The 66,272-nt window shown below is 48.4% G+C and overlaps 2 protein-coding genes across 2 annotated transcripts; both read right to left on the bottom strand.

Annotated features, from left to right (window-relative positions):
- LOC8155619 (zinc finger RNA-binding protein) lies at positions 12,393-34,161 on the bottom strand. The gene is made up of 2 exons (XM_021445634.1): positions 33,674-34,161; positions 12,393-13,297 (listed from the first exon to the last, which is right to left on the bottom strand). The coding sequence occupies exons 1-2, from the start codon at positions 34,085-34,087 to the stop codon at positions 12,731-12,733; spliced, it is 981 nt and encodes a 326-aa protein (XP_021301309.1). The 5' UTR covers positions 34,088-34,161; the 3' UTR covers positions 12,393-12,730.
- Positions 19,223-33,667, bottom strand: LOC110429558. The gene is made up of 2 exons (XM_021445625.1): positions 32,340-33,667; positions 19,223-32,239 (listed from the first exon to the last, which is right to left on the bottom strand). Exon 2 carries the CDS (start codon positions 25,626-25,628, stop codon positions 22,293-22,295), a length of 3,336 nt encoding a protein of 1,111 aa, XP_021301300.1. The 5' UTR covers positions 25,629-32,239; positions 32,340-33,667; the 3' UTR covers positions 19,223-22,292.

Here is a 66,272-nt window from a genome sequence, read left to right as displayed (position 1 = left end):
CCCAGGTATACCAAGGTTGCGTGCCACACCCTCGTCGTTCTCCTCAACCATCACCAATACAGCTCATGGTGGCTCGATTCCCAGCCTAGATAGTGTTCAGGCTTCACGGTCAGAATGACTTATCCTTCCAGTTAAGTGTGGGGCATGTGTTCAACATGACAAGAGGGTCGTCAACGATCGGTTCTTAATCGACACAGGTGGTGATAGATAGGCACCCAAGACCTCCATGCCTTGTTGCTTCTCTAACATCATCCCGCCCAGTCTCCAATTATCCATCCTCATCACTTGGTTATTTCCATGATAGCATCTATAGCCAACTTATCCAGGTATCCACCTATCTCTCACAGGTGAAGGACATCACCTGACTTCTACCGGTCTAAGCATGACTAAGCATTTAGATTCGATCCTGAATCTACATAGGGTTATAGGTATATTTGCTGAACAAGGAGTGATATGTGCCGCAAGGGTTTCACCCAACTCCTATACTTAATGCAACAATAGATATATTACATATATTCTTAATTGCATTCAAAAGTAGTGGGAGACTTATAATGCTCCAGGGCTTGCCTGGGATCAACACTGAGTCAGTTCAGTTAGTTGCTCCGTCTTGGTGACATCTAAGGTCACAACACTTGCTTAATCCCTCCACCTTGGGATAAGTCCACCAAGCACCATCTTCTAGTCTGATTCCACATAATGTCCTTCGCGTGGTCCATCTAGCGTACCTAGATGAGATGCAAGATGCAAGTGCATGAATATAAAGAATAGTAACACAAGGTGCATCACATAAGAGTATGCAAGACACAGGCATCTATGTTATTTAACTAACATCACACAACCAACTATAAGAGCAAGAATATCAATCACGACACAAGTTTAACAAGGTTACGAGTGTATTAATTAATCACCACTAAAGACATAGATCACACTTAGCACACACAAAGTAAAGTAATCAAGCATTCATGCTTTTTCAGCAAACGTGGACATACATGCCGCAGCACAGTAAATAAATCATAATTGGAGTTACACAACTCCAAAAACTATGAAACAGGACATTCTGGAAATATTATAAAATTATCTACAATTCATATTTAATCATCTTAGCATGATTAATATGTTAACCAAGTCAAACATGCATAACCATAGAATCTGGTCCAGGAATTTCCAGAGAACAAGCATTTCAAAGGATAAACTTCATACCACTGTAACTCACAAACCACTTAGCCAAATGACATGAAACTTTAACACAAGATAGATTAGTAAGCTATATACATCTTTTATATATACAAGTTTCACAGATAACATCATTTATATTATGGAATTAGTTGCATAAATAAAACTGCTCATGCTGCCCAAACAGTAGAGATACAATTACAAATAGAAAACTGATAGACAATTGAAAGAAGCACAACTGGAGTTGTAGACATCCAGTAAACATGATTATTATCTCTTTGGAAAGCTTATAAAGTTATCTACAACTTTCCTATTATCATCTGCAAATGAATCCACAGTTAACAAGATCAATTAAACCAAGAAAGACATCTCTATTCAAAACATGGGCAGAATCTGTTATGCCACATTAAACAGCTATAACTTGAGTTTCACATGTCCAAAAATTATGGTTATGTACTTTATAGAAATCTTACTAAATTATGAACAACTTTTTTATAAACATCTACAGATAAATCTACAATTAACAAGGTCATACATTACAAACAATGCAATCCTGTCTGTTTATAGACAGAAACTGGAACAGTAATTTAAACCACTATAACTAAACATATGCTTAACCAAAAATTGTTCAATTTAGCTTTCTAGAAAGCTTATGCAATTTACTACGACTAATGTATTTACATCAAGGCATGATTCACAACTTAACTTAGCCAAACAATACAAACATGCAGACCTACTAAGAATAGGAGCAAAGCAACACAGGGCATTTGTTATTTTCATAACTCTTAATATATCATTCCTCAATTCATGAAACAATTACCAGATATCAAATATCATATGAAAAGCATGTCACATTATTGGCAAATTTATTGGAGCAATACTACAGAAGTTATAAAAAAGACAAATATAACAAGCAATTAAAACCTAACTGCATAAATCTATTTTTACCACTGAAAATTCAAACTAAACCATGCCATATTATAGATCTACTGCATAGAAAACTTTACAAGGATTCTAAAAAGTCTACATATGCTGTTTTATGATTGTTCTATGAATTATTATGCACTTTCAATCTTCATCCAGATTAATCTTGAAATAAGGAGAAGGAAAACGGATCTTGCATTGGGAACCCTGGACTTCTCACAAAATAGATCCCAGCGAACAGGTCCCTGCAGTCACTATTCAACTGAGTCATGGATTTGCAAAACGACCCTTGTTCTTCTTCAAATTGCTGCAGGAGGCCCTTGACGGGATTCGAACAGAGGGGCTGCAGGGATCTCAGTGTGGACTTGTGGAGGCCGGTAAGAGCTGTGCCGGCAGCCAAGGAGCGGTGCAGGAGTAGCAGGGGTGTCACGTGAAATCCGCTCGGCTACTCAGCAAGGCTGGAGGCAGGCTGCAGCACCTGCGCCATGGGCACAGGAGCTCACGGCGGAGGTGGCTGGCAGTCGGCAGCTCCGATGATGTTCGACTTCAACGAGCATGCGCACAAGATAGAGCTCAACAGGGCGAAGACGGTGGAGTGCTCATCTTTGCCTGCGACCTAGCACAGCAGTGAGAACGGATAAGTGGCGGCGAGCTCTAGAGCTTTGCCATGGTGCGGTGAGAGCGAGTAGTGGCGAGGCGAGGGGGAGCGAAGAGAGTGCCGGAACAAGTGAGGGAGTCCAAGGGAGGGCTCGGGCACTCCACATTGGCACAGGGGCACGAGACACGCGGCACAGGAGGTGGGACTCGAGCTCACCCATGGCTGCCATGCGCTCTCCATGTGTTGAGACATTCAATCCAGCACGTGTCGAAAACCGAAGTAGGGAAGGTGGGACGTTGATTTGGCTATTTGCATGCCGAATTGGACCTTGGCCCAAAAATGAAGGTGGGACGTTGATTTGGCTATTTGCATGCCGAATTGGACCTTGGCCCAAAAATGAAGTTTGCTTATCTTGCCATGCTCTACAACTTTTATTAAGTGTGCTCGGCCATTAGATTAACAGATTAAGAGATAATTAGATACCAAGTCATAAGTGTCAATGTATTAATGATGATTAGCAAAACTAAAAATTGATGATCCAAACCATGTCAAACTTGATGCAACTTTTTACATGACCTTCTCCAAACAATTATCCACAACTTTTATTTTTGGACCAACTTGACTTGATTAACAGAAACACGAGAACGCGGCATGCCAACGGGTCCACGTCCATTTAGCGATAAAATAAACTTTTGCTGTTCTTGGAGCTATTTTTAGATATCCAAATAAACTCCAAATTTGATGATACTTGATCCATTGCTTCCATCAAGAAGAGTACTCCAACTCATATTAAGGAATCCAATTGAGTTACCATATGAATTTGGATAATAAAACGTCACGAAGAAGCTAACTTGCTGCTGTCACTTTGGGGGACTTGGCCAAAAATCTGGAGGTAGCAAATCAGCACTGAATTGATTCTTTAGAGCCTAATTTTACTAGGATAGGAACCAAACTAGCTCATGGCCTTAAATAAACTTTGTTCTACAGAAGCATAGCTACAACCTTTATTTAAGGTTAAACCTCATAACTGCAACAGAAGTCAAATTTCACTTTGGTCAAATCAGCAACTTAATAAAGCTCAAAATAGGATTTTAGGCCAATTGAAGTATTTTCTTGGCACAAGCTCAACACAAACCCTTCATAACTTTTGTTGTATAGTTCATCTAGATTCATTTGGGTAAGGTTGCAAGGTTTGGTTGATGACCCATGATGTTATTTACTTAATATAGTCATTCCAACAAGGATATAACTTATCATTTCATGTGACTTCTTGATTCCAAGCTTCGCCAAACTTTTCTAGGGACCAACATAGATAGGGATAGATGTGAGACACATGAAAAAGGTTCCATTAGTGTCATCAAAGCATATCTTTTGAAAAGGGCCTACATGTAAGCAAGAGTGCATCATCGAAGTTTAAGTTGGGGCTTACTTTCATAGATTTAATTTGACCTCTTTGTTACCACTGAACTTGTCATGCTTGAGCTCAAACATAGTACTTATTAAGTGACAAACATCTAGGGTGTTACATATACTACCCTACATCCTATGTAGATTCAAGATCGAGTAGTAGCTTAGCCATGCTTAAACCGGTAGAAGTCAGGTGATATCCTGTCACCTGCGAGCTTAGGGTGTCGTGTTGGATCACGATTGGCTATATTCGTTATCATGGAAAAGAACCTAGAATTAATAAGCTAAGACCAGTTAGAGTTTTATATGGTGATAGTAACTCCATCTGTGTTGTTTAAGGATAGATTCGCTATACCTCCTCTTGTCATATTAAAACATGCCTAACACTTAGTTGGCCGAATATAAGTCATTCCGATCGTAAAGCCAAGTAGTACGACTTAGGCCGAAGGCCAATAAGTATAAAGTGCGCACTACCGGAGGAAGTCTGGTGTGTGGGGGGCCGTTGGCATGAGACCAAGGGCAGCTGATTTAAAAGTCCTGATCATCCTAACAGAGTGATAACCTTAGGAGTGCGGCACTGATCAGGACCGTGATTTCTAAGTTGTACCAAAGGTGACCTATTTGTTCTCCGATGGGGGAAACTTGGCTAAGTACTAGGAATAACCCTCCAGCTGGATAGGGATCGATTCAAATTGCCGTCTCTTCTAGATAGTGAGAACTTGGCAGAGTAGCGGCAATGTAGATCTCACTAAACAACATAATGGTTCTATGATGATGATCATGTTTATAGCCTGATGAAACCTGATATGGTTGTTAATGATTGCTTTAATCAAGTGAATGTTCTAGTACAAATGCTAATCTAGTGGATAGGTTAATAATTTATTAACTTGATGCTTAAATAAATTGGTTACTCTCTAATACAAATTTTTATGCAAAAGTGTTGTCAAGCAAGCTCCACTTATATCAGCCTTGCATGATCCTTGGTGTCTTTGTTTTGGTTAGACGGGTAAGTCTAGCTGAGTACATCCTCGTACTCAGGGTTTATTCCCCCTTGTTGTAGATGACATGTTCTATGATGGGTGTTGCAAAGTTTGTCTTCTTCCTGCTAGGGGTGAGGACTAAACGATTGGGCATGGTTCTCAATCATCTTACCTAGCTTGCTTTTGTGGATGTGATCAGACCCTGGTTGTAGTGTGACAACTTGTGAACTTGGTTTCAAAACTATGTTGCTTCCGCTACTTGAACTTAGTTTGTAATAACTTAAGTGAACTCGGATGTATGTATGCTTCGGCAAGCTATGTGTGAACTAATGTAACAAGTGTTGTATTATGCTGAACTTATTATGATCTTGGTATGTTGCTCTGTTGGATTGAAATCCCTCGGGATTTTGGTTTACCAGGGTTATATGGGTTCAAGTTAGAAAACATTATTTCTTTGGTGATTGTTTTTACACTTGTGCTCTTATAATTTGGTTAGTTCTGTGACAGAATAGAAACCAATGTTGATGGTAGTTAACATCAACATTTTATAGTTAAATAAACTTGCATAGAGACATATTTGAGATCACAAATAAAGGTTTAGGGTTTAAACTAATAGATTCCACGAGTTTTTGTGAATTATTATTTTTTGCAGGATTTATCTAGGAAACCACCAAGGGGGACTTATTTATAAAAAGAAACGATAGAAATCCTTAGCAAACAAATATGTGAGAATACTCTAGAAGGAAAAAGAAGACAAACCACAAAAGATGGGCCCAAAAGGTCACTATAGTGAAACGGCCAGTCTCGGCCTAGGGCCGGCCGACCCTACCCAGAGCCCAATTGCCTCCGTCTTCTGGAAGCTTCCTCCACTGCATCCTAGGATGCATCTAAGCCATCCCTTAAGTCGGTTTGATCCAATGGCTCACATCTATCCCACCGGGCTATGTAATTAGACCCTGCCCCCTCCCTGGATCTATCCCAAAACCCTAAATCATATTTTCCCTTTGAGGATCAAGAGAGGGGTCCCACGAAAGCATCTACCTCCTAGAGCTAGCCATCCAGAGAAGATTAGATCTCCATAGGATCTGGTCTGATGAATAGAAATAGAGAAATAGAGAGTGAGGGAAGAGTTTGGAGGAGGTGCCGGCCTGTCGGTGCTCCCTCTATGCTTGTAGTTCAGCAGATCTGAGCTTTTCTTTGAGATTTCATTGGTAATCAACTTCTAATCTATGTTCACTTTGTCTATATTGTTTAGCGACTCTTTTTTAGTTCCTTATTCCTACAACTAGAGGGAGTAGAGTATTAATCTTAATTGTTGGCGTGGTGCTTGGGCTTAGGTTAATCATGAAAGTCCCCTATTTTCCAGATCATGGTAGTTCGTGAGTGTGATAGACCTGTTGATTCCTCTCTATTCTACATCCCGTTAATAGGATTGATAGGTTTATAGTGCTTATATAGAAGAAATTTCATAGATTCTTTATAAGACATCCGCCAAAGTTGGACAATATAAAACATAGTTTACCCAAGTTAGAAGTGGTGGAAACATAATTATTCTTTCTTCGCTCTTGTTTATCCTAACCTTGTTGCTACTCTAAATTATCATACACCTCTACCCACTTATCACCCCTTTTATTGAGTTAGATCATAGTTAGTCTCACAAGTTTCCCTAAGGATACAATATTAAAACCTCTGGGTGAAAGCTATAATGGTATTCGTGCGCTTGTGGATCTTTCTCTATGATTATTCTATGTGCGTTAAAAATAACAACAAGCTTTCTAGCACCATTGCCAGGGAAATGGTTGTTGAATTAACTTCGAGCCAAGCTTAGCATTTTATCTTGTATTCTTTATTTTAGTTTTTTCATTATGAACTCCACTCCTATCTATCTATATGGCATGAGCGCAAGCATTGGCTATCCACAATCTTCAGAACCTATCCTGCACCTAGCTATGAGCTGAGCCCATGTCTTACAAAAATGATTCGGGATAAACCCTTCTTGGGAGAAGGCAATGAAAACTCATAAATTCACCTACAGGATTTTGAGGAGACCTATGCATGCTTGCATATCGCTGACATGTCTGACAAAACAAACTATAAGATGAAGTTGTTTTCATTCTCTTTGATGGGAATAGCTAAACATTGGTACAATCGAAACGTAGGGAGTATGTAAGGAGATTGGTAAATGTTATACTCTGAATTTTGTTTACATTTCTTTCCCATCACTAAAATAGCTCGCCTTCAAAGAGAGGTCCTATCTTTAAGACAACTAGAGGAAGAAATGTCTTGGAACATCATGGGTTTGTTTTAATGAACTCATTAACACTGTCCCATATCTATGACCTTCCTCTTGCTCTCCTTCTATTCACATTGCACATGAGTTTTTGTTTATATTTATATAAAGGCAAGAGTGGAAACAACACAACCGTAACATACAAATGTGTGTAGCTAGACAACATAGGAGAGAGATCCTGTAGTCTGGTGGTACTTCACTTTTGCATGGTTTCGCTTGTTCCTCTCAGATGTTTCCTATAGCTTCATTTGTGTTAGACTACAGCAAAGGTAGACAATAGCAAAACTAGACAGGAAATTGATGGGTTCACACACACCTTGTTCTTAGCACTATACCAAGTCTAGACAAGTTCACACCACTATTCATCAGTCATGAACATGACAGGAGAGATTGTAGGGATCTGATTAGAAGGGACACCATCGAAGTTGGCTTGCTTCAACCTAAAGTATGTCTATCGTACCCCATATTGCATTACTTTCTAGTAAGCTCCTTGTGTTGGTGGGTGAGCCTCATCAATGCCCAGCCTTGACTGTACACAGTAGTGTGAATGAAAAGTAAATCCGTTATAGTTGCTTAAAGCTAAGTTAGCTTGTCTGCAAAATTCCTATAATGGACAAAATCAGAGGGCTTCTTGTAATGTTTCTAATGGATGAAAATTGGTATTTGATGCCTGACTACTACACCTATCTTTGAGGCAAACTTGGCAGCTTGCAATGAATCATTTGGCGTTCTATTTCCTTAGTGTTGGTATAAATTAAATGCACACAAGTAAATATAGATATTCGTAAGCGCACAGATATTACACCATTGTAGCACTTCACCAAGATTGACCCAGTTTTAATATTGAACCCAAAGGAACAATTGTCTTTAATCCATGCTCAGTGTGCTAAAAAAAATCATGCTCTTTTGTCTCTGTTTAAATAAATCTCTATAAGCTTTCATACTACCTTTATTTAATATAGTATATTTGAGTTTTGGAGTATGTTCACACATCTCATAAAGTTAGCATGGTGCTTAGCTTAGGAGTGTTGATTTACTTTCAAAGGCTTTTTAAATTAAGGATGGTGCTTAGGTTAAAATACTTTCCAAGATTAAAGTAGACATGGTGCCTAGTTTAATTGTTTGGACTAAGAATATGTTGTATTAGATACTAGATATTTTGTTGGACTAACCCCTATTGAAAATTTTTTATCCAATCTGGGTAAGTCATGAGATGAATTAAAATAAAAAATGAAGCAAGGCATATAACAAACTTCAATAACTTTGCTTAAGAAGACACAACTCATTCATCATAGATGTAAGAACTACATATTCAACATGGACGGAAGAACTGCAAGTATCAATGTTCATTCACTTTATCTTCTACTGCAAGTTACTATTTTCCTTGAGCCATGCTTGTATAGAACATGATAAATAAAATCTATGCTAAAATAATCTCAACACCATCTTTTCATTAGCATAGAAGGAACACAATAAAACTCTAGACAAACAACTTGTGTTTCAAAAATATATATTCCTTTAGGTACGTGTTGTCCACTAATCTGTTGCATGCATAAGAATGAGCAAAGTGGAAAGAATAACAAGATCAAAGAACCAGAACGATGGCATGACAAGAAGGATAAAAAAGAAAGAGTGCAATAAAGGAGACAAGATGCTCATGAATAGCTCGAGCATGGAAAGCTTCAAGTATGAAGAGAAGACCACCATGAGTCATCTACCTTTCAACACAGGTGTCATCACACTCTAGTGATGAAGGTAACATTTTAAGGTAACTGTCATCATTTTCCTCTTGACCTTGGTATGCACATAAATGAAGACACAAACATGTTTTGAGTTACAATTTCACTTGATCCAACTTGATTAACTCAATATGTTTAGATCTTTAAATTTGCTCCTATCATTCACTTTCTTGATCCCATAATCTTAACTAAGTGAGCTAAAAGTGCACATTTTAATTCTGGAAGATGATAGTCATAATCATATAAAGATTGATATCTTATGCATAGATAGACAATCCTTCCATGGGTTAAGCAATTTAAATCTTTCCTATCACGTACTTAAATGCTACATTCATGTTAGTTCTTCTGATCTTATCACTCATGTTATAAGTGCACAAATTATGCAACATCAGTTTTGTCTTGTTCAATGTGCTTGAGGTTAGAAAAGAATAAAAAAACTTATGGTTCTGTTGGTGTTTTTCCACCAATAGGGCTCATGCACTTGATCTCTACCTTATCTTTACAAGCGAGACACACTTGAAGCAAAATATGGAGGAGTTTGTTAATTCCCTAAAATTCTACAGGTGAAAGTTCTAAACTTTTGAACATGCACACTGAGAAAGATGCCGCCAGTTTCAACCATTAATGCTCTACTTCAACCTACTGATCAAGAAAAGTATAAGGGTATACAAAGAACAAGGATGACGCCATCATCAGAATCATCATTACAAGGGATGCAACCATCGAGGTCTCCATCTCTGAGGCTAAGAGGATGATACCTATGATCAAGAGCAAGACCATCCGATCATCTTCACTCCACTCGTGGATAAGAAGGACATCCGTTTGCAGCATGCTCTAAGAAGGATCACTCAACTTTTCAACATTCGGCCATGACAACATCCAGCATGGGGAGAAGCATCTCCCATATACCTAGCAAAGTATTCACTTCTCTTTCTAGTGTTATTATTTTATAGTTTGCTATATATTTGCTAAATAAATAAATAGAGGCATAATAAACAAAACAAAATAAAAAATTGTCCTAGCTACTTATATAAATACATATTAGTAAGGTGTGATCTTAAATAAAAGGTGTGTCTAGTTTGTTTTTAAGAGTTGAATAAAATACAGAGAACTCGGAATAATCTCTTAAATGGAAATGATGAATAGTTGCTCTGTTGTAATTCCTTTCAAGTACCTAGTCTTCAGTCTTGAATTCTCCTGAGTTTTGGATAAGATTGTTTTGACATAAGGATTTACTTCGAACTTGAAACTCGTGGGTAGCATATGATTGATCTAAGTCTAGGTAATTGATGGATATGATCTGAGAAGGTCTGAGCTGCTATTTATCTTGTTCCTAGTGACACTAAAATTCTGGAGATTTATCTTTTGAAAACATAAAAATATCACATGATGAGTTCCTATATGACAAAGCTTGAATTCCCACCAAAGCCATACATATTATTTAGGCTAGAAAAACTTCCACATTTATGTTGCTTGCTTTTGCATTAAGTTTTGTCAATCTTTGTTAGTGCCTTATGAGAGGTTTGTCATGCTCTTAAAATCAAGATAACATACACACCACCCACATATGCACTACTCCTACTATTGGGGTAGGCTCAAAAGCATGCCTTCCATTTAGATCCACCCAAAAGTGTTCTACTCCTACTCTAGGAATGAACACAAAAACATGTTTGTTAGGTTTTTCAACCACCAAATAAATGCTCTAAGTTCTTGTTACTATCTCTCAAAGTTTTGTTGCAAAAAAAGAGATATGGGGCTATGCAAAAGTTATTCATGAAAAAAAGAGTTGAGAAAAAATGGACAACTGTCTAAAATATCTAAAACAATGGGTACTATTCTCTAGCAAGAGTTTCTAAATTTCAAGGGAGAGATAAGTTTTCAAGGAGCAAAGTGGAATTAGGTTAGCCACCATATATATCCACCTCATATATCCATGCACATGCACATCTTAATTTGATTGTATGACTTTTTGGATCCATTATTTGACTTACAATATATACATTGCAAGTAGGCTCTAGCTTTGTTCCTACCTATGAACTCCACATAAGCTTTAGTAGTAGGAAGAGAAAAGGCATAACATCTTTATTGCCTTGATAAGGATCCATAGATATCACACAGACTTGAGAGTGTCATACAATGGAATCTCTGAGTTTTATTTCGAACACTTACAAAAACTCTAGAACAATGGTGAAACTCTAGAGCCTGAGATATAGTGCTTGACTTGATTGTTCTATCTTTCAATTGCTCAAGACCCAAGTGAAGGCTAGAAGCCCCATGGTTGATCATAATATGTGTAAGTTTGAAGGCCAGATCCTGAGGAGAATTTTTGATTGAACGCATGTGTACTTTTAAGGCGTGAAATCATCAAAGCAACTCCAGATCCGAGTTTGCTAAGTTTAAGTTTACTAAGGAACTAGCAAAGGTTAAGCTTGGGGGGATCTTGTTGGCGGTAGTTAACATCAACATTTAATAGTGAAATAAACTTGCATAGGGACATATTTGAGATCACCAATAAAGGTTTAGGGTTTAAACTGACAGATTCTACGAGTTTTGATGAATTATTATTTTCTGCAGGATTTATCGAGAAAACCACCAAGGGGGACTTATTTGTCAAAAGAAATGGCGGAAATCCGCGGCGAAAAATACATGAGAATACTCTAGAAGGCAAAAGAAGACAAACCACTACACATGGGCCCAAAAGGTCGCCATAGTGGGCCGGCCGGCCATGCCCGGAGCCCGATCACCTCCGTCCTCCGTCTTCTAAAAGCTTCCTCCACTGCCTCCTAAGATAGGTGTATATTTTGCGCCAAACATATCCTAAACTTAAAAATCATTTTGTACACATCCAATGGTACTCCTAAGTGGCAACGCTAAAGTGGAATGTATATGACCTTTTCGATTTTTTCCTATAAGTTTTAAAACTCCCTTGGTTCCAAATTATGCATAAGTTGTTCTGGCAATTTTAGATATATTATTTTGTTTTACATCTAGATATACGCTATATTTAAATACATAATAAAACCATATACCTTGAAAAGATAGAATAACTTATAATTTAAAATGGAAAGAATACAATAGAGTATCGAACTTGATGATATATAACCTAAGAGCAACTTCAAGAAACTTTGTATATCCTGTTTAATTGCTATGAATAAAGATTTTAATGGAAAATACACTCCAACTTCTTTATTTAGTTATTATATAAATATAGTCATTTCTATTCTGACTCCTCGCTAGCTAATGATAGAAAATAAGAATATTTCTCTAAAATACACACAACATATATAGAAAATGATTTTTATGCAAATACCTCTCCAAAATTTAGAGTGACCTTTACAAAGACTCAAATGCTCTAAGCATGTTGATAAACAACTTTGCGACATACATTACAATATTTTCAGTTTCAGACTTTCAGCCCTCCACTAATTATGAACGGCAAGCAAAAGTCCATACAATCATCTGATTCTTTTGGTACGCTACCAGTTGATAACAACGAGGGAATGTTATCAACTTGTCTCTAGCTAACAAAGTTGAAGACATGAATATTGTGAGTTCCCGAGGAACTTCCGGACAAGCAAGAAGAGACTAGACGAAAGACAATAAGCAAAATGGCTCTGCATCATGTGACAAAATGTAGCGCTTGCTGCTTCTGTATCATGGCCTGGTGCTTCTGCCCCGCAATGTGGAACTCGAACACTTTTTGGCTGTTCACGACAACATTGCACACTCCGCAGATTCTTACTTCGTCCTGCGCTGCTCCAGCCTCAAGCACTCGCCTCTTCTTCACCTCTAGATCTTCCAGGGTTTCTGCTGAGCAGCTCTTCTTCTTCTTCGGCAGTACACAGGGCACCACACAGTTGGATACAGCAGCAGGTGCCATACTTGGACCAATGACATTGCTTGGGGGCTTTATAATTGGTTTAGGGGTGATCGAGTCTTGTAATTTCTCCAAATTTTTCTTGTGCTTCTTCCCCTGCTTATGGATCATGAGCACCTCTAGTGTATCACACTGAATCTTGCACACCTCACATGGTGCTGGTTGCAGAGCCTTTGGCTTTTTCTTCATTTGTTTCCTCAAGGCATATTTTGGCACAGGGTGCCCAAAATGAGCATTCCACTGGGCATGGTGCATGCCTGGGGCTGCAGCTGGTTGTGTTATTCCATTGCAGGCTCTGGCAACTGCTGCCTACAGAAAGATTATCTGTACCAGGTTAATAACAAGGATCAAGACAGAAAAGATATGTAGCTAGTACATGACATTAAGTATAACAAATCTAAGCAGTACTATTGTACACATGATGTGGTTTCCATGCAGCTGTACAACACATAACACAGGGTGACCAAACAGTGATAAATACAAAGAAAATCAGGGCACAAATTGAGGTTGTAAAACACTTGAAGGTCATAGAGCTTCATGCGCAGAAAAAACTTACTGGTAAAAATCAATAGGATGGGGAATTAAAAATGGCAAATCTTTTCTACAATAATAACCACGTAACAACACTACAATGCATACTGTGGTCCCTTTCATGGGTTGCATGCATAGCAAATCAGGGAAAGTGTGAGAAGCCAATGAGCTAAACAGATCAGTACAATATGTTGTAAAATTTAACTTTGGCAAACAAACTGCAATGCTATACTACGACGCTAGGACAAAGCAAAATGAAATTAGAATGTTCCTTTGGCCACAAGGAGACAAATATGTATTTCAATGTTTCCAATACTTCACTTCAATTGCCACTTGCAATTTAAAGTTGAATTGATTCCCTTAATCACATTTTCTTATTGGGAACATACCCATTGCACATCACTAGCATTTTCTTCTCCATAAAGCATTTCTCTGGTTCCCTTTCTCAAAAAAACTTGGTGTCTCCTAATCAGAGTTCTTTTGTCAAAGGAAGATGCATCCATGATAATTTTGTTTTGGTTCAGCAAACAGCCAAAGTGCTTCACAATCTGAAAGAGCCTAGAATCCTTCTAAAATTGGACATCAGTAAAGCTTTTGATTTGTTGTCATGGGCATTTTTGCTGTAGGTTTTAAGAAATTTGGATTTTGGACCAGTGTGGTGCAACATGTTGTCCAAACTCCTATGATCCTCCACAACATGTTGCCCGGGACTACAAGAACGCCAAGCAGGAGCTGGAGCATCTTTGGACAATGAGCCGACACTCCTGATGGCGCAAGTCTGTGCCCTCAATGATGCCCAGAGCTCATGCCACACCAGAAGGTCATCCTCGATGAGCCGCACGCCCAAGTTCACATCGGGTGTGAAGGCGGTGACGGGGAGCAATCCTGGTATCTCATGATAGGATCCTTGACCCTACCGCAGCTGCAAAGGGCATAGGGATAGGAGATTGGAGGTCGTGGGCGAGGTTGATGGCGCTGGGACACCGTGGCTTGAGCAGGGAGGCAGCAGCGGCTGCCCTTGGCATGCTACCGGTGTGGACTAGCCACTGGTGGGGCCCCAGCGCCTATAGGTGAGGCCTGTCATAACATCTCGACACCGACACTAGCAACCATATGACCAGGAGAAGGGAGGCGTTCGCAGAGCTTCACATGGGTATTGTCGATTCCGTCAAATTTGGCAATAGCTCCATTGTGGACATATGCGGGTGCCGCACAATCCTGTTCCAATGCCAGACTGTGGAACACCGGGCACTGATTAGCCTTTGGTCAAACATCATCAGCATCAGGCAACTGGATGAGCGGGGATGCCAAGTGCTGGCCAGCCATGGAGTCCTGCGTACCCGGGACCACGAACGTCGTCTTCTTCCAAGGTGAATTGCTCCAGGAAGTGCCTTTATGTTTTTGTTCTTTACCTGGTGCATCCGGTGTTAGCAGCATGACAGCATGATGAGCGCACTAGCAAGCCTCGTGGCCAATGAAGTTGTGGATTCCTTCATTGGCCACCAGTATAGGCACCGGCCTGGGCGTCCACGTAAGTCCAACCGTGGCTAAGGCCCGGTTTGTTAGGAAAGTAAGGATCAGGGAGAGATTTTAGGAGATTTGGTTCAGTTGTTAGGAGTTATGTCTCTAGTCTATAAAGGGGCATTTAGATTGTAATCAGGACTTATCGAAGAAGGAATTAACTCTCCCTGTACCGGGGTGGGAGTTTCTATCTTCGACGGTGGCGTCGGGCGCTTCAACTATGACCACCGGAGAAGAACCCACCACCGAGGTTCCTCGCAATCCTCTACGTTCCAACTACCAGTCCAGTCTCCTTCTCTACTCCCCTACGTTCACCTCATCGCCAACGCCGTATCAATTTGGTATCGCAGACCACCATGAGTGCATCGACAACCATGTCCGACACTCCCTTCGATCTTGCGGCCCTAGAGGAGAAGCTTGATCGCATCTTCGGTCAACTCACCACCATCACCAAACGCCTCAACTCCCACGATTCCCGACTCGCATGCGTGGAGACCGGCAAGCACGATTTCGACAAGGGCAGGGAGGAAGCAGACAGCAGCGAGGATGCCCACCGCGATGACACGGGCGCTCACCGTGAGGACCGCGAGGCCTACGATGAGCGCGCCTCTGTTCAGGACCATGCCTGGGCAGAGTTCCTCGGTTGAGCGCTCCATGATCGGGACCGCTTCCTAGAATCATGCAATGGCTCTGGCCTTCGTGACTCGGGTCGCTACGACCACGAGTACCGGTGTGGCTACGACCACAAGTACGTGCGCGGCTACAACCGCACGAACAGGCGCGGCTTCGATCGCAACTGTGACCGCAACCGTGACTACGCGCATGAGCACAACCGTGACTACAAGCAACAACGCGGTGCCCACGACCCTGACCACGGCAGCTGTGCCTCCGACCGTGGTGCTCTCTTCCACGGTGCCTCTAATGGTCGTCGAGAGCCCCATCGTCCACCGAAGATCCCATTCCCTACCTTCCATGGGGAGTTGGATCCCTTGACATGGCTCAACAAATGCAACAATTACTTCCGCATACATCGAATGCTGGAGGACAAGGTGTGGATGGTGTCATTGCATCTAGATGGCACTGCAACTGAGTGGTACTACCAAATGGAGTGCAACTTTGGGATGGTCTATTGGCTGCACTTCTTCGAATTCGTCAACCTCCACTTTGGCCCACCCATTCGCACCAACTCTATCGGTGAGATCAAGGCCCTCATCTGCACAAGCACTGTGGAGGACTACTCTTGGCGTTACCTTGCCCTGTTTTCTCGCTGCGAAAACCTCTCCATGCGGAAAACGATCGACCTCTACATTGGTGGCTTGGGTCAGCCATTGGCCTCCGACGTGGAACTGTAGCACCCCACCAACCTGCAGCAAGCCATGAGCTTGGCGCCGACGTATGAGCAGCGTCAACTAGTGGAGACCTCCAACGTCAACAGCTCGGTGCCGCCCAAGTCCTCTACCCGCTGCGCCTCTGCTTCAATCGGTGCTGCGGGATCTGGTGCTAGTGCGCAGGACAGCAAGACGCAGGGGCCATGCTCTCGCTTTCGCCGTCTTACACCGGCGGAGATGCAAGTGTTAAGTGAAAGCCTGTCTACTAGTATCTACTACTATGGCCCATATGAGTGTGTATATATATATCACTCCACCGTAGACTAAGAATTCATCTACTAAGATCCCCAAGGTTAGTATCATGGTATCAAAGCCATGGATTAGAATTAGGGTTAGACTATTCTAATTCACCCACGATCCATTATTTTTCCTTGGGAATCCATCATCCACGCGGGCTGTTGCCGCGTCATCTTCTGTGTCGTCCCCGTGCGGCTCTTCCAACAGCCCGTTGCCACGTCATCCCCGTGCGGATCCTCCACGTCGGCGGACCCATCCTCACAGCCGTGCGGCTTCTCCACGTCTGCGGCCCGTGCGGCTTCTCCACGTCGGCGGCCGCATCTCCGCGCAGCGACTACGCGCCCGCGCAGCGCCTTTGTGCCCGGCTCCTCTATGCCTGCGCCGTCTATGTCCGCACCACGTCCACGACGTCCGCGTGGCTCCTTTGCGCCCGCGCGTGGATCTGCCTTGCTCGCCCCCATCGGAGGTTCTGCTGCTGTTGGTGCTCTGCTCTGCTTCCTGTGGTTTCCTCTGCTCTGCTGTCTTGCACAATGTCACAGTCGCAATTGCTCTCAAATGCCATTATTTTTCCTCTGAAACTTGATGGTCCATCTAATTATCGAGAGTGGGCTTTCTTTGTCAAAACTGTATTGCGTGGACATGGTCTTGCATCTCATTTAACAGATGATCCTCCAACTGACAAGTCGAAGGATGGTTCTGGTGCTGCTGCAGTCACGACTTGGACTAAAGATGATGGCCGCATCATGAGTGCCATTGTCACCAGCATGAAGCCTTCATTAATGATGAGTCTTGAGCACCATCGATCTGCTAAGGAGATGTGAGACTACCTGCAGGGGAGTCATGTTCAGAACAGTGGTGCACTTTTGCTTACTCTCATGCAAGGTCTTCATGAACTTCAGCAGAATGAGATGTCTATAGAGGATTACTATACTGCTTTTGATCGTGTGATGGGACCTTTTCTTTCCATGGTTCCTAAGTGTGAGGCAGGATGTTCAGGCTGCTGTGCTAAGAAGGATAAGTTCATTGAAAAGTTTCTTATATATCAGTTTTGTCATGGTTTGCGGCCTGATTTTGAGTCCATTCGTAAGCAGTTGTTGAATGCACCCACTACTCCGTCCATTTCTGATGTGTTGTCTGCTTTGATTGCTGAAGAGACACAACTCAGTTCTCAGTCTCCTTCTGTCGTGCCTCACAGTGTCCTGGCAGCCTCTCACAAGACCAACACAGTGAAGGACAACTCTTTTGGGCCTTGTGTTCATTGCAAGAAGACTACTCACCGCTCAGACAATTGCTTTGTTCGGTATCCTGAGAAGTTAGCTGCTTATCGCTCACGCCATGCAGCTTGGTCGTGGCGGCGGTTCCACCTCTACAGGCTCTGTGCCTGCAAGTTCCGCCCCTACAGGATCTGTGTCAGTTGCTGCTGCATCTCCTGTCGCTGCTCCCTCATCTTGGGTACTTGATTCTGGAGCATCTTTTCATGTGTCATCAGATCAGTCCCAAATTATTTCTTGCACACCAATTACTGATGGTGCCTCTATTCAGTCAACAGATGGTACATCCTGCCACATTACTCATCAGGGTTCTCTTTGCACCTCTAATTTTTCTGTACCTAATGTCTCATTTGTACCTCAGCTGTCTATGAATCTTCTTTCCGTTGGTCAATTAACCGATCACAATTGTTTTGTTGGATTCAATGACTCATCTTGTTTTATTCAGGATCGTCGCACCGGGGCTGTACTTGGGACTGGCCATCGCCGTAGAGGTTCTCATAGCCTCTATGTCCTCGACACCTTACGTCTTCCTCACTCTACCACCCATGTGTCCTCCGTCGCTGCTGCTGCTGCTGCATCATCATCATCATCGACTTTGTCCTTCGCCAAGTGGCATCATCGCCTTGGTCATTTATGTGGGTCTCGTTTGTCCACCTTAATAAATAAGGGTTGTTTAGGTCCTATACCCATCGAGTCTAGCTTTCAGTGTAAGGGTTGCAAGCTTGGAAAACAACTGTAACTCCCATATTCCACTAGTACCTCTCATTCTGCTAGACCTTTTGATATTATTCACTCTGATGTATGGGGTCCTGCACCTTTCTCTACCAAAGGAGGTCATAAATACTATGTTATATTTGTTGATGATCATTCTCGATATACTTGGGTTTACTTTATGAAACATCGCTCTCAGTTGTGCTCTATTTATCAAAATTTTGCTCGCATGGTGCACACACAATTTTCCACTCCCATTCGAGTTTTTCGTTCTGATTCTGGTGGAGAGTATTTATCTCATACCTTCCGCAAATTTTTGACCTCTGAAGGTACTCTTGCTCAGCTGTCTTGTCCGGGTGCGCATGCTAAAAATGGGGTTGCTGAGCGGAAAAACCGCCATATCATAGAGACTGCCCGCACACTTCTTATTGCATCTTTTGTTCCTTCTCATTTCCGAGGAGAAGCTGTTTCCACTTTTGTTTATCTCATTAACCGACGACCATCATCCAAATTGTCGGGTCAGTGTCCTGGTGAGGTTCTTTTTGGGACTCCTCCTAACTATGACCATCTACGTGTTTTTGGCTGCACATGCTACGTCCTACTTGCACCACGTGAGCGGACTAAGTTGACTGCTCAGTCAGTTGAGTGTGTTTTTCTAGGATACAGCCCTGAGCATAAGGGCTATCGTTGTTATGACACCTCTTCTCGTCGTATTCGTATATCTCATGATGTCACTTTCGTTGAGGATCGTCCTTTCTTTTATAACCCTTCTACTCAGCCATCTCATAGTAGTACAGAGTCAACATCCTTTATGTGTCTTCCACCTATACTCAGTGATGTTGACACTCCACCACCTGTGTCTTCTAGTCCACCCAACACTCTTGTGTCTCCTCTTGACACTTCTGAACCTCCTCCACCTACTCATGTTGATCCTCCACCTACAAGCGTCAATCCTCCCCCTTTAGATCTTCCTGATTGTCAACCACCAGTCCAGCAGCTCACCTCTTTTGAAAAAACACCTATCCTCAAATACTACACTCGTTGTCCCCTAGTCCCCACAACCACTTCCTCGACCAGTCCTACTCCTGATGCTGATACTTTTGTTAACACTAATGAGTCATGTGCTCTTTCTGATGAGTCACAGGGTGGTCCGAGATATAATCTACGAGATCATGCTGCTATTGGGCCTCCAGACAAGTACGGTTTTCCCCATGTCACAGCTGTTGTGGAAGAGCCATCCACTTATCAAGAGGCCTCTAGCATTCTAGAATGGCAGCTAGCTATGTGTGAGGAACTTGTTGCCCTTGATCGTACAGGCACATGGGATATTGTTCCATTACCATCGCATGTTGTGCCTGTTACATCTAAGTGGGTTTTCAAAATTAAAACCAAGTCAAACGGTTCTATTGAAAGATATAAGGCCCGTCTAGTTGCCAGAGGCTTTCAGCAAACTCAGGGCCTAGATTATGATGAGACATTTGCGCCTGTTGCTCATATGACTACTGTTCGTACTTTAATAGTACTTTAATTGCAGTGGCTGCTTCTTCTTCTTGGACAATCTCTCAGATGGATGTTAAGAATGCCTTTCTTCATGGTGATTTAAACGAAGAAGTTTATATGCAACCACCCCCGGGTGTTAATGCCCCTCCAAGTTATGTTTGTCGTCTTCGCCGGGCTTTATATGGTCTTAAACAGGCTCCTCGTGCTTGGTTTGAGCGCTTTGTCTCTGTGATTCGGGCTGCTGGTTTTTCACCTAGTGATCATGACTCAGCTTTATTTATCCAGCTCTCCTCACGTGGGCTGTTACGCCTTCTAGCCTTGCTTCGCAGGAGATAGGGAGGAGAGAACGCAGCAAGGGGGCGAGTCCGGTCCCGGCGTGTTGGTGCCGTGATCGGAGCTGGGCGTGGCAAGCAGATGGGTTTGGGGCTGGGCGCCCAAGGGTGATTATAGAAATCACAATCCCAGGCTGAGCTTTATTGATATCATAGGGTGGCCTTATAAAGGCTGTTACAAACCGACTCTTACTAAAAATACAAAATAGGAAATAGACTCTAGATTCTCCAAGATTTCCAAAACTAATCTAGACTCAATCTAGGACTCTATATGGGCGCAGGGGTTATGCCCGTGGCCTTCTAGGACTCTGCAGGGACTATGCCCGTGGCCTTCTCTGGTAGGTATTCCCTACCATAACATCTCTCCCTCCCTCAGGAAACAGGTCGTCCTCGAGCTGGAAAGAGGGATGAGCAAGGCGAAATGCTGTCACAGGCTCCCAAGTTGCATCAGCTGTAGGAAGATCAGCCCACTTGACCAAAATGTACCACTCGCCCCTGCGTAATTCAGAACGCAGAACACGCTCCGGATGAAGGAGAGGACGCCCGTGTTGAAGTGGCGGAAGGGACGACATAGCAGCAGGAGGTTCACCACGGAATGGCTTCAAGACCCCAACATGAAAAACATCATGAATGCGTGCATCTTCTGGAAGATTGAGTCTGTAGGCCACCGACCCAACGCGTTCGAGCACCTGATAAGGTCCAGCATAGCGAGGACTGAGCTTGTGACGCCGACCCGGAACGAGAGACTGGGTGGGACGATGCAGCAGCCGAAGCAACACCCAATCTCCCACAGAGAACTCCAGTGGCCGATGCTTGGCATCATAGTGGCGTCGAGCGTATTCTTGTGCTTGAAGCAATCTGGCTCGCACCTCCTGTAAGAACTCATCCCGGCTAGTGAAGAGGGAATCAACCACATCAGTATGCGCCGTACCCGGTTCATATGGCAGGAGTGCGGGCGGCTGCCGACCATAGACTACCGAAAACGGAGTTGTGCGAAGTGCTGAGTGGTAAGAAGTATTGTAGCAGTACTCAGCCCATGGAAGCCAATCGAGCCAGTCCCTCGGTCGATCCCTAGTAATGCAGCGAAGATACATGGCAATGGTTTTGTTGACCGCCTCCGACTGACCATCAGTTTGGGGATGAAACGCAGTGCTGAGGCGTAGCTGCACACCTTCTCGGCGAAACAGATCACGCCAAACATTGCCAGTGAAAACTGGGTCGCGATCACTGACAATGGATTCTAGGAAGCCATGAAGACGGACGACGTCGTTGAAGAATGCGCGAGCCACTGAAGAGGCAGTGTACGGGTGGCCCAGAGGAATGAAATGTGCATACTTTGAGAACCTGTCCACCACTGTGAGGATGACGCTCTTGCCATGTACCTTGGGAAGAGCCTCGATGAAATCCATCGCGATGTCAGCCCAGACCCTGGAAGGAACGGCCAGCGGTTGGAGAAGCCCGGCAGGGTGCAAGGCCTCTGTCTTGTTACGTTGACAGACAGCGCAAGACTTGACAAAATCGGTCACAACCCGCCGATCGTGCTCCACATAGAAATCAGCACGCAGGCGCAACAGCGTCTTTTGGATTCCTTCATGATCCGCTGTGTGAGCTAACTGCAGAACATCATCGAGGAATGCCGAAGACGCGGGCACGAACACTCGCCCGGCGTGCAGGATGAGGCCATCACGCACAGACCAGTCCGCACCATGCGTTCCTGCAGCAACCTCATCCCTGCGGCTGCGAAGATCCTCATCAGCCTCATATTCTTGGCGAAGCTGAGCATAGACGTCGAAAGCCGGCACAGACAATGCAGTCACATGAACCGCGGTGCTGGACAGAGCCGCCAACAGAGGCACCTCCCATCCCGGCGAGAAAGCGCATCAGCAACGGTGTTGAAACAGCCCGGATTGAACTCCACCCTGAAGTCAAAACCAAATAATTTGGAAATCCACTGGGTCTGGGGAATTGTTGACAGGCGCTGATCGAGCATATATTTCAGCGCGTAATGATCTGTGCGCACCACAAAAGCTCTCCCCCACAGATAAGGGCGCCAGTGACGAACAGCATGAACCAGCCCGACGAGTTCCCGTTCATAGGCTGCCACTTTGAGATGCCGGGCAGCGAAAGGCCTGCTGAAGAATGCCAATGGCCCCGCTCCTTGATGTAATACGGCGCCGAAACCAGACCCAGACGCGTCACAATCCACCACAAAGTCTTTGCTGAAATCAGGAAGATGGAGTACAGGTGCAGTGGACAGGGCGTGCTTGAGGGCGTCAAAAGCGGTCGTTGCTGCGTCTGTCCAGTTGAAGGCATCCTTACGGAGAAGCTGTGTGAGAGGGGCTGCAATTGTACCAAAATCTTGAATGAATCGTCGATAATATCCTGCCAAGCCCAGGAACCCCCGCAGACCGCGGGCAGAGCGGGGTTGCGGCCAGGATTCTACTGCCTCCACCTTGGAGGCATCCATGGCGACGCCCGAGGCTGAGATGACATGCCCCAGGTACTGCACTGAAGAGGTGGCGAAAGAGCATTTGGAGCGCTTGAGATGCAACTGATGGGCACGTAGCACATTTAGAACAGCCAGCAGGTGATGGAGATGCTCCGTCCATGACTTGCTGTATATTAGGATATCATCGAAAAACACCAGGACCCAGCGGCGTAGAAAAGGCTTGAGCACCAAATTCATGAGCGCCTGGAACGTCGAAGGCGCATTAGACAATCCAAAGGGCATGACCAAAAACTCGAAGTGCCCATGATGAGTCCGGAACGCTGTCTTGGCCACGTCATCGGGATGGACGCGTACTTGATGATACCCGGAGCGCAAATCCAATTTGGAGAAAAAACGAGCACCATTGAGTTCATCCAGCAGCTCCTCCACCACAGGGATGGGAAACTTGTCTTTAACTGTAGCAGCATTGAGGGCCCTGTAGTCCACACAAAAGCGCCACGAGGAATCCTGCTTCTTGACCAGCAGCACGGGCGCCGAAAAGGGAGATGTACTGGGCCGGATAATGCCTTGCTGCATCATTGCTTCACACTGCGTCTCCAGTTCATCCTTCTGTAGCTGGGGGTATCTATATGGACGAACCGCCACCGGTTCTGTTGCAGTCTTGAGGTGGATGCGGTGGTCACAGGCCCGTGCCGGGGGCAATCCCGTCGGTGCTGCAAACACGTCGTCGTAAGTAGCCAGAAAACGTTCCAGGAGGTCCTGCTCAGAGCCCAAGTCAGTGAAGAGGTTGTTGGCGAGCAGCGGGTCGGACGACGGTCTTGGCGATGTCCCCAACGCCGCCACGCCTGCCCAGACGACCCGACGTCCCTTGAGATGGAACGCCATGCGACGTTGCTCGAAGTCGCAGAGGATGGGTCCCAGGGTTCGCAGCCATGCGATGCCTAGAACGATGTCGCAGCCGTGGACAGGGATGGAGTACATGTCCACCCGGAAGGACTCTGCACCGATCTGAAGAGGAACGCCGCGGGCAAGGCCCCGGCACTCGACGCGGTCGCCATTGGCGACCACTACGTGGGCGCCGCGGCTGTCTTGGAGGGGAACGCCCACACGACCAGCAGCCTCCGTACTGATGAAATTGTGCGTGGATCCAAAGTCCAGGAGCGCCGTAAGGTGGTGTGCGCCGATGCGAACCTGCAGCTGCATAGTGCTTGGTGCGCGGATCCCTGTAATAGCAGACAAGGAGATCATAGGAGCATCGGGATCAAACGGTGGAAGGCTGGTACCGGAAGCTGCAGGCCCATCATCATCGGTGTCGTCCGGCTCTTCCACGATGTAGTCGGCGGCCTCAAGGAAGAAGAGACGAGCGCACTTGTGACCACGGATGTACGGCTCATCGCAGTTGTAGCAGAGGCCCTGTTTGCGATGGTCTGCCATCTCCTCGGGTGAAAGGCGCTTGAACGGGCGCTGCACAGCTGCAGCGGGCGCTGGTGTTGGCGAGGACGAGCTGGCTGACGCAGGGAACGTCGCAGGCACCCCAGTGGATCGGCGTCGTTGCGGTGCTGGCAACGCGAGCGGGGCTGGGGCGTTGCGGCGTTCGTAGGCGCGCGCGAGGTGCATGGCGCGCTGCAGGTCTTGGGGATCATGAAGCTCGACGTCGACGCGAATGTGATCAGGCAGTCCACCAGTGAAGAGCTTCGCCTTTTGTCCCGGGGATAACCGGCCTGCATGCGCAGCGCGTGCCTGGAACGCCTCCATATAGGCGTCCACCGTCGACGTGAAGGGAAGGCGCGCCAAATCTAAGAGGTGATTGGTGCTTAGGGGCGGCCCGAAACGCTGCTGGCAGAGGGTGCGAAACTCCTCCCATTGCGGGCGGCCCGCATCTGATTCCAGCACCAGGTACCATTGTTGAGCGACACCGGTGAGATGGTACGAAGCGAGCCACACCCGATCAGCGTGACGTGTCTGATGGCTGTTGAAGAACTGCTCGCACTTGTTTAACCAGCCGAGGGGGTCTTCCTTGCCGTCGAACAGCGGGAACACAAGCTTGTGATACTTGGGTACCACGTGCCCCGTGTGTGAGTCATCCGGAGGCGCCGGGACATGCACCCGAGGAGGTGCTGATGTCATGGGTGCCGAGGCCACTGGTACGGTCCCGAGGATGGCCTCGAGGGTAGGGATCGGAGACGGCGACGCTGGGAAACGGATGTGCTGAATAGGAACGCCGAACGGGGGAGCAGCTGTGGAACCCTGCGGCGCTGCAGCCGGCCCGGTCGTCGAAGGTGCAGACGGCGTCGGTGCCGGGGAAGAGGCGGACGTTGCAGAACCAGCGTCCTGGAGCAGCGGTAAGGACGGTGCCTGCAGCAAGGGAAGATGACCCACGCTTGACATCGGCAGTTGTGGGAACTGCGCGGCTGTAGGCAGAGCCCGACCGCCCAGGGCCGACACACGCGTGGCCAGATCGCCCATCTGGAAGCTCATGAGGGCCATCTGGTTCTGGAGGCCCTGGATGGCGCTGGTGAAGGCCGTAAGCGCGTCTGAAGGGATGGCCAGCATTGGGGCTGGCGGTGTGGAGGACGCAGCCGGCAGCGACGTGGTGGCCGTGATCAGGGCGCCGGAGGAGGTTGTCACGACCGCGCCGGCGCCGGGTGGGGCGCTTGTGGAGGGTGGAACACCAGGGGCTGCGGTCCCAGAAGAAGCCATGATCTCTGATACCAGATTGTTACGCCTTCTAGCCTTGCTTCGCAGGAGATAGGGAGGAGAGAACGCAGCAAGGGGGCGAGTCCGGTCCCGGCGTGTTGGTGCCGTGATCGGAGCTGGGCGTGGCAACCAGATGGGTTTGGCGCTGGGCGCCCAAGGGTGATTATAGAAATCACAATCCCAGGCTGAGCTTTATTGATATCATAGGGTGGCTTTATAAAGGCTGTTACAAACCGACTCTTACTAAAAATACAAAATACGAAATAGACTCTAGATTCTCCAAGATTTCCAAAACTAATTTAGACTCAATCTAGGACTCTATATGGGCGCAGGGGTTATGCCCGTGCCCTTCTAGGACTCTGCAGGGACTATGCCCGTGGCCTTCTCTGGTAGGTATTCCCTACCATAACATGGGCGTACTTTGCTTCTTCTATATGTTGATGATATATTGATTACTGGTGATGATGCAAACAACATTTCTTATGTCAAGCAGCAACTTGGTGCACAATTTCAAATGTCTGACTTAGGTCCTCTCAGTTATTTCTTAGGCATTGAGGTTAAACAGTCTGCCAAGGGCTGCTATCTTTCCCAGTCCAAGTACATACAAGACCTTATTGCTCGTTCTGGCATCACTGACCATCGAACAGCTGCGACACCTATGGATCTTCATTTGCAGCTTCGGCCCACTGATGGTACTCCTCTTCAGGATCCCTCTAGATATCGACATATTGTGGGCAACCTTGTTTATCTCACTGTTACTCGACCTGATATTGCTCATGCCATCCATATTTTGAGTCAATTTGTGAGTGCTCCTACGTCCGTTCATTTTGGCCATTTACTTCGTGTCTTGCGATACTTGAGGGGGACATCATCTCGCAGCTTATTCTATGCTCGTGATAGTCCGCTTCAGCTTCATGCTTACTCAGACTCCACTTGGGCGAGTGACCCAACAGATCGTCAATCCATCACTGGGTACTGTATTCTTCTTGGGTCTTCTCCTATTGCATGGAAGTCCAAGAAACAAATCATTGTATCTCGTTCTAGTGCAGAGTCAGAACTTAGAGCACTCGCTACCACTACTGCAGAAATCGTATGGCTTCGATGGTTATTGGCTGATTTTGGGATTTCTTGTGATGCTGCCACACCTCTTCTATGTGACAATACAGGAGCTATACAAATTGCCAATGATCCTATGAAGCATGAACTTACCAAGCATATCGGTGTTGATGCTTTCTTTACTCGGTATCATTGTAATCAACATACCATTGCTCTTCAGTATGTGCCATCCGAGCTGCAATTGGCTGACTTCTTTACTAAGACGCAAAATAGAGAGCAACATCGGCTTCATTTGCTCAAACTCAATGCTTCAGATCCTCCATTACCGCCTTGAGTTTGAAGGGGGGTGTTAAGTTTAAGCCTGTACTATGGCCCATATGGCCCATATGAGTGTATATACATATATATATATATATCACTCCACCGTAGACTGAGAATTCATCTACTCAGATCCCCAAGGTTAGTATCAGCAAGAGAAGTGGCACAACGGCCAGTGTTACTTCTGGCCAGAGCCTTATTCCAGGACCACAAATGGGCGGCGAAGGGTGTCTTCCTCATGGACCCTGCGGAGGCAAGAATGATCCGCTTGGTGACGACGTGGCCACCTTGGAGATATCTTCGTACGCGCTCACTGGCCTCGGGCCTGCTGATTCCATGCTGCTGCAGGTTACCATAGGTGGTGTTCTGTTCAAGGCCCTGGTGGATACCAACTCCACCCACACCTTCATCCACTCAAAGGTGGCCGCTCACCTAGGTCTCTTGGTCACCCCTTGTGCCGGCCTCAACGTCATGGTGGCCAATGGCGATCGTGTACGCAGCCCTGGTGTGTGTTTAGCCACCGATGTCGTTATCCACATCAAGCACTTCACCATCGACTGTTTCGCCCTTGACCTCGGCGCCTTCGACCTAGTCCTTGGCGTCTAGTGGCTTCGTACTTTGGGGCCTATCGTTTGGGACTTTGCTGCCCTCTCGATGGCCTTCTGTTAGAATGGGTGCTCACATCACTGGGTCGGCATGGGCCGCCCTGGCACGGCTGTCTGCGCCATCACCGACCCTCAGTGTGTGCCGGAGGAGCTCCTTTAGTCGTACGCCGACATCTTCAAGGAGCCACACGGCCTGCCACCGGGTTGCCGCCACGACCACCATATTCACCTCGTCCTGTGGCGGTGCGACCATACCGCTACCCGCAGCTCTGCAAGGACGAGATCGAACGACTGTGCGACAACATGTTGGAACAAGGGATCATCCGGGAGTTTACTTTGCCATTATCCTCCCCGGTGCTCGTTCGCAAGCAAGACGACAGTTGGCGCTTCTAGTCGACTACCGCGCCCTCAACGACTGCACTATCAAGGACAAGTTTCCCATCCTGGTGGTTGATGAACTCTTGGACCAGCTATGTGGTGCCTGCTTCTTCACCAAGATTGACCCCCGTAGCGGGTACCATCAGGTGCGCATGCCCAAGATGTTATCACCAAGACAGTGTTCCGGATGCACCGTGGCCATTTTGAGTTCCTTGTCATGCCGTTTGGCCTCACCAACACCCCTACCACGTTTCAAGCACTCATGAATGATATTTTGAAGCCTTACATTCGCCGCTTTGTGCTTGTGTTTTTTTATGATATTTTGGTCTTCAGTTCTTCCTGGGCAAAACACCTTCAGCATGTGCGCACCGTGCTGCATCAGCTGCACACTCGTCATCTCTTCACCAAGTGCTTCTTTGGCGAACCCTCGGTGGCATACCTCGACCACATCATATCTGTTGAGGGCATCGCCATGGATACAGCGAAGGTGGAGGCGGTGGAAGCTTGGCCGCGTCCTCTCACGGCCCACGCTCTCCGAGGGTTCCTCGGCTTGATCGGGTACTACCGGAAATTCATCACAGGTTATGGAGGTGTTGTTGAGCCCTTGACGGCGCTCTTGAAGCGCAAGGCGTTCTCCTGGACGCCTGAGGCGGATGGGGGGCATTCTTGGCCCTCAAACAGGCGCTGATGACGGCGCCCCTGCTCCAACTTCCTAACTTCTCCAAGTGCTTCAGCGTCGACTGCGATGTGTTGGGTGCAGGGTTCGGTGTTGTCCTCCATCAAGGGGATGTTGTGGTGGCCTTCTTCAGCAGGGCGGTCACCCCCCATCATGCCACGTTGTCGGCATATGAGCATGAGCTCATCTGTTTGGTCAAGGTTGTCCGACATTGGCGTTCGTACTTGTGGGGGTGTCCACTCACTGTTCATACCAATCACTGGAGTTTGAAGTTTATATTGGATCAGCGCCTCACTACAATTCCGCAACACACTTGGGTCACCAAGCTGTTCGGCTATGAATGACATCACTACGGAGTACCGGCCTGGAAAGCTCAACACGTCGCTGATGCATTATCTCACCATGACAAAGACCTTACTGCATTTTGGTCCCTGTCTACACCCATCTTCAACCTCTATGATGCTCTGCAGCTAAGCTGCAGAATGACGCCCAAGGGCAGAGCCTACGTGACCAGCTGGCAGCCGGCACAGTGCCTGCTGACCGGACTCTTGTTGATGGGTTGTTGCCGTACCAGGGGCGCATTTTTGTGCCTGATGCCTCCGCATTGTGGCCTCAGCTTCTGCAGGAGGCTCACAACACCGGTCATGAGGGTGCCCAGAAGACATTGCATCGGCTGCGGGAGTCCTACAACAGCCGCGCTCGCCGCCTGGTCCGTGACTTCATCCGCAGCTGCTCTGTTTGTCAGCAGAACAAGACTGAGCATGTGCATCCGGCCGGTCTCCTACAGCCGCTGCCTGTGCCGGAGCATGTCTAGAGCGACATCGCCATGGATTTTGTGGAAGGCTTCCCGCGCCTCGGTGGTAAATCAGTAATCCTCACCATCGTCGACCGGTTCTCCAAGATGGCACACTTTATTGCTCTCAGTCACCCATATTTGGTGCAATCGGTGGCTCGTGCCTTCTTCGACACCATCGTCCGGCTCTATGGATTTCCATGCTCTATAGTGAGTGATCGAGACCCCACTAGCACCTTATGGGAGGAGTTGTTCCATCTTGCGGGGGTCAAGTTGCTCCACAGCTCTGCCTTCCATCCTCAGACAGATGGACAGTCTGAGGTAACGAACCACATTATTGTCATGTACTTGCGGTGCCTCGCTGGCGATCGTCTGCATTCGTGGCTGCAGTGGTTACCGTGGGCGGAGTACTGCTTCAATACTTCATTTCAGTCTGCCCTCCGCGCCACTCCTTTCGAGGTTGTGTTGGCCGTGCTCCGCCAACCTTGCTGTCCTACACAGCTGGCACGACCAAGGTTGCTGCTGTGGATCAACAGCTATGAGATCGCGACGCCTTCCTGCAGGATATACATGACCTGCTGCTGCTGGCCCAGGATATCATGACTGAGCACCAGAACAAGAAACGGCGCTCTGTGGAGTATGCTGTGGGAGATTGGGTTCTGCTAAGTCTTCATCAGCGAACAGCTGTCGGCATCACTCCAGCGTCCTCCTCCAAGTTAGGGCCTCGTTACTTTGGGCCTTATCAAGTCACTGAACGAATTAGTGCTGTAGCTTATCATCTGCGCCTTCCTTCCAAGGCCAGAATCCATGATGTCTTCCAAGTGGCGCTGCTGAAGAAGTTCGAAGGCAACCCTCCAGCTGAGTGTCAACTGGAGTGCTGCAATGCTTGCAGTCAACCATGCCAGCCCGCTGAATGATATCCAGTGTATATTGCTTCTGGGCTAAGAACAGCTCATTGGATTTCCTCTCAACGGATATGCCCAAGAAATGGTGGAGAGGACCAAGATCTTTCATGGAAAATTCTTGCTGCAAGGCGGACATGGTGTGGCGGAGGAGAGAGGCAGCACAATGTCATCCACATACAGTAGAGGTAAACTGTTTTAGAGCCTTGGCGATAGATAAACAGTGAAGTAAGTGAACTAAGCTTGAGAAGGTATGCAGCAAAACAACTGTACCAGAAACGTGCTTACATGACGTGTTTGTATTTGTATAGTTGTCAATGATAAAATCATACAGAAACATGCTTATACACTCTGCTCTTATCTGATAAAGATAGAACCCTACACACATCGTTCCTGGATAAGCAAAGGATGGGACTCTTGTTGCAATTGTATCCAGAAGTATTGACCACAGTGGGCAAGTCGCAGCAATGCAATATTGAGCCATTTGCCAATAAAAATATATATATGCATACGACACAGATGCATTAAAATTCCTGCAGATGGATGGCTCACAACAACAGCATTAAAATAAGGAAGCTTCAGGGCAGTTATGTTGTTAGGTCATGCAACTAAACGAGACAAGGCACCAACCTCAACATTGGACCAAAAGGGGGGATGACCTTAATATATTAGAATAGCCTAGAATCTATACAAGCAACAGAAATCTGAAATTTTTTATTACAGTTTCTTCTTTTCCTTGTCATAAGTAGATGCTTTCACTTTCATTAGAAGGATAAAATGTAACTATTCACTATTCATCACACAAACAGACGCACACATTAACAGTCCAGTGTACAAAAATGCATTCCATTCAATCAAATACTGTATTGAACATAAGCTCCTAAAACAAAAGAACAGAGCAGCGATTGTAAAACTATGTCGTCGCCATATTTCCAGATAACAAAAAAATAAAGACTTCCAACAGGAAATGGGATTATTTTACATAATGCAAAAAATAGGATGTTGTACATGATTGATTATATGAATTTCTACCTTGCCAGTATCATGTGGAGGAATCCATCCAGTAATGTTAAATTAAGATCTCAGCATATATTCTGAAATATGAAGTTCTCACCAGGTGCACACTACTCCTTGCAAATGTCTTTTAGATCAGTATTTAACCAGATTTGTTTAAATGTCCAAGTACTGCTGTGCCTTCCCTGTGCCTAATCTAAGATGTATCAGTCTATGTTGATGCCAACATAAAAAAAGCAAGCTGATTACTTTCCTATGCTTAATCTAAAATTGTCATAGTCTATTGTTGATGCCAAGATACCTAATGGATGGTGTGCTTCCTAAATGTAGTCTTGTGGTATTAGCATCATGTTTGCAATTAGGGAACTAATAAGGATTCATTGATCTGCTCCTCTCTTGGAATATGAATCAACTGTCGTAGATTTCGAATGCAATTTTCATTTGACCTTGGATTGTGTTGCAGGCTGCTGAATTGATGGTGGGGTGCATCAAGCGTTATTTACATGTTTGTAAATATCAATGTTATCTAGGATCGATGCTACAAAAGGATGGAAATATTGATGCAAACGTTTGCCATAGGATCAAAGCAGGGTGGATGAAGTGGCACCAAGCATTGTCATTCTCTGTGACAAGAGGGTACCACAAAAGCTTAAAGGCAAGTTTCATAGAATGGCGATTAGCAACTGAGTACTTTGGAAATGCATATGTTGCACAGGATTTGTGGTCACACAAGGATGGACTGAGTTTGGAATGATGATATATGTGATCGTCTAGGGGTAGTACCAATTGAAGAAAAGCTTGTCCAACATTGGTTGAGGTGGTTTGGCCATGTCCAAAGGAGACCTTCAGAGGCACCAGTGCATTGTGGAGTCCTAAATCAAGATATTAATGTGAGGAGAGGTAGAGGAAGATCAAAGCTGACATGGGGGGAGGCAATAAAAAGAGATTTGAAAGGCTGGGACTGGGATATACCTAGAGATCTTTGTTTGGATAGGACTGCTTTGAAAGCAGTTATTGACATGCCTGAACCGTGACTAGGGGCTCATGTTGGGTTTCAACTCCAGCCTACCACAACTTGCTTGAGACTAAAAGGCTTTGTTGTTGTTGCTGCTGTTGTTGTAAATATCAATGCTATTATAAGTCAGACCAATGCTGTTTCTTGATAACACAATGTTTTGATAATTCAGGTTCAGATATGTTTTTATAAGTCAGTTTCAGATATGAGCAATGGAGTTTCTACATTAGCTTGTTCATTTTTATTCTGTAATTTTTCCTTTTTATGATTATGATTACGCTTTAGATAAAATTGGTAAGCGAATGAAACAATAGTAAAATTGTTTGTCTAGAATTTTAGATATGGAGTAGTATCTACAATTATCAAAGTGCTTGATGCTTGTAGCATGAAATCAGGTCCAAGGTGGTATTGGTTCCAAGTTAGTAACAGATCTTGATTAGGCTTGTATAGTGAACAAAATCATATTAAATTCATAGTGGATCTAGATTGGTTACCACAAGCTTATGTCTGATTAGACATGGGATTCATGAAGGACAGACATGATTTCTCTTTGCACCTGTTTTTATGAAATCATATCCATCATAATATGTTTACCAGATGTTGTGCATTCCATTATTTCACTCAAATTCTGTGTGCCCGTAGCAATGCACAGGCCAATACCTAGTTTCATATAGTATTGGTAAAACAGCTCCAGTTGATGATATTAAAAAGATTGAGGAGGTATAAAGTCCTTCAGCAGCTGATGGGAGCTTGTCTTCCATGCCGTCCATTCACATCTCGGAGGCCTAGTTAACTACTTTATGCTTCACCCCAATGGGCCAACCTACCTTCTAAAGAGATAGGAACAAAATAACTACAACTAAAACTAAAAGATTGAAATAAAATCTAAAAATACAATTTCATACCCAATCAATTGTTCAAGAGCTAATCAGATGAAATAATCCCCTCAGTGCATCACATATACTATTTATTTTATCCATGAAAAAAGAGAATTGATTAGAACCTATTTATGGTCATGTAGGATATAACAAATCTAACCATGTGACGCACTTCTTCTAGATTACTTCTTTTTCAAACTAGCATAGAAGGGATATAATTCTGAAGTTCAACAGTTCACAAAATAACAACGAGATTTTTGTTAAACAAAATATAGTATGATTCTTCAATAAATGTAACCAAGCCTCCGATTCTTAAGAGATCAAATCTCGTAATTCCACCTAAATTTGCGGCGTACAAACAAAAACAAATAAATAAAACTCGGAGTCAAAACGGAATCCAGGGGCGTCCTAACCTGCGCGTAGCGCTGGGGATCGAAACCAAATTGCTTGCCCGCCTCCTTCGTAGTCGCCGCCGGAGCAGCTTGCGTCGTCGATGTAACCGCGGCCTGCTGCGGCGCCTCGCCGACGGTGAAGTAGTAGCCCACCAGGCCAGCCCCAGCGGCGCCTCCTCCCTCCGGGGGACTGTAGTGCTGGTAACCCGAGTAAGGGTCGTACTGCACGGCGGTGGACGGCACGGCGGCAGGGACGGGGTAGTAGTAGGATGACGAGGCGGCGGCCGCGACGGAGGCGTACGTGGCCGGGGCTGGTTGGTGATAGGCCCCGTAGGGGTAGGAGTAGCTAGCGTAAGGGTGCGGGTAGTGGGCGTGATCGGTGCCCGGCGCCGGCGCCGGCGCCGGCGCGTTAGTAGCGGCTGCGGCATAGTCCATCGCGGTGATGCGGTGCGAATGCGACCCTGAGACCGCGGTTCCGGGTGGATTGTGGATGCAGTCGGATCCTTTGTGTTTGCTTTTTATTTCATTCTATATATTTTATTTAAAAAACAATACTACAATGTACTACCTCCGTGTTTAAAAGAATGCAACTTTGATAGAGGAAAAAAGTCTATTTACCTCCCTAACTATTGACCTGTGTCTAACCTAGGCCTTTAACTACAAAACCAGATAATCTACGCTCTAAAATTTGGAAAACAGGGCAACGAAACCCCTAGGGCGGTTTGAGAGGGCGATTTTGGTGATGTGGCAACTAGCGTGTCACACAGTGGCGCAGGCGATGCCGTCTAGAGGTGGCTGGCAGGTGGGTCCCACAAGTCAAGCAACCCCCCTCAAATACTCTGCATCCTCCCCTGTTGCATCCTCCACGGAGATGAGCGAGTCGAGGGTATCCTGGGGCTGGTACTGGAGTGACGGCTTGGGCGCCCCCGGCGCGAAGAGCGCGGGCGCGGCATTGGTGCGAGGGCAGCGACGAGGGCGGCGAAGGAGGCCGTGACGCGCGGGAAGGACACGATGCAGGTCTCCCACCGACGTAGCGCAGCTTGCGGTCCCCCGGGCAGGGTTGGATGCGGCCGCCGAAGCTGCACATGAGGCGCACCTGCGGGCCCCTTGCGCCGCCAGCGCGGGTGGAGCGGCGGGTGGTGGTGGTGCCACTGTTGTCGTTGTCGTTACCGTTGGCGACCCTGGTGCGCGGGGTAGAGGACGCCAAGGAAGAGTCCAGGCGGTGCGAGGACGACGACGTCATAGGACCAGTGCAGCGACGCGCCGAGGCGGGACAGGTCCGCGCACGCCGCGAACACGCGGTTGTCCGAGAACTTCTCCGCCACGTAGGCCCTGGCGCCAGCCGCGTGGGCTGGAGTGGATGCCGCCGCCGCTAACTTAGCGAAGAGGACGGCGATGAGGAATCGTGGGATGGACATGGCCACGGTTGTGCGAGATGGGGGTTCTTACGTGCTCCAAGGAAGGGGAATCTACATGGAGGGGGGATGGAGAGAAGGTTGTGGGTTTTGGGTTCAGGAGTAGCGGAGTTGAGCTCGTCGGATGCTGTAGGGGAGAGAAACAGGGAGGATGCGGAGTATTTGAGGGGGTTGCCTGACATGTGGGACCCACCTGCCAGCCACCTCTGGACGGCATCGCCTGTGCCACCGTGTCATACCGCTGACACGCTGGCTGCCACGTCACCAAAACCACCCTTCCAAACTGCCTTAGGTTGTTCGTTGCCCTGTTTTCCAAATTTTAGAGCGTAGGTTACCTGGTTTTGTAGTTGGAGGCCTAGGTTAGACATAGGTCAATACTTAAGGGGGCCAAGTAGACTTTTTCCTTTGATAGAGTGGTTCATGTTTGATCAAATTTCTATTGAATAATATTGACTTTACATTAATTTATTATGAAATACATTTTGTAATTAATCTAATAATATTTATATGGTACGATAAATATAGATACTTTTTATCTATAATTAATCTTCTACTACTAAAAAGAATAAAACTAAGATTATTTCTTCGTGCAACATTTGTTTTCGCTTTGTCGCTCCGCTAGTCTCCCTGCGATCCCCGCTTCATCACGAGAATGGGAGGAAGGCGCTGGCAAGTGGGACCGATTAACCATCTCCTTGCACCCACTCCATTGCTTCGCGTGAACACCTTTGCGACTCCTCCTCCCCGTGCGACGCCCTCACGAGACCGTGACATCGCGGCCTCCTCCTCGCAACGCCACCGCCCCAGCCACGTGCGATGCCCTCGCGATACCTCGCGACACCACGGCATCCTCCTCGCGACCTCGGCTCTGTCCTCCTCAATCCCGATCCATCGCCACCGAGCCGATGCCACCGGACACTACCGCCTCCACGATCATCCACCGTTGCCCCGATACGATGCAGCAAGATCGCCTGGTGTGCCAACCCTTCTCATCCCTTCCCGTTGTGTGAATATGTGAAAACTAAGCACCGAACCCTAATCCTTCGACATTGTTGGACCAGACCGCCTCCAAGATCGCCCGCCAACGCATTCCTGCTATGCGGAAGTGCGAAACCAAACATCGAACCCTAACTTACTGGATCCGCACCTCAAATCTGTGTGCTTCGCACTGAATGTTCCCTTCTGCTCTTCATCCCATCTTGGTGGCATCAGGATATGGAAAACAATAATTTTGATGTACAATTTGATTAGGAATCAGATGAAATCACGAAATATTTTCCATAATCCAGTGAATTAGTAGCTATCTAGCGCAATTGTTGATTTTTTCCTATACGTGGGTTAGATCTGAGTGCTCTGAAATTGTTTAAATGCACTATCATTTTTTATATACAAATTTTAATAGGCTAAGTTTATATTGCCAATTTATAACATTATATATGTAAGCCTTTATGTACATATACAGAGTATAGTATGTTTAGTTTAATTTGATGTGCATTGCATCTATTTATATTGTTATTAGATCTGCAAAAAATGAATAGCATAGCAATTGCTTTTTTGTTTAAATTTGTTAGAAATAGGATACAAACTGGCATGTTGTTATGGAATTACATTGGGCGTGGTAGTAATAGCATAGCATTAGCAATTTGATTTGAAGGTGTCAAAATTGACCAAACAATTAGGTAGCGCGATGAAATTGAATGTATGTGACACAAACCACTTGGAGTAGGCTGCTGCTTGCTTAACAATTGCAAACTGGAATTTGACCTTACCCATGTAGCATCTCTATTTAGTATATTGGTTAGCACAAGACTGTTCACTAATAATAGTGTCAACTCCCTTTTGCATCTCTATAGACTATATATTTATTTAACCATATCATTTAATTCAAAAATACTGCAGTGCTTCTATCATTGTTGCTTATCTCATGACATCAGAACAGATTGAATGATTCATAGTACTTAGTTAAGTATAAAAGTCCACCTCATGTACAAAATCGGGGGGTTTAAGAAAGTCATATAGTTATAACACTCCAAAATTTTTAATTATGGATTGTTATTAGAAAACACTAAATTAATTAAGGATTTAAAATTTTTGTAAAATATTCCAAGATTTATTTAATTATTGAATTCCAAAAAGAGAGAAAATGTGGAATTTTTAAATTTTTATAAAGATAAGTGGAGGGTGTTTTGTTTTGTTATTGTGTGCTCTGTGCCCTAGCTTTATTTGGTGTGTGTGAAAAATGAATTTCAAAATTTCTAGCGAGCACGTTTAGGTCCTTTTGGTTTCTAAAAAAAATAATAAAACACTAAAAGTCCTATTTGAAAACTAATTTATATTTGAGTTGAAAAGTAATTTAAAAATATGTTATTAAGAAAATATGCTTTGTTTTTAAAAGTAGTAAAGAAAATAATTCTTAAAATAACCTCAAGTTAATAAATCAAATTTTGGTTTATAAATATGGTGAAGAATTTGGTTCAAAACCTTTTTGAATAAAAAGAAAAATCCCTTTCACCTTTCTGGGCCGGCTCCCTCTCCCCACGGCCCAGCACAGCAGCCGGCCCAACCCCCATGCGCTGGAGCCAGCCCACCCCGCCACCCCGAGCCGCTGCCACGCGGGCCCCGCCTGCCAGCCCGCGCCCGAGCCGCTGACGCTCCGGCCCCACGCGTCAGCGCCCGCGGTCATCCCCTACCTCCGGCCGGATCGAAACCGGACGCAACCGCCGCCCGATCCTCGCGCTCGCGCGCGTCTCCCGAGGTTCACCCAAGCCTATAAAGACCCTTAGCCCTGTGCGTCGCACGCCCGCCGAACCCTACGAAGCCCTAGCCGCCATCCCGACTCGCCGAAACCCTAGCCGAAGTCGCGCCGCCTCCATTGCCGCCGATTCGAAGCTCCGGCCGCCATCTCGCTCGTCCTTCCGCAGTCGTCCACCGCCGGTGAGTGTTTACCCGAGCTCCGCACGTTCTCTAGGGTCACGTCGGTATCCTTTTCACGCGCCCTCTCCCTCCCATCACGTCGCGCGTGCTCACCGGAGCATCGCCGCCGGCACGGAGCCGTGCCACCGCGTGGCCCGCGCGTCTCGGCCGTGCCCCGCCGCGACCACCGAGCGCCCCGAGTCCGCCTGCTCGCGCACCGCACGCCCGTGCGCTTTGCGCGGCTCGCCGAGCCCTCTCGAGCCGCCGTAGCGAGCTCGGCCAGAGTGGCCATGGCGCCGCCGCCAGCGCCCCCTCCCCGGTCCACCGTGGACCGATGGACCAGCGCCCCAGCCCGCGGTCCACAGCGCCGCCCGTGGACCGCCCAGCCCCGACGCGCCACGTGGCTGGACCGACCGGCCACACCCGCGCCGCCTTGGCGTTTTTGCAAAAATGCCCTTGCGTTTTTTAGAAATAAACCCGCACTCCGGCCAGTTCAAAAGTAATTAGGTTTAGGTCCAAATTTTAGCAGTTTTGTAACATCCCCGATGTTACGGTTACTAAAAAGGATCATGTCATCATAAGCATTGCAAAGCATATTTGTTAAGCACATTAGTATGCATCAACTTAAAACCAGTTTACTTTGATTGCTTGAGCTTAGGGAGGTAGAGTGTGCTTATGTGGTGTGTTGATGCTTGTGTGATTGCTAAAACCCTAGGGTGGAAGTTTTCCGATAAGCTAAGGGGGGAAAACCCTGATTTCTGGACCCTAGAATTGCCCCTTTTTGTGCAATTCAAAAACTAAGCAAAATTTGAGGTTGAGTTCAAAAGCAAAGTTGTAGATCTTGTCAAGATACACAACTTTGGTGTTTTGAGTTTTTGAAGTTTCAATACAAAATTCAAAGTAATTTTGAAAATACAGATTTCCAGAAAGTGTCCCCTTTTCCAACTTAAATCCCCAATTCAAAATCCATTTGGAATTTTGAAAAGTAGTCAACATGAAAGTTGTAGAGCACAAAACGTTGAGCAACTTTCATGTTGGGAGTTTTTCAAGTTGTTTAGGAAAAACAAAAGTAATTTTTGAAATCCTGATTTGCCCCCAATTCAAAAATTTGAATTTCCTTTGAATTGAGTTTGATTTTCAAACTGTCTGGCAAAATTAACCTTTTTCCATTGAGAATCAGCTTGGGACACCTAAATATGTTTTGTAGCTTATAAAATTGTGCACAACTTTGGTTTTGGTTGAATTTTGTGCTCAGTTCAGTTTTTGGGCGATTTTTGCAAAACTCCAAATTGGGTGGATAGGCGCTGCTACAGTGTTTGGCAGGGGGGGTGCTCTGCCGCCGGGCAGAGCCGCCTCCGCGCGCGACGCCACGCAGCTGGCCACGCAGCTGCTTGCTGCTGTGCTTCGCGTGGTCGGCCTCATCCACACCCACTGTTCCGCCGCGTGGATAAAGCCTCGGACGGCCGGAGTTTTCTTTTCCTTTCTTTGAACCTCACCGCCGACCACCACCACCCGCCGCCAAAATTCGTCTTCTCCGTTGCCTTTCCACGCGATTTGAGCACCCCAGCGACTCCGCCTTGAGCCCCGCCACCGATTGCGCCCCCAAACACACGCTCTACCCTACCGTAGCTCCAACCCGAGCCGTTTCCCTCCACAACTCCGGCCGAGCGCCGCCGCGAGCACGCCACCGTGGCCAGCACCACTCGGGCCCTCTCCACCGCTGCTTTTTGCTCGGCTGAAGTCGTGGTGAGCTTCTAATGCTTTTGCGCTACTCCTTGTGCACTCTACTCGCCTGTGGTGGCCAGCGTGTGCTCGGCCGCGGCGGCCATCCGCCATAAGCGTGGACAGGGAGGGTAGGGGGAAGTTGAGGTGATCTCGTGTGTCCTAGGAGCTGCGCGGGAAGCTGGAGATGCTAACCCACCCCGCCGCGCAGGCCGGGAGCTCGCCGACGGCACGCTGGAGCTCGCCGGAGCTGCGGCACGAGGTTGAAGACGGAACTGACGGGCGGGACCCGCCCGTCAGTGTCCGCGTGAGGGGAGGGGGCAGCGCGCGCGATCCGCTCGGGCTGAGCACTCGGGCCGGCGTGGGCCGAAGCCAAGCGGGCCGCGCAGTAGCGTGGCTTTTCCTTTTTCTTTTTATTGCAAATGCTTGATTTTTGAAATTGTGTAGGAAATTGTGGAGTGATCCAAAAGCAGTGAAACTTTTTGTGTGAGTTCCAGAGAATATTTAGAGCATAGGAAAAATATTGGAAATTGTTTCTCTGATGGTTTGTCTGTCCATAAAAATTGGCTCTTTAATTAGTGAATAAAACTTCTAGGAATTTTAGTAATTTATTAGGGTGTCCACAAATCACCAAAAATTGTGGGGAGCCTCTGAATATTATTCCCTGGCTCCACACAAAATTTGGTGGCATTTGGATAATGTTTGATTAAAATATTAATAAACCCTTATTTAGTACTTAAATAATAATTCCAAAATAAAATTTAGATAGTGATTAGTTAAATCCTCATAATTAGGGTTGAGTGATTTTGGGATTGTGTGATGGCCTGAGGTCATTAACCCTAATAACCTTTGGCATTTAATTATTATTTAGCCTTAATGCTTAATTACTGTCATTAGTAGTTAATTAAGAATTAATTAAGGTAATTAGGATTAATAATTAACTAATTTAAGATAAGTATGAATTAAATAAAGTCTTAGTTTACAGATGCAACCTCTTGGGTAAAAACATTAAGATATAAAGCAACTTTACTTATTGATTGTTCTGTATTGCATTAAGAATGCAAGTTGTACTCGATTTGGTCCTTCTTGCATAATTGTCATACGCATATCATGAGCATTCATCATTTTACGTATAGTGTCCGTGACCGAAGGAGCGCCCGTTGAACCGAACCCCGAGGTCGGTGCTCCGTTCGAGGAAGTCGAATCCGAGACTTGGGAAGTCTCCGAGGGTCCCTCTCTGCCCTGCAACCAAGGCAAGCCCCGGATGCATTAACCCCTCCTTGAATGTTTTAAATCTTTTATCACTTATGAATTGAAAATGCTGCATTAGATAGTTGAGAATTGGGTTAACCTACTTGCTGCATTTACTACCTTGATATTTGTTATCTTGTCCTTGGCACCTGTTTTACTTTAAAAACTGCGTAGTGATGCTTAGCCCTGCTACTAGATAGGTTTTCAAACAAAGTTTGAAGGGTTGTTGTGGAATACACTTATGATCAATGATGTTTCAATTTGAGACCGGTCGGTGGACTTGCTTTAAGAATGGAGTCTTAAAGTAGTGTCTCCAACTGTGTCGGTTAAGGACCGTTCCGTTGATGGCCTGCTGGGTTGAGAATTTATAGTACTAGCCACTTGCCCTCGGTAAGCCCGGTCTTGTGATCCCCCGACGCGAACAGCTACTCGCGCACTGGGAGTGGAAAGATGGCGAGAGTAACGTGTGCCCACCTTACGGATCTGAGATGACCGGAAAACATCTAGATCGGCTGTAGGATGGTGGGGTACTGTGCTCTCGGGTGCCGCGAACCTGGTCAAATTTGGGGAGATCTTGAATTGGGTTGATATATGCAAGATTTGGTTCTACATATGTCGGGTGGTTAGGAACTCCAGCTGGATTGCTAAGCGATTCGAATCGTCGTTGCTCCCCGATTGGGAGACTCAATTCCTTCGACCCTCATCGTAGTTAAATATGCAACTGAATGATAAAATGAGAAAGGGGAAAATGTCTCATGAGGTTCGGATCCCAATTCCCGGACTCATAGCGACATGAAGCTATGGCCATCGATAAATAATACTTGATGTTAGGATTAGGAACTCACGGATTCGTCTGTGGGGAACAACTAGTTAAACTGTCCTCGAACTCCTCGGCCTCTGCGGGAGAGGAATTTGCGGTTAAAACTTGAAAATAAGGATGCACTACTAGTAAGCTTTTAGCAAAACATTTTGGCTCCTTGCTCAGCCACCCCTAGTCTACCCTAAGCCTGCATCCCTAAATTCTCCTCTTTTCCCATCGGGTAAGTCTTGTTGAGTACTCCCGTACTCAGGGTTTCAATACCCCCGTTGCAGGTGAAGCACAGGAGCCGACTTGTTTCGGACCCTGTTGTGTGACCGTCGTCGAGGTTGATGACGAAGAAGAGTGAGCGTGACCCATGGGCAGGGTCTGTAAATTTGTACTGTCTGTACTAAAGTTTCAGTTGCTCCGCTGGACCAGGCTTGTAATAACACTCTACTATTTGGAAGAACTCCTTTTGTAAATTAAGTTATGTAATACTTCCGCTGTTTTACTCTGAAATATTATTTTAGTCTTGTGTCGTTTGAGTTACTGCTTTATCTTCGCAACGAATGATCCTGGTGTTAAGGTGGCCACTTGCTATCCTGTAAGGGCGAGAAGAAGCAGTTCTCGTTGTTTGACCATCACCAGTGGTCAGGACGAGCCAGCTTGGTACGCCACAGGTAGCAGTGGGATGAGCGTCCAGCGATGCTCATCGGACTTCTAAAGTGGGAGGACTCCCGGCATCACCGTCAGAGGTCCTTAGGACAATGGCAGGTGCCGGTGGGCCCAAACACTTAGGGGGTTCTGCCACAGCTGGTATCAGAGCATTCGTTGCTAAGATGACTGCTGTACCTATTGAAAAACTTCAAAAATTCGTTTGGATCTAACACTATGAACCTGCCTATTTTGAGTCCAAGTGCTTAGTCCTAACCTACCCCTGTCTATAGGCTTTCTTAGAATTTTTGAAGTGGTATGGAGGAGCAACATAAAGTATTGCCCTATGTTGTAGAAATTTAAAGTAATATCGTTACGAATTGTTAGTAGGAATCGTAAGTTCGTGCATGCATCATGATGTATTAACTGGTTAAGTTCCTTCCTCCTTGTTTGGGTTGGGTGAATAGAATCAATCCTATTCTTGCTAACCTTTAAGGTCTCTCTTACTAATCTAAACTTACCCTCTACAGGATGGCTCGTCAGAAACAGACCCCGCGTAAGAGGACAGGTCCGAAAGGAGTTCCCCGACATCAGTTGGCTCCACGCAGCGATCAAGCCAGCAGTAGCCGTTCACCGCCTCAGCAGGAGGTGGACAGGTTGTCCGCCGAGTTGACTGAGGTGATGAGAGAGAGAATGTACAATGTTATGGAGATCGGCAAACTCAAAGCTCAACTAGACAAAGAGAAACAAGCTACAGAGAATTGTGAGGCTATGTTGTCCCGGATGGTGGAGGAGCGGAATGCTGCCATTGCCCGAGAGGAAGAAGCTAGGAGCACACACAGGCATGAACTGGATGGCACAACGAGGGGTTGTGCTAGACACGTTACATCGAACTATTAAAATTCCATTGCCCAATGAGAATTCTTATTTGCTAATTCAATTAGTTACTCCCAAGCGGACAATTGGGCAAGTTCATGCCACTAATGTGTCTGAAGTCAAAGATATCCCGGTAGTTCGAGATTTTCCGGATGTATTTCCTGAAGACCTACCAGGTCTGCCTCCGGACCGAGATGTACAGTTCAGTATAGAACTGAAACTAGGGACGGCCCTAATATCTCGAAGGGCCTACAGAATGGCACCGAAAGAGCTGGCCGAATTAAAAACCCAATTACAAGAGTTGTTGCAGAAAGGTTTTATTCAGCCCAGTTCTTCTCCATGGGGTTGCCCAGCCTTGTTTGTGAAAAAGAAGGATCAAACATTAAGGCTGTGTGTCGACTATCGTCCCCTAAATGAGGTGACGATTAAGAACAAGTACCCATTGCCCCGCATTGACTTATTGTTTGACCAGTTAGCCGGGGCCAAAGTATTCTCAAAAATTGATTTGAGATCAGGGTACCACCAAATTAAGATTAGGCCGGAAGATGTGCCCAAGACCGCTTTTACAACCCGTTACGGGCTGTATGAATACATGGTAATGTCTTTTGGGTTGACTAATGCACCGGCCCATTTCATGTAACTGATGAACTCTGTCTTCATGCCAGAACTAGACAAATTTGTGGTCGTCTTTATTGATGACATCTTGATTTACTCCAAGACTAAGAAAGAACATGCTGAACACTTGAGAATCGTGCTGACCCGTCTCAGGGAGCATCAGCTATATGCCAAGTTCAGCAAATGTGAGTTCTGGCTGGACAAAGTCCATTTCCTGGGTCATGTATTATCAGCGGAGGGAGTCGCTGTAGACCCAGGCAAGGTAGAAGACGTGTTGAATTGGAAACCCCCGACTACGGTTGTCGAGGGTATCAACAAGGGGTACCCTCACCAACACGAATAACGAAACCATCCGTACGTAAAACTAGCGCCTCGATTCGACGCTCCGTCCGCACACACGCACGACCATCGATGGCCGCAACCTCGAAGATGGAAATAGCGTCGAGCGAATCGATCAGGCGTCGAGCGCCGGTTACCGTCGAATACGGAACAGGCTCACGCGAACCGGGGGGCGTCAAGCGCAAGGTCGCCGTCCGCCACCTGACGCGCGCACGCGGGCCGGAGCATTAAATGCGCCTGATGCTTCCCCACCTAACACACAGGTCACGGGAGGCGTGATAGGGAACAGGCTTCCGTCCCATCAATCTTTTTGCAGCCTTCCCGCTGAACGACCCAGTGCATGACAGGGCGCGGGAAATAAGGATGGGACGTCTAATCGGGACCCCCTCGAGACGTCTAAAGTCAGCGCTCCGGATATCAGCACAATGTACGGCATCTGACCCTCGACCAGACAGAAATCCTTCCAGGGGACGGGTTGGGCGTCGACTGACTACATCCCAACCACTCCGCCGGATCGTACAAGCGTGCATCCGTCGAACCAATCCAAGACGGTGCGCAGAGCAGAATGCAGGGGCACGCGTGATCATCACCAGGCTATTAAGACAGGACGGCTCGAGGTCATGCCGGTACGGAAGCCTCGAGTAGGTCAGCGCTCCATGCTGCTATCGACTCCTATTCTTACACCTATACATGTACCCTAGGTCCCTCCTTGGAACTATAAAAGGAGGGACTCAGGAATAGAACAAGAGGGATCACGACACAAGACCACGCTCATACGTAGTAGAGCTCCACACTTCATACCACGCTTGTATTCGCCCCTGTACAAGCACTTAGGTGCGAGATAATACAAACTCTCTCCCCCGCGCTGGACGTAGGCCTTCTCTTGCCCGAACCAGGATAAATCTCTGTGTCTGCTTGCATCACCATCCGGGAAAGGGAGCACGCATACAAATTTACTCGTTGGTGTGACCCCCCGGGGGAAAACACCGACAGTTGGCGCGCCAGGTAGGGGTCCTGCGTGTTTTTCATCGATTTCCCACTCCTTTCCGGATGGCTACTCTTGCCTCGCCGTTTCCGCGCTCCACGGTGATTTGGTTTGGGAGTCTCGAGTTCATGTCTATGGGCTCCGGCTACGACATGATCTTGCTCTCAGTCAAAGGACCAGGAGGAGCCCGCGTTACGCCAGCACGGTTGAAGGCCCCGAGACGCCCTCACCACCACGCCTCCCCGCCTAAGAAGAGGCGCGGACAGCACCACCGCGGCCCCTCTGCTTCAGCACGACCAACAACTCGTGCGAGGCAGGACGTAGGCCACAAGTCGGCAGCACCGTGTGACGGAGCAACAAGCGCGACGACTCAGCACCGCGCAACGACGAGAGGGGACGCGTCTCGCGCGCTCTCCCCCATTGCTGCTAGGCTACTTCCACACGGGTTGTTCTCTCCAAGAGCGGCACTGCCGTTCGGATTGGACAACGCCGCGGCGTCGCTCGCCAGGGCGATATGCCAAAACGCCCAGGCGTACGTAGAAAGACCAATGGTCCTCCCACGTAGCTCTGAAGCGCGGCGGCCGGCGTCCGAGCTGCCGGACCTTTCCCGAGTACAAGGCCTCCGTCGTCTAGGCCCCGGACGATACTCGATCACCTCCCTCAGGCAACGATTGCTGAAGGAAGGACGTGGGTGTTTCTACGCCGCCGAACCGGACTCCGACTCCGAGACAGATAGCTATGACCCTACGAGGGAATGCTATCACATCGACGGGGCGGTAGAAACTACTGACGAGACACGGGATGCTGCTGCGGGTGGTCGAGCCCCCGCGGCGCGAGAAGACCCCAGGACGCCTGGGAACGACGGACAGGTCGACCCCCCTCCTCAGGAAGACAGAACCGCGCAGCTCGCGCAGCTGCGGGAGCTCAAGATGAAGCTCGACGAAGACCGCAAGCGCCTCGTCCTGCTCGAGCAAATCCTCGAGCAAGACCTGCCCTACCCGCCGGGCGGAAGTGTCCGCAGACGCGCTCGAGAGGTACATCGACAGATCATCGGCGACGCAGAGCCAGAGCAACCTGTCAGCCGTTTCCCTCGAGCAGGCCAGAATGTAGTGGCAGCGACGATACTGCTACGTAACATGCCAGAGCTGTCGAATTCCCAGGCCCGACGCATTCGAGATGAGGTACAGACATTGCTCCAGGTGGCGGCGGTTCAACAAGCCGAAAGTTCGGCATCTCGACGACGAGGAGCTGCCACAGAGAAGCGCGACGAACAGCCTCTAAACGAAGAGGAGGTGTCAGTCCATCAACAACCTCCCCCTCAAGGTAGAAAGACCGCTCTCATCCCCCCCGTCGACAATCAACGTCGACACGACGCGCGGCACGACATCAAAGAAAATCGACGCCGCCGGCACGGAGACGCGGAAGAGCGCGGTTATAGCGCGCATCGCGGTGGGAGATACGACAGCGACGAGGACCGGGTGGCCCCCGAGCCACCAGGCCCACGGGTGTTCAGCAGGGCGATCCGCAGCACGCCCCTGCCCAATCCATTTCGACCCCCGACCAGCATCGCGAAGTACAATGGAGAGACCAAACCAGAGTTGTGGCTGGCCGACTTCAGGCTGGCCTGTCAGCTAGGTGGCGCTCGAGGTGATGATCGAGCCATCATCAGACAGCTACCCCTTTTCCTCTCCGACACCGCCCGTCGATGGCTCGAGGAACTCCCTGCCAATCAGATCCACAACTGGGTTGATCTGGTCAGAGTCTTCGAGGGTAACTTCAAAGGGACCTACATACGGCCAGGGAACTCGTGGGACCTCAGCAAGTGCAAGCAGAAGTCAGGAGAAACTCTTCGGGAGTATGCTCGACGCTTCTCGAAGCAGCGCACTGAGCTGCCGCACATCCCTGACCACGACGTCATCTTGGTGTTTGTCTCGGGCACCACCAGTCGAGACTTGGTGCGGGAATTAGGTCGCAATCGACCTCAGACCGTCGACGAGCTGATGGACGTAGTAGCCAACTACGCGGCAGGGGAGGAGGCAGTCGGCGCCTTCTTCAGCTCAGAAGGAAGAAAAGGCAAGCAGCCCGTCGACGAAGATGGGACCCCCAGTCGAGGCCTCAAGAAAAATAAAAAGAAGCAGAAAGTGCGGCAGTTCCACCGGGAAGATTCCGACGACAACCTTGTCGCCGCCATGGATCGAAAGAAGCCTCGAGGCCCTCCAGATGGAGGCATCTTTGACAAGATGTTGGAGGAGCCGTGCCCTTACCATAAGGGAGGCGCCAACCACAAGCTCAAGGACTGTCGTATGCTGAGAAAGCATTTTGACGGTCTGGGGTTCAAAAAAGATACGCGTGATGACTCCAAGAAAGAGAAGGCTGGCAGCAAGGAGGACAACAAAGATGACGACGGCTTCCCCGCCGTCCACGACTGCTACATGATCTATGGCGGGCCCTCGACTCAATTAACCATGAGGCAGCGCAAAAGGGAGCGTCGCGAAGTCTTTGCGGCAAGAATGGCGGTGCCCCAGTACCTTAGCTGGTCAAGCACTCCTATCACTTTCGACCGAGAGGACCACCCCGACAAGGTAGTCGCCCTAGGCGTCTACCCGCTCGTCGTCGACCCCATCATCGTCAACACCTGACTCTCGAAAGTGCTGATGGATGGTGGCAGCAGCCTCAACATCATCTACCTCGAGACCCTTGACCTCCTCGGCATCGATAGAGGACGCCTCCAGCCAAGCGCCGGCGGTTTCCATGGCGTCGTGCCAGGGAAAAAGGCACTGCCAGTAGGTCGAATTGACCTACCGGTCTGCTTCGGCACAGCGGCCAACTTCAGGAAGGAGACCCTCACCTTTGAGGTGGTTGGGTTCCGAGGCACGTACCACGCCATCATCGGGCGCCCGGGCTACGCCAAGTTCATGGCTATACCCAACTACACCTACTTGAAGCTGAAGATGCCTGGTCCCAAAGGCGTCATCACTGTCAGTTCCTCCTTCGAGCACGCGTACGAGTGCGACGTCGAGTGCGTCGAGTATGGGGAGGCGGTCGAGAGCTCCACCGAGCTCGTTGCAAAGCTCGAGGCCATGGCCGCTGAGGCTCCAGAGCCTAAGCATCATGCGGGCAGCTTCGAGGCGGCGGAAGGAACCAAGAAGATCCCGCTCGACCCCAACAACTCCGACGGCAAAGTGCTGACGATCAGCGCCGACCTCGACCCCAAATAGGAAGCCGTGCTCGTCGACTTTCTCCGTGCAAATGCTGATATGTTTGCATGGAGTCCCTCGGACATGCCAGGCATGCCGAGGGAAGTCGCCGAGCACTCCTTGGAGATTCGAGCCGGTTCCAAGCCAGTGAAGCAGCGGTTGCGCCGATTCGATGAGGAGAAGCGCAAGATCATTGGCAAGGAAGTCCACAAGCTTTTGACGGCCGGATTCATCAAGGAGGTTCATCATCCTGACTGGTTAGCAAACCCTGTATTAGTTAAGAAAAAGAATGGGAAAATGAGGATGTGTGTCGATTATACTAGTCTGAATAAAGCATGTCCAAAAGTTCCCTTTCCATTGCCACGCATTGATCAGATTGTCGATTCTACCGCGGGATGTGAAACCCTTTCTTTCCTTGATGCATATTCTAGTTACCACCAAATAAAAATGAAGGAGTCCGACCAGCTCGCGACCTCTTTCATCACGCCTTTTGGGATGTATTGCTACGTGACCATGCCATTTGGGCTTCGAAACGCGGGAGCCACGTATCAACGTTGCATGCTCCACGTATTTGGTGAACATATAGGGTCAACGGTCGAGGCCTACGTCGACGACATTGTCGTCAAGTCAAAGTGACAAGGAGACCTGATCCAGGACCTCGAGATTGCCTTTAGCTGCCTACGCACCAGCCGGATCAAGCTCAATCCCGAGAAGTGCGTTTTCGGTGTGCCTCGAGGCATGCTCCTAGGATACATCGTTTCGCAGCGCGGCATCGAGGCCAACCCCGAGAAAGTCTCGGCCATCACGAAAATGGGGCCGATCCGAGACATCAAGGGTGTACAGAGAGTCACGGGGTGCCTGGCGGCTCTGAGCCGTTTCATCTCGAGACTAGGAGAAAAGGCATTACCATTATATCGACTCCTAAAGAAGGTCGAGCGCTTTTCTTGGACCCCCGAGGCCGAGGAAGCACTCGAAAGGCTGAAGAAGACGCTGACCTCGGCACCAGTCCTGGTTCCACCTCAACCTACAGAGCCGCTGCTCCTCTACGTCGCGTCGACGACCCAGGTCGTCAGCGCGGCGGTGGTGGTCGAGAGGCAGGAGGAGGGACATGCGCTACCGGTTCAGAGGCCAGTATATTTCGTCAGCGAGGTGCTTTCGGAGACCAAAGCACGTTATCCCCAAATCCAGAAGCTGATTTATGCCATAATCCTTGCCCGTCGCAAGCTGCAGCATTACTTCCTTGGCCACCCCATCACGGTGGTCTCGTCTTTTCCTTTAGGCGAAATAATCCAGAGCAAAGAAGCCACGGGAAGAATAGCAAAATGGTCGGTCGAGCTCATGAGTGAGACTCTCACTTATGCGCCTCGCAAGGCCATCAAATCGCAGGCCCTGGTAGACTTCATCGCAGAATGGACGGACACCCAGCTCCCCCCGACCCAGGTCCAGGCGGAACTATGGACGATGTATTTCGATGGGTCACTCATGAAAACTGGAGCCGGAGCCGGCCTGCTGTTCATCTCACCCTTGGGCGTCCACATGAGGTACGTAATCAGGATTCATTTTGCCGCATCTAACAATGTCGCAGAATATGAAGCCCTCGTCAAGGGTCTCAAGATCGCTAACGAGTTAGGAGTCCGACGCCTCGACGTCCGAGGTGACTCCCAACTCGTCATCGACCAAGTATTGAAAACCTCGAGCTGCCACGACCCAAAAATGGAAGCGTACTGCAAGGAGGTCCGTCGACTCGAGGACAGGTTCCACGGTCTCGAGCTTGTCCATATCGCTCGACGCTACAACGAGGCAGCCGACGAACTCGCCAAGATCGCATCGACCAGAGGCACGGTGCCGCCTGATGCATTCTCAAAAGATCTTCACGAGCCATCCGTCGACCTAGGCACGGGGGCTGGCGTCGACGCCACCACCGCCCAACCAACCAATGCTGTAGATACGCTCTTGATGGTGGAAGAGATGATGGAGATAGAACGACGACCAGGTCGACCATTCGATTGGCGCACACCGTTCCTCGACTGCCTTATCCGCGGCGAGTTGCCAGAAGACAGGTCAGAAGCTCGTCGTATCGCTCGACGGGCCAAATCATATGTGATCTATGGCGAAGACAACGAGCTATATCGACGGAGCCCGACGGGGGTCTTACAACATTGCATCACCGTGGAAGAAGGCCGAAAACTCCTCGATGACCTGCACTCGGGGGCTTGCGGTCACCACGCCGCTCCACGGACCCTTGTAGGGAACGCTTTTCGACAAGGCTTCTACTGGCCAACGGCCGTGGCGGACGCAATCGAGCTCGTACGATCATGTCACGGGTGTCAGTTCTACGCCAAGCAGACGCATCTGCCTGCCCACGCTCTTCAGATGATCCCCATTACCAGGCCGTTTGCGGTGTGGGGGCTCGATTTAGTAGGACCTCTACAAAAGGCGAAAGGAGGATTCACCCATTTGCTGGTGGCCATTGACAAGTTCTCCAAATAGATCGAGGCTCGACCCATCACCAACATCCGCTCCGAGCAGGCCGTCCTTTTCTTCACCGACATCATCCATCGGTTTGGGATCCCCAATGTCATCATCACCGACAACGGCACCCAGTTCACCGGCAAAAAGTTCTTGGACTTCTGCGATCGGCATCACATCCGTGTGAACTGGTCTGCAGTAGCCCACCCTCGAACTAACGGCCAAGTCGAGCGTGCCAACGGCATGATTTTGCAAGGACTCAAGCCAAGGATCTACAATCGATTGAAGAAATTCGGCAAAAAATGGGTCGAGGAGCTTTCCTCAGTCCTATGGAGCCTTAGGACAACACCAAGCAGGGCCACAAAATACACCCCGTTCTTCATGATCTACGGCTCTGAGGCTATCCTCCCCACAGACCTCGAGTATGGGTCACCTCGACTCAAGGCCTACAACGAGCAATCGAACAAAGAGACTCAAGAAAACGCGGTCGACCAACTTGAGGAGGCTAGAGACATGGCCCTCCTCAACTCTGCCAGATATCAGCAAAGGCTTCGACGCTACCACGAAAAGCATGTGCGCAAGAGGGACCTCAACGTGGGCGACCTAGTCCTACGATGCCGGCAAAGCAATCAGGGACGCCACAAGCTGACTCCGCCTTGGGCAGGTCCGTACGTGGTGGCCGAGGTCCTGAAGCCGGGAACGTACAAGCTGGCGGACGAAAAGGGGGCAATTCTCACCAACGCATGGAACATCGAACAGCTACATCGATTCTACCCCTAGAAGTTCTAAACTTATGTTCCTGCTTACGTTTTGTACCAAGACTTTGTAAACGAATGAATGAATAAATAAAGTCCTTCCATCGAAACAATTCTTCTTTCTTTGTGCCGAGAAGATTAATAAGTCACGATCTCGACGTTAAAAGGGGGCGCCGACTATGACCCATCATAGTCAGCACCCCCTCGGGGGCTACCAGGGGGACGACCCCCCCCCCCCGAGTATCGAAAAAACCAAGAAGTTTTCTTTTCTTACGTAGTAAACCTTGCACGGTTCAAGTAGCTAAGGCGCCTCGAGCCCCTCAAAGGCTGAGGGACAACGAGCTGGAGAACTTCTACGCCCCCGGGCTACGGAAACTCTACTCACTTCCCCACCATTGAAGTGATCGAGGTGGTCTTTTACGAAAAATCGAGCAAGGGATACAAACGTAGGCGCAAAGAGAAACGAAAGCATCAAGCGGAAAGACAAAATAAGCATTTAACAATTACGAAAGTGATACAGCATCAGTTACCCACAGAATTAATAAAGTATCGTACAAGGGGCCTCAGGCGCCCTGAGCAGGCTCGCAGGACTCAGTCCGCGGCACGATCCTCACCGCCCTCGCCTCCGCCCGAGCTAGCCTCAGGAGGGAGCACCTCAGGCTCGAAAAGCTTGGCCAACCTTTCCCCAGGAGCCTCCGCGTCGTCGATCAAGGCATGGAGCCTCTCCTCGTTCTCCGCGTCGGTCTTGGAGATGTCGGTGACGAAGCCATGGGACACCACCTCCATGTCGTAGGAGAAGCCCGAGCAGACAACCGCCATCGCCCGCTTCACCCCGATGTGGAGGGCGTCCCGCACCCGATCTCGCAGCGTCGCGCCTATGTAGCACAACTGGTCGACCAGGGCGTCGCCTCGAGCGCCCTCCCTCGACTCATCCATAGGCTCGACCTCCCAAGAGGTCGAGAGATCACTTATCGCCGTCCGCACTCGACGGCTCAAAGCAACCTCCGCTTCGAGCTGAGCCTTGGCGTTGCGAGCCTCGGCTTGGGCGGCCAGGAGTTCGTCCTTGAGCCCTGTAAAGAGCAATACGAGGCACTTCAGCAAAAACCTAACACGCCTTGAAGAAGAAATCTAGCGACAGGAACATACCACGAACGCTCTCCTCCAGGGCCGTGTTCTCGCCGACCAGTCTGGTGTTTGCACGCTCGATCTCCCTGTTGGAGCGCGCCAGCTCAGTATTGGCGACGCGGAGATCTTCGATCACCTTGCCAGCCTGAACAATGGCCCCACTCTTCTCCAGCAATTCTCCCTTCAGACGCTCGACGTCGTTAGAGAGACTGCGGGATTGAGCCCGCTCCGCCTCGAGATCTTCGAGGGCCTTCTTCCTGGCCTCCTCTGCGGCACCCCTGGCGACTTCGCCATTCACATGCTCCACCTTCATCTTTCGGAAAGACTCTCGGAGAGAGTCCAGGTCGGATTTAAGGAGGCCCTTCTCCTTGTCCAAATCCGCGATGACGTTCTTGTAGGACAGGACCTCCTCCCTGGCCTTAGACGCGGCCTCCTCGACCGTAAGGGCGCGCTCCCGCAGCAGCACTGTCTCCTCCTCCGACTTCTTCGAGGCCTCTCGAGCCTCGGCCAAAGCAGCCTCCCTTACCTTTTTCTCCTCCTCAAGCGCTATGAGATCTTTATAAGCTTTCAGGAGCTTTTCCTGCGACTCGAGGAGCTGGTCCTTGAGGAGGGGGAGCTGCTCCCAACCACCCCTCATGGCGTGTATGAAGCTGGACTTGATGCGGGAGGTCTCTTTCATATCCTGCGAATCAAATGGATTAGAACACAGAAACCAGAAAGCACCGTGGGAATTGAAGTTCGAGAAACACTTACGAAATAAGCCGGGCCGAGCCCGTTGTTAACAACGTCTGAGAGGAGCCCCACCACATGCTTCATCCAAAGGCGGAGCTCCTCGACGTGTTCCCACTTCTCCGCCTCCTTCCGATCGTCGAGGAAGATATCGGGCTCAGACGGGTCGTGGGAGGCCCGGATACGGATGCGATCGGGGCACCAGTGCTCCATCTCCCGGTCGGCCCGCGCCTTAACGCCGCGGATGAGCCCCTCGACGGTCTCGAGAGAGCCCCCATGGCGCAGGAACAGGTCGACGAGGCATGGGAACCGCCCGTCGTCGTCCACCGTCTTCCAGGTCCCGTCCTTGGTCCCTGATGTCCCGATTTCGTCCTCTTCGGAAGGAAAGCGGTCCTCCCACGCCCGACGTTCCCGGAGGAACCCTGGGGCGATCCCATCCATGCCGTAAATTGTCCTCTTGATCTCGGACTCGGGGTCGGGGGGGGTGCGCTTCAGGCACGCAAGCGCCACCACTCCATCCGCTCGCCCCGGCTCCGCCCGGATCGCGGCAGGCGCCCCCGGGAGGAGCCACGCCGGAGTTGGGGGGCCGTACGCCGACAGATTCTCCTCCTGCTCGCCGGGCTCTTGCGGCTCCGATGGTACTGGCTGGGCCGGACCTTGGGGCGGAGGCTCGAGCAGTCCCTCCTCTTGGCCCACCTGCTGCTGCTGCTGTTGCTGCTGCGGTTGTTGCTGCTGTTGCTGTTGCTGCTGCGGTGTTTGCTGTTGCTGCTGCTGCTGTTGCTGTTGCTGCTGTTGTTGCTCCTGCTGTTGCTGCTGCTGCTGCTGCTGCTGCTGCTGCTGTGCCTCGTGCTCCTGCGGCTGCCGCGCCGCCTCGCGCTCCCGCTGTTCATCCTCCTCCCTCTTTTTTTTCTGCTCCTCGAGGGTACGGAGGCCGGCGGGCCAGGGAGTTGACCCCGCGACACGAGGGCTCGACGTTTCCTCCTCCATAGGGCGGGCACCCCCAGACGCTCTGTCACCATCAGACGTGTCGCTGATGGTGATAGGTTCCCCCTCGACCCCCAATCGAGGGGGCTCGGGGGCTCCCTCTGACGCTTGCGTCTGGGAGGCCTCGCCACAAGTCGGCGGCGACGAGGCAGGCACGGGATGAGGCGGACTCCTCTCGACACCGGCTGGAGGTTGGGAGTCGGAGGAGCCTACAAAACAAGGGATAAAGGTTAGACGCTGTAATAACCGACGCGAGAACATCACAGGGCCCATAAACAAGCTATAAACCTGGTTCCTTGGAGGCGGTTCCCGTTTTGAGCCTCTTTGCCATGGATAGCTGGGCCCGCTCGAGGGTCCGCTTTAGCCTGAGAAAAGATCGGCATATGAGCAAACGCAGAGGAGTAGGAAGACAAAGGCTACAGCATCGAAAGGGCTTACCCTACAGGAAGAATAGCTCGCCTCCCGCCGCCCCGACCGGCGGGCCTCGAGCCTCCCCGCGTCAGGGTTCTAGGCCCCTCGAGAGCAGGCGCGGGCCTAGGTGCATCAGTTCCCGCGTGGCGGGCGCCGGGACTGGCACTCCTGCGGCCGGCCTCTCCTTTCTCGGAGGCCGCGGCACGACCGCGGGTCAGTGGCCCCGTCGCCTGGGGCCTAGCATGACCACTCTCCCTGGGCGCCGGGGGAGGGCGCGGGGCAACTTGACCAACCTTGGGCGCGGGAGGGGTATCGGCGCGAGGACGGAGGGATCCGCCTGGGCCCTCCGACGAAGCTTCCACCCGAGGAGCGTCGGCCTCGCCTTGAGATGGACCCCCGAGGATCCGGTCAAGGCGAGACGCCATCCCCTCAGAGTCCTCACTATCCTCATCGTCGTCATCATCTTTCTCGCTGGGGGACTCTTCTTCAGGCTCTCCCCTCTGCCTGGATTTGGACCGACGCGCCTCTAAAGCTTGCCGATCAAGGTTTTTCTTCTTCTCCCCTTTCTTCTTAGAGTCCTTGACGGACTTCGATTTCTCGGCGGAACGGCGCAGCGCGTCGCGATCGACTTCGTCCTCCTTCACCGGGGGCCTCGAGGATCGAACGTCGATCCGCCCCTGCCATAGTAAAAATAGAATCAGAAAAAAGGGGTGGAAAAGGAACCTAGAGTCAAGGCTACCACGAGGAAGAAGACATACCAAATCGACCGAGCCTTCATCAGGCCTCATAGGGAAGCCGTTAACGTGCGACGGCTTGAAATCGCCGGCGATGACCGCCCTGACCCGGGCGGCGACCTCATCGTCCGCCAGAGCCACGTTGGACATCCGGCAAGCCTCGAGATCCCGGGACGAGACGCCCGGCCCCATTTCGTCCATCCTCAACGGCCGAGACATCAGGGGAAGGACCCTCCGACGATGGACGGCCGAGAGGACGAGAGCGGCGGACAGGCCCTCCAAGCACAGCCTCTTCATAACGTCGAGGAGGGGGTCGAGCCGTGACTGGTGCTCCTGGACGACGCCGTACGTCCAGTTGTCTGGGCGCTCCGAGATCAGACGGCCTGTGTAGACGGGGAAGAGACCGTCGTCGTTTCTCAGATAGAACCACTGGGAGTCCCACCCAGCATGGTTCGACGATAGCCCCACCGGGATGTACTCGCGTGGCCTCTCCGTCTTCTTCGTCTTCAACACCAGGTTGAGGCATCCGGCCCACACAGGTTTCCTCACGCCGGTGGTCCCGGTGGGGGCGTTGAAAAGTTCGCCCCTGTAGAGGTGAAGCCATAGATCCCAATGGGGCATCATCCCCAGATAACCCTCGCACACCGCGGCGAAGACCGCCGCGACGGTGATGGCGTTCGGGGAAAAATGCTGGAGCTCCACCCCGTAGTGGAAGCAGAGAGCCCGCATAAAGTGGCTCGGGGGAGCGCCCAGGCCATGGCGGTGGAATTTGGCGAATGACACCACGTAGCCCTCGGGTGGCTGGGGCTCCCTGTGACTCGCCGGCGGCGCGATCCACTCCGGCGAAGACTGCGAGGTGCGGCGGCGCAAGAGCCCTTCATTCTCGAGCTCTAGCAGGCGGCGGTCCGTCATCAACGATGGACGCCAGTCGTCGGCGGCAACAAGCCTCACAGGCATCTTGGTTGGAATACGGTGGATTCGCTACCGCTCGAGGGGGTGCACGCGCGTGTGAAGGAAGCAAGAGAGCAAAGGCAGCAAGAAGACGGAGGCGAGAGAACGGAAGAGGAGAGAAAGAATGGAGCAGCGCCATGGCGTACTTATAGATAGCGGCCAACCAACGGACGGATCCGATAAATGAGGTAACTCCCCCCATAAATGCGCCGTCTAACGGTCCTTTCTCTCCTCACAGGCCGGACGCTCCGGATTCCCCGCCGATACAGTGTCGCAACGTCACTTACCTCAAAAGGTGCGCCCAACGGGCAGAAAGACGAACCGGCAAGGCAGCTTCCTTGCTTCGTAAGCCAAGATACGCGCCCACAATAGTCTCGAGAGGTCGAGGGCTGGCCCGTCGAAAGGGTTCGACAGCCGATCTCGAGCACCAAGAGTCAGGGGTCCCCAGCGAGTGGTCGAAAATCGAGGCATGCCTCGAAAACTCGCTGGCGATGTCCAAGGCAGGGTCGAGACAGTCGAGAGGAATCCCCCCGACGGGAGGCATCGAGCCGCTGGACTCTATCGAATGAGACCGGTATCCCCGACCACGTCGACCCAGCTTTATGAGAACGCCTCCGGGCTACAGCTGACCCCCTCGAAAGGGGCACGGGTTCTCACTTGGACTACCCGCTAGGAACTCGATCTGGAGTGGAAGACGCTCGCTCTATCGAGAGTACGTCGAAACCTCCACGCAAGGCAAAGCCGATCAGAACCTTCCACCACTGGTGTCGACAGTGTCTCTGCAAATTAGGCAAAATAACCCCCAAGGGAGTTAAATACTCCCTCGAGGGCTCGGGGGCTACCCCCACGGGGTCGCTCGTGCGCCCCCGCGGAACCTCGACTGAAAAGACAAAAGTCTCCACTCGAGCGCCAGCGCTCGAATGGAGACTCGGGGGCTACTGTCGAGGGTATCAACAAGGGGTACCCTCACCAACACGAATAACGAAACCATCCGTACGTAAAACTAGCGCCTCGATTCGACGCTCCGTCCGCACACACGCACGACCATCGATGGCCGCAACCTCGAAGACGGAAATAGCGTCGAGCGAATCGATCAGGCGTCGAGCGCCGGTTACCATCGAATACGGAACAGGCTCACGCGAACCGGGGGGCGTCAAGCGCAAGGTCGCCGTCCGCCACCTGACGCGCGCACGCGGGCCGGAGCATTAAATGCGCCTGATGCTTCAACACCTAACACACAGGTCACGGGAGGCGTGATAAGGAACAGGCTTCCGTCCCATCAATCTTTTTGCAGCCTTCCCGCCGAACGACCCAGGGCATGACAGGGCGCGGGAAATAAGGATGGGACGTCTAATCGGGACCCCCTCGAGACGTCTAAAGTCAGCGCTCCGGATATCAGCACAATGTACGGCATCTGACCCTCGACCAGACAGAAATCCTTCCAGGGGATGGGTTGGGCGTCGACTGACTACATCCCAACCACTCCGCCGGATCGTACAAGCGTGCATCCGTCGAACCAATCCAAGACGGCGCGCAGAGCAGAATGCAGGGGCACGCGTGATCATCACCAGGCTATTAAGACAGGACGGCTCGAGGTCATGCCGGTACGGAAGCCTCGAGTAGGTCAGCGCTCCATGCTGCTATCGACTCCTATTCTTACACCTATACATGTACCCTAGGTCCCTCCTTGGAACTATAAAAGGAGGGACTCAGGAATAGAACAAGAGGGATCACGACACAAGACCACGCTCATACGTAGTAGAGCTCCACACTTCATACCACGCTTGTATTCGCCCCTGTACAAGCACTTAGGTGCGAGATAATACAAACTCTCTCCCCCGCGCTGGACGTAGGGCCTTCTCTTGCCCGAACTAGGATAAATCTCTGTGTCTGCTTGCATCACCATCCGGGAAAGGGAGCACGCATACAAATTTACTCGTTGGTATGACCCCCCCGGGGGAAAACACCGACAACGGTACATGAGGTCCGTAGTTTTCTGGGTATGGCGGGATATTACCGTCGTTTTATCCCGGACTTTTCCAGAGTCACCAAACCAATCACAACCTTGCTCAAAAATCAAACCAAGTTTGTTTGGTCACCCCAATGTGAGCAAGCCTTTCAGACTCTAAAAAGGTTGTTGACAACTGCACCTGTCTTAGCCCAGCCAGATATTGAAAAACCCTTTGATGTATATTGTGACGCATCAGGGATCGGGATAGGCTGTGTGCTAATGCAGGAGGGTCGCGTAATTGCATATGCTTCCAGACAGCTCAGACCACATGAAGAGAATTACCCGACCCATGATCTTGAACTAGCCGCCGTGGTACATGCATTAAAGATCTGGCGTCATTATCTGTTGGGGAACACATGTCATCTATATACCGATCACAAAAGCTTGAAGTATATCTTTACTCAAGCTGAGCTCAACATGCGCCAGCGAAGGTGGCTAGAATTAATTAAAGATTACGACCTTGAGGTGCATTATCACCCTGGTAAGGCAAATGTAGTAGCGGATGCCCTCAGTCGTAAGGCTCACTATAATTGTTTAACAGTGACGCCTAGAGATATAACTTTGTGCCAAGAGCTAGAGAACTTGGAGATAGAAATGATTTCCCAAGGAAGCCTTTCCAATCTAAAGATTGACTTCAATCTCGAAGCTCAAATCATAGGGGCACAAAAAGTAGACAAAGGCATGAAGCATCTTAAAAAGAAGATTTCTAATAGGGCACCCACAGACTTTAAGGTGGATGATGCGGGAGTAATCTGGTTCAAGAACCGGCTAGTGGTTCCAAAGGTACCTTAGCTACGTCAACGAATCCTGGATGAAGCTCATACCACGAGATATTCTATTCATTCGGGAAGCAATAAGATGTATCAGGACCTAAAGCAAAGGTTTTGGTGGACAAAAATGAAGATAGAAATAGCTCGCTATGTGGCCCAATGTGACACCTGTCGAAAGGTCAAAGCCATTCATCTCAAGTCCGCTGGGGAGTTGCAACCTTTGCCTATCCCTGCATGGAAATGGGATGACATAAGTATGGATTTCATAGTAGGATTGCCCAAGACGGCCAAGGGCTTTGATTCAATTTGGGTCATAGTAGATCGTCTCACCAAAACAGCACATTTTCTGCCTGTAAAGCTATTATATCCTGCCTCCACCTATGCTAAGATTTATTTCGACCGTATCTTAAGTCTGCATGGGGTGCCAAAGACAATAGTGTCAGATAGAGGCACACAATTTGTCTCCCAATTCTGGAAATGTTTACATGAGTCCCTGGGCACTAAGCTTTTATACAGCACAGCCTACCACCCTCAAACCGGTGGGCAAACTGAAAGGGTGAATCAAACCCTAGAAGATCTATTAAGATCTTGTGCCCTGAATTTTCCAGATAAGTGGGATGACTGCTTGCCTCTAGCAGAATTTTCCTACAATAATTTCTCTTCAAGAAAGTATCAAAATGGCTCCCTTTGAGGCACTGTATGGTCGCCGATGTCGAACTCCGTTACACTGGCCGGAACCTGGAGAAAGATGATTCTTCGGAGCTGACTTAGTGAAAGAGACTGAGAACAAAGTGAAACAAATCCAAAATAGCTTGAAGGTTGCTCAGTCCCGACAGAAAAGTTACGCTGATAAAAGACGTCGACCATTAAAGTTCGCCAAGGGTGATCATGTGTATTTGAAAGTATCCCCAATGAAAGGAGTAAACCGTTTTGGTGTTAAAGGCAAGTTAGCGCCCCGTTACATTGGTCCATTTCCAATCATTGACCGATGTGGACAGGTCGCTTACCGCCTTAAACTGCCCGAACGATTATCCGGGGTACATAATGTGTTCCATGTGTCTCAACTGAAAAAGTGTCTTCGAGAACCAGACCGAGTTCAAGATATTGAAGATATAGAACTTGAACCAGATCTAACTTATTCGGAGTATCCTATCTGAGTACTGGATGAGAAAGATAGAGTTACTCGAAGAACAACCACCAAATGGTACAAGGTACAATGGAGCCAGCACTCTGAAGAGGAAGCCACCTGGGAATCTGAAGATTACTTGCTAGAGAATTTCCCTGAATTCCACGCTTCTCTTCAGGACAACATATGATAAATAGAGAGTGTACTCTAGTGAAGGAAAAGAGTCGCCAGAGCCATGTACTTAATGTACATATATGCTTATAATGGAGTGTTTTCCCCAACTTCTTGCCTTATGGGAAAGTTGAAGATGAAAGAGTTTTGACAAATTTCCTTTTCCATTACTTACCCTAAGGGTTTTAAATCTCGGGGACGAGATTTCTTTAAGGAGGGAGGGCTGTAACATCCCCGATGTTACGGTTACTAAAAACGGATCATGTCATCATAAGCATTGCAAAGCATATTTGTTAAGCACATTAGTATGCATCAACTTAAAACCAGTTTACTTTGATTGCTTGAGCTTAGGGAGGTAGAGTGTGCTTATGTGGTGTGTTGATGCTTGTGTGGTTGCTAAAACCCTAGGGTGGAAGTTTTCTGAAAAGCTAAGGGGGGGAAAACCCTGATTTCTGGACCCTAGAATTGCCCCTTTTTGTGCAATTCAAAAACTAAGCAAAATTTGAGGTTGAGTTCAAAAGCAAAGTTGTAGATCTTGTCAAGATATACAACTTTGGTGTTTTGAGTTTTTGAAGTTTTAATACAAAATTCAAAGTAATTTTGAAAATACAGATTTCCAGAAAGTGTCCCCTTTTCCAACTTAAATCCCCAATTCAAAATCCATTTGGAATTTTGAAAAGTAGTCAACATGAAAGTTGTAGAGCACAAAAAGTTGAGCAACTTTCATGTTGGGAGTTTTTCAAGTTGTTTAGGAAAAACAAAAGTAATTTTTGAAATCCTGATTTGCCCCCAATTCAAAAATTTGAATTTCCTTTGAATTGAGTTTGATTTTCAAACTGTCTGGCAAAATTAACCTTTTTCCATTGAGAATCAGCTTGGGACACCTAAATATGTTTTGTAGCTTATAAAATTTTGCACAACTTTGGTTTTGGTTGAATTTTGTGCTCAGTTCAGTTTTTGGGCGATTTTTGCAAAACTCCAAATTGGGTGGATAGGCGCTGCTACAGTGTTTGGCAGGGGGGGTGCTCTGCCGCCGGGCAGAGCCGCCTCCGCGCGCGACGCCACGCAGCTGGCCACGCAGCTGCTTGCTGCTGTGCTTCGCGCGGTCGGCCTCATCCACACCCACTGTTCCGCCGCGTGGATAAAGCCTCGGACGGCCGGAGTTTTCTTTTCCTTTCTTTAAACCTCACTGCCGACCACCACCACCCGCCGCCAAAATTCGTCTTCTCCGTTGCCTTTCCACGCGATTTGAGCACCCCAGCGACTCCGCCTTGAGCCCCGCCACCGATTGCGCCCCCAAACACACGCTCTACCCTACCGTAGCTCCAACCCGAGCCGTTTCCCTCCACAACTCCGGCCGAGCGCCGCCGCGAGCACGCCACCGTGGCCAGCACCACTCCGGCCCTCTCCACCGCTGCTTTTTGCTCGGCTGAAGTCGTGGTGAGCTTCTAATGCTTTTGCGCTACTCCTTGTGCGCTCTACTCGCCTGTGGTGGCCAGCGTGTGCTCGGCCGCGGCGGCCATCCGCCATAAGCGTGGACAGGGAGGGTAGGGGGAAGTTGAGGTGATCTCGTGTGTCCTAGGAGCTGCGCGGGAAGCTGGAGATGCTAACCCACCCCGCCGCGCAGGCCGGGAGCTCGCCGACGGCACGCTGGAGCTCGCCGGAGCTGCGGCACGAGGTTGAAGACGGAACTGACGGGCCCGCCCGTCAGTGTCCGCGTGAGGGGAGGGGGCAGCGCGCGCGATCCGCTCGGGCTGAGCACTCGGGCCGGTGTGGGCCGAAGCCAAGCGGGCCGCGCAGTAGCGTGGCTTTTCCTTTTTCTTTTTATTGCAAATGCTTGATTTTTGAAATTGTGTAGGAAATTGTGGAGTGATCCAAAAGCAGTGAAACTTTTTGTGTGAGTTCCAGAGAATATTTAGAGCATAGGAAAAATATTGGAAATTGTTTCTCTGATGGTTTGTCTGTCCATAAAAATTGGCTCTTTAATTAGTGAATAAAACTTCTAGGAATTTTAGTAATTTATTAGGGTGTCCAAAAATCACCAAAAATTGTGGGGAGCCTCTGAATATTATTCCCTAGCTCCACACAAAATTTGGTGGCATTTGGATAATGTTTGATTAAAATATTAATAAACCCTTATTTAGTACTTAAATAATAATTCCAAAAAAAATTTAGATAGTGATTAGTTAAATCCTCATAATTAGGGTTGAGTGATTTTGGGATTGTGTGATGGCCTGAGGTCATTAACCCTAATAACCTTTGGCATTTAATTATTATTTAGCCTTAATGCTTAATTACTGTCATTAGTAGTTAATTAAGAATTAATTAAGGTAATTAGGATTAATAATTAACTAATTTAAGATAAGTATGAATTAAATAAAGTCTTAGTTTACAGATGCAACCTCTTGGGTAAAAACATTAAGATATTAAGCAACTTTACTTATTGATTGTTCTGTATTGCATTAAGAAGGCAAGTTGTACTCGATTTGGTCCTTCTTGCATAATTGTCATACGCATATCATGAGCATTCATCATTTTGCGTATAGTGTCCGTGACCGAAGGAGCGCCCGTTGAACCGAACCCCGAGGTCAGTGCTCCGTTCGAGTAAGTCGAATCCGAGACTTGGGAAGTCTCCGAGGGTCCCTCTCTGCCCTGCAACCAAGGCAAGCCTCGGATGCATTAACCCCTCCTTGAATGTTTTAAATCTTTTATCACTTATGAATTGAAAATGCTGCATTAGATAGTTGAGAATTGGGTTAACCTACTTGCTGCATTTACTACCTTGATATTTGTTATCTTGTCCTTGGCACCTGTTTTACTTTAAAAACTGCGTAGTGATGCTTAGCCCTGCTACTAGATAGGTTTTCAAACAAAGTTTGAAGGGTTGTTGTGGAATACACTTATGATCAATGATGTTTCAATTTGAGACCGGTCGGTGGACTTGCTTTAAGAATGGAGTCTTAAAGTAGTGTCTCCAACTGTGTCGGTTAAGGACCGTTCCGTTGATGGCCTGCTGGGTTGAGAATTTATAGTACTAGCCACTTGCCCTCGGTAAGCCCGGTCTTGTGATCCCCCGACGCGAACAGCTACTCGCGCACTGGGAGTGGAAAGATGGCGAGAGTAACGTGTGCCCACCTTACGGATCTGAGATGACCGGAAAACATCTAGATCGGCTGTAGGATGGTGGGGTACTGTGCTCTCGGGTGCCGCGAACCTGGTCAAATTTGGGGAGAGCTTGAATTGAGTTGATATATGCAAGATTTGGTTCTACATATGTCGGGTGGTTAGGAACTCCAGCTGGATTGCTAAGCGATTCGAATCGTCGTTGCTCCCCGATTGGGAGACTCAATTCCTTCGACCCTCATCGTAGTTAAATATGCAACTGAATGATAAAATGAGAAAGGGGAAAATGTCTCATGAGGTTCGGATCCCAATTCCCGGACTCATAGCGACATGAAGCTATGGCCATCGATAAATAATACTTGATGTTAGGATTAGGAACTCACGGATTTGTCTGTGGGGAACAACTAGTTAAACTGTCCTTGAACTCCTCGGCCTCTGCGGGAGAGGAATTCGCGGTTAAAACTTGAAAATAAGGATGCACTACTAGTAAGCTTTTAGCAAAACATTTTGGCTCCTTGCTCAGCCACCCCTTGTCTACCCTAAGCCTGCATCCCTAAATTCTCCTCTTTTCCCATCGGGTAAGTCTTGTTGAGTACTCCCGTACTCAGGGTTTCAATACCCCCATTGCAGGTGAAGCACAGGAGCCGACTTGTTTCGGACCCTGTTGTGTGACCGTCGTCGAGGTTGATGACGAAGAAGAGTGAGCGTGACCCATGGGCAGGGTCTGTAAATTTGTACTGTCTGTACTAAAGTTTCAGTTGCTCCGCTGGACCAGGCTTGTAATAACACTCTACTATTTGGAAGAACTCCTTTTATAAATTAAGTTATGTAATACTTCCGCTGTTTTACTCTGAAATATTATTTTAGTCTTGTGTCGTTTGAGTTACTGCTTTATCTTCGCAACGAATGATCCTGGTGTTAAGGTGGCCACTTGCTATCCTGTAAGGGCGAGAAGAAGCAGTTCTCATTGTTTGACCATCACCAGTGGTCAGGACGAGCCAGCTTGGTACGCCACAGGTAGCAGTGGGATGAGCGTCCAGCGATGCTCATCGGACTTCTAAAGTGGGAGGACTCCCGGCATCACCGTCACAGGTCCTTAGGACAATGGCAGGTGCCGGTGGGCCCAAACACTTAGGGGGTTCTGCCACAAGTTTAGACCCTAGATCCGTTGGTATTTATAGAATAAGTCCAAATGCATTTAAAATTCAGTTTTTAATTATTTAAAATACGAAAAATAGTTCTGCTTTATCACAGTTTTGCCACTGACCTAGTTTTGGCCATAGAATCTGCGTTTTAATTCCGTTTGAGCCCGTTCTTATCGTGTTAGGTTCGTATCGATGTAAACTACGCTTTAGTTATAATAGTTGCCTCGTTTGACCATTTAGGTTTTCACCATAAATACAAAATGGTTAATGTCTAATCAAATGCCCTTGTAATCTATAAAAACAATTTATGTTTATAACTTTGGTCTTTCATAAACAAGTATTAATGTTTTTAATACCAACATAAATACCTTTTTAATTGTGATCTACTTAATCTAACCTCTTTTCATAAATGCTTTGTATAAGTTATGTCACCAATTATATGTTTTCTAAGCTATAAAAGATAAAGTGACTTAAATGGTATATAATTGCTTATAATTAGAATATGACTAACGTTTAGTGCTAACCTTTATAATTCTTTATAATTTGGTCAACTCAACTTTTGAGATTTTTTTGAATAGTCCATCACCTATTTTCATAAAATACGACCAGCGTATAGTCGTCTTCTCCGTTACACTACGAACCTCGAAAGTCGTGTCCGATTAACGATAGCTCCGTTCTCAATCGTTCTTGCATTGTCACGATCGTAGCAATAAGTCGTGTCGTTTAGTACGCTTTCTTTCAAAGCTTTTCTTTTGCTTGTTGTTTGTTCTTAGTCATGATTGTTTGTTTGTCTGTTTGTGTTGCTTGGTTGCTACGAGTAGAAGAAGCGTGGTTCGTCAATAGTGAAGACCAGGAGCTGAGGACCGACAGTCGAAGCAGAAGTTGGAGATCAGAAGAAGGAAGTCAAAGATTTCTGAGCAGTTAAACACTGGGAATTAAGGCAAGTGCAGACACCCTTTGATCATATTGTACCTATGAACTTTAAATACATTTACTCTCCATTGCATGTGTCTTAATACTGCAAACCCTAAGGACATGACTAGTCTTCTACTATATTCCTTATATACCTGGGTATATACATGGGTAGTATAGTGAACAGTAGATATGCTTAGTTTCTCTACTCATCTAATCTATATAATAATAAAAATAATGATCTTGCCTAATAAATTCTTCAATGATGATAAATGATTAAATGATGAACAATGGTCACTTCGGTGATGGAGATGTTGCGGTGCTTGCGAGCATCGTGGTTTGGTTGAGGACAGGAGGAGCGGGTACTGTTGGTGGTCCGGTTTGCTGGGCGTACCCGTCTCTGCTCTCTGTAAGGACTTAGTCAGGGAGCGGCCCCCT

The sequence above is a fragment of the Sorghum bicolor genome, chromosome 1 (genome assembly GCF_000003195.3).
Source record: "Sorghum bicolor cultivar BTx623 chromosome 1, Sorghum_bicolor_NCBIv3, whole genome shotgun sequence".
Classification (NCBI taxonomy): Eukaryota; Viridiplantae; Streptophyta; class Magnoliopsida; order Poales; family Poaceae; genus Sorghum; species Sorghum bicolor.
Note: the sequence above shows the minus strand (reverse complement) of the source record. Positions and strands in the feature narration are given on the sequence as shown.

Bases quoted from the DNA above. Each gene is read 5' to 3' on its own strand.
- LOC110429558 (XM_021445625.1), bottom strand. From the start codon at position 25,628: ATGGCTTCTTCTGGGACCGCAGCCCCTGGTGTTCCACCCTCCACAAGC.
- LOC8155619 (XM_021445634.1), bottom strand. From the start codon at position 34,087: ATGGACTATGCCGCAGCCGCTACTAACGCGCCGGCGCCGGCGCCGGCG. The intron at 13,298-33,673 runs GTTAGGACGCCC...ATCTTTCTGTAG, and splicing joins ATCCCCAGCGCTACGCGCAG to GCAGCAGTTGCCAGAGCCTG.